The following is a 72,089-nucleotide window of genomic DNA, read 5'->3' as shown; positions in this document are numbered from 1 at the left end:
GAAGTACCTACCACACACTAATCGACCGGCCGGAGTCGGGCCGAGTCAGCAGGGCTACTACGAAACTCCAAACTCGAAGTTCGTGTCGTGCGGTCCCTCTCTATCTCGTACTAAATAGTATAAGTGTCAGAGGACCGCAACCCACGATCTTCGAGTTTCGTAGCAGCACTGCTGAGCGGATTTCACATTCGTACTACGACCGCAAGCTGGTTGGCGCGGGCCTCGGCTGCTCATGGAAGCGGACGGCTTCGTCCAGATTCTACCGCGACTGCCATACAAATTGTAGGCACGTTGTATAAACCTATACTACTCACGGCGAACATGCGGCGAACCTTGCGGCTACTATGAAACTCGAAACTCGAAGTTCGTATCGTACCATCCCTCTCGCTCTCGTATTAAATAGTATAAGTGTCAGAGGGACCGCAACCCACGATCTTCGAGTTTCGTAGCAGCCCTGCTGAGCGGATTTCACATTCGTACTACGACCGCAAGCTGGTTGGCGCGGGCCTCGGCTGCTCACGGACGCGGACGGCTTCGTCCAGATTCTACCGCGACTGCCATACAAATTGTAGGCACGTTGTATAACCTATACTACTCACGGCGAACATGCGGCGAACCTTGCGGCTACTACGAAACTCGAAACTCGAAGTTCGTATCGTACCGTCCCTCTCGCTCTCGTATTAAATAGTATAAGTGTCAGAGGGACCGCACGACACGAACTTCTAGTTTCGAGTTTCGTAGTAGCCCTGCTTGATCCCTTTGACAGTTTCACTGACATTTCTGATAGTAGATGCAACAGTTTCGATCTAAGTTTAGATTTTCTCACTTTTTTGCAGGCAAAGGTAATATCTTGCATTCAGCCAAGTTATTTAACATAAATTATTTTAATAAAATAAGATGGTTGCACTTGGTTGCACTAGTAAATTATTGACAAAAACATGTACTCCAACTGCAATCCGGCTGCAAAATGGGAGTTTGGATGCAGTTATTGCGCAGTTAGTACAACTGCACCAGCACTGGACCCGACTGTCAGAGGACTGCATTCCAACTGCCATTTTAGGCAGTCGGAGTGCAGTTCTTACGCAGTTCTGATGTAGTTCTGCCATTTTACAGCCGGATTGCAATTGGAATGCGGTCCGTGTGTACCAGACCGTACATTACGACGCCTACCGCCTACCTTATCAGCGACTTATTTATTATAGGGACTTCGATTTGTAATTTACCTTCACGTAAATCAAGATTGGTTTTTGGAATCTTTTTATATTTTTTATTTCCATTCCAATTTTTTTTCTCTTACGGTCATCCCGTAAAACCTAAATTAAAAATACAAACTGAAATATAGATGCACCGAAAAACCAGAAAAATAAGACCAGCACTGGGAATCGAACCCAGGTCCTCGGTATTCCGTACCGCGTGCTATACCGCTACACCACTGCCGGTCAACCACTGCCGGTCAACCACCACTGCTGGTCACTGCTGGTGGACCAGCAGTGGTGTAGCGGTATAGCACGCGGTACGGAATACCGAGGACCTGGGTTCGATTTCCAGTGCTGGTCTTATTTTTCTGGTTTTTCTGTGCATCTATATTTCAGTTTGTATTTTCAATTTTGAAATTAGTTTGTCTTTAATTTTTTCTCCCAAAATGTATCATCTTTAAGTAAAAGTGAAATAAAGTGCCCGGTTGAAGTGTAGCCTTTAGAAATGGACTTGAAAAATGTATCAAAGAAAACGAAATTCAGATGTAGAATTATGAAAAGGAAACTAAAACTACTGAAATTAACAAAAATAGTAACTGGTATGACCAGATCCAAGGTCTCCATGTCACGTGTCGAGCACAGTGTATATTTGCTGTGTGGAGTGGTGAAAATCATCACCTCAAAACAGTAACATACTTATAGATGATACATTTTGGGGAAAAAAATGAAAGACAAACTAATTTCATTTTATATGGACTGGTTACTACCCGAAATTGTTGATTCCCGTCGAGCTCGGGGAATGCCACTAAGGGAAAAAGAATCTTCATGAAAAATAACTGTAGAACCTCCTCTGACTGAAGAAAAAGAACTTTCTTCTACATATCTATACTTTTCAAGCGACGAAAATAGCGAAAACATCGCTTCATGCTCCAGACAATCAACTTTGGAATCTCCTCTGACTGAAGATAAATAACTTTCTCCTACATATCCATACTTCTCAAGTCATGAAAATAAGAAAAGCATCGCTTCATGCTCCAGACAATTTTGGAAGAGCTATAAATTTATTTAAAACTAATTGTTGCCGTCGACTGCGTCCGCGCGGAATCCGATTTAGAGCAATTTTTATTATATCCAAAAATATTTATTTTCCGTAACATAAAGTATCCTAAATGTTGACCAGACTAATAAGCTATCTAACTAACTAATTTGGCTCAGGGACCCAAAGAGGGTCTTGGCCTCCGAAACAAGAGCATGCCATCTGTCATATCTATCTATCGACCTATTCAGTCTAAATGTCTATCCATTACCTACGTTACAAATCAAACTGTGGGCATGAAGAGGCATAAATAATTTGTTTATTACCAAGACTATTCATATTAAACGAAGATTTTCTTTATTAAACCAAAAAAATGTGTAATTATAATTTTAACGAAAAATCCGGAATTCACATTAACCAGAATACGGTTACAAACAGAATAAGGCCGTCAACGGGCTGCGTGACAGACGCGCGAGTCGCCCCGCATTCGCCTCCACCGCGTCGTCTGCTTCACCCCCTCAAATACCGAAAATTCTTCTATAAGCGCGCCTTAAGTCTCCCCAGACCTATAGACGCGGAATCGGCTTTGGCTGATCAAAAACTCTATGTCCACGCAATAAGCGCGAAAAAGACGTCGATAGACCGGCCTACCCAAAACGACATATACTGACAGGAAAATTTATTTTTCGCTCTTATTGTGTCGATGGACATACATCATTGTTTCCGCATGAATTGGTGTGGGAAGACCCTTATAATATGTACAAATACGATTTTTTGAAAAGTGCACCCTTCTAGGAAACTTTAACATCGAAGATAGTGTAAGTAAGTATAGTCGACCAAGAAAGTGCTTTAACTATTTTAACGACAGTTCCTGCTTCAGAAATTAAACAATATAGCTGATTAAAAAAATTGAAGTGTGTCCTTGTGTGTGAATGAAAATATGCGTTGACGTTATAAACCAATTTCTAGGTCGATACTTTCCGAAAAAGTGGTACTTCTATCTAAAGACCTACATATTATACCTATAGGGACACACCTATAGCGTTTTACGAAGCCAGTAAGATCAATATTTCCACTGGCTCTGCTGGCTTCCACTACACCCCGCAAGCGACAATTGGACATTTCGAGAGGCTAGTCCTGGCTCGTCGATCTGGCTACCCCGAGCACGCGCGGCCATGGTCACACCGGGTCGTAAATCAGAGTAGATTCGCTGACTCAGGCGCATTGTATGCCACAATGGTCGGAATGCGCGGGAGCATACCAAAGAACTGGCTCAGGTGACGTCATGAAGCTAGAAGCAGATTGACTGATTGGCCAGGGCATTGTATAAGAACCATCGTTAAGGTTACGCCATTTTAATATTGTAATGTGAGTAAGTTTGTTTGTACGATTAGGTACACGTTTAAAATACGCAACTGATCTTGATGTGGTATGGGGATAGTTTCAGACCCTGAGAAGTACATAGAAGAAGTTTTATTTTATCCCGGAAAATTTGTGTTTACACTTAGGGGCTGTTTCACCATCCATTGATTAGTGTTAACTGGTGGTTAGGTGTGATGCCGTCTCTATTTGTTTTGTTCGAATAGACGGAGAAGGCATCACATTTAATTGTCGGTTAACGCTAATCAATGGATGGTGAAACAGCGCCTTAGAATAATTAACTATTTTAACTCAAGAGTTACGATAAAGATCAAGATTATCTTATAGACTGTATGAATGAATTGCCACTAGTGCCTCGGAGAACACTCGGTTAACTTCATTTGACATTAATAAAATTAATAAATAAATATCACGGGACAATTCACACCAATTGACCTAGTCCCAAAGTAAGCTTAGCAAAGCTTGTGTTATGGGTACTAAGCAACGGATAAATATAATTATATAGATATAGATACATACTTAAATACATATTAAACACCCAAGACCCGAGAACAAACATTCGTATTTTTCATACAAATATCTGCCCCGACACGGGAATCGAACCCGGGCCCTCAAGCTTCGTAGTCAGGTTCTCTAATCACTAGGCCATCTGGTCGTCAACAGAATTTTCCCTTAATATTAACGGAAAACAAAAATAACACGTTTAAATATGGAACAACTTGAACAAAATACCTACATATTATGGGATATACGGTATACAGTCGGTCGCCAGAAATACAGTTAAATTCTTTTTCTTTCACATGGTCACCCACGGGTGTTTCACTTTAAAAATGTCATTCGCAGATCAGGTTACAGAGAAAGAAATAAATAAAGTTATGAATGGGCACGGATTCAATCGACTATGTGTTATGGAAACAAATGTAAGAGTTGTATTGTGAGATGAAAATATTCTGCCCATATTTAATCTTCCGCAATGTTAACTCAAACATTGCCTTTTAATTATTGTCCAACCGATTTTATGGAACCTGGGGGGCTAGTACGAAATTCGAAAATCGAAGTTCGTATCGTACCATCCCTGTCACTCTCGTATTAAATAATATTAGCGTCAGCGGGACGGCAAGACACGAAGTTCGAATTTTGCATTACGTAGTATAGGGCCAGCAGGGCTACTACGAAACTCGAAACTCGAAGTTCGTGTCGTGCGGTCCCTCTCACACTTATACTGTTTAATACGAGAGCGAGAGGGACGGTACGACACGAACGTCGAGTTTCGAGTTCCGTAGTAGCCCTGCAGCTCCAATTTAAAATGACAAAAGGCACCAAAACCGCAGTCGACAAGCTGCGTCCGCGCATATTCCCTAGTCAGTTCGTTGACCTCTGAGTCACAGGGACCAGGTATAAAACTTGGTATTTGCAGGCATTTCTACGGACTATAATAAATATTATAATTAGCGAGCTGGTTGGTATTTAAAAATGGAAAGGCTTCGTTCACTGTAACGGAGCAACAATGTGGCGAAAGATCAGACGTGTATGATGTGATGACGTATTGTATCTACCTCTTTAAGGGGCGTTTGTCTATCCCAAAAAAAAAAAACATTTTCAAAATAATCCTACTAATATAAATGCGGATGTTTGTGAGTATATGTGTGTGTGTATGTTTTTACTCCTCGCTAAAACGGCTGGGCGGATTTGAATGAACATTTTAAACTTTCGTGATTCTTTCGTGACCACGGCAACTGTAACGTTGCCGAAACGTCGAGGTAAATATTACTTGTGTAATAATCCCGTTTGTGGTATTTTGACTATGGATTTGAATGAAATCTCATGTACAGCAGGGCTACTACGAAACTCGAAAATCGAAGTTCGTATCGTACCATCCCTGTCAATCTCGTATTAAATGATATAAGTCAGCGAGAAGGTACGATACGAATTTCGATTTTCGAGTTTCGTAGTAGCCCAGCAGATATAGACCAACAACTTCGTGCGCGACCGTTCCTTAGGAATGAGACGCACTGGCGGGGGCGAGGTAGCAGGTAGACTCTGGCCATCGAAAGCTGTCCACGAGAAACCGCGGCGAATTAAAAAAAAATGAGGCTGTCAACAGTTGCTGTACACTGATTAAGCGATGTTGATACTTAGATATTATTTAAATTTTCCTGATATTAAATTATACTCGGGACTCTTCAAGCTGCATCAAAATGCATGTAGTAATGTGTGAGTTGATGATGCACTTTAGGAGTTCCTAGGTAAATTTTATGAACTTGTCAGTGCCCATTTACGTACAGTCCAGACGTATCAATGTTTTGGACCATTTTGACCAGATTGGCATTGAATTTTGCATTTTGAGGATGGTAGGAGGTTGAATTAAACAAAAAAATATTTATTTATTTCTAGCAGAAGTATCAAAATTACTTAAGCCGCGCTAGAATGTCAATTTTGACAGTCTCAAAAATGATACCAGATAAATGTTTCGTAAAAAAGGCGTGATTACACACGTAGTAAAATTTGCCGAAGATATATCTAAAGATAAGTAGTAAATATTTATGAGACCTAGAAGTAAGAGCACAAAATAAGGTCTTAATTTAAAGCTTCTTTATGAAGAGAACTAAATAGAAAGACGGTTAAAACTGTTGTCACTTCATTACAGTGTATGTACTACGGGATCCCCTTCAATCGCATATTTTTTTACGACTATTATTGTTTCGCATAATTGATTTTGGCATAATAGTAGGTACTGTCGCATAGTAATACTTTGACCTACTACTTTTTCGGCATATTAATCTATTAGAATAATATCAGTTTCACTAATTTGTATTAGACTAATACACATTATGCATATTATTGTTTGGGCTATTGATTATTTGTTATAAATGAACAACAAAATAAAATAGTATAAGTTAAATCACGTTAGGTAGGTACATTAGGTTAGGTTAGGTTAGTATGATATCCAGGCGCGAAGCGCCCAAGCAACGCAGAAATAGGACCCTTAGTTCCTAAATATATATTAACTAAACACAAAACTAACCGAAAATACAAACTGAGACATGGATGCACAGAAAAACCAGAAAAAGAGACCAGCGCTGGGAATCGAACCCAGGTCCTCAGCAATCCGTGCTGCGTGCTATAACCCCTACACCACCGCTGGACAGGAATCTAGACAAGAATTTTTCCTATGCATACATATCTCAGGTTGCTTATTTCTACTACGCTACTTATGCAGCAGCACTAGCGACATCTATGTTCCGCTGTCATCGAGAGACGTCACACTCTTTCGGAACCAACCGCTCACCCAGACAAGAGATGTCGCTACTAAGCAATCAAATTATGATTGGTTTTTTGGAGTCTTTTTGTATTTTTTATTTCAACTCCAAATTTGTTACTTTTACGGGTATCCCGTGAAACCATATCGAAAATACAAACCGAGACATGGATGCACAGAAAAACCAGAAAAAGATAGATGTCGCTAGTGCTGCTGCATAAGTAGCGTAGTAGAAATAAGCAACCTGAAATATGTATGCATAGGAAAAATCCAATCCAGCGGTGGTGTAGGGGTTATAGCACGCAGCACGGATTGCTGAGGACCTGGGTTCGATTCCCAGCGCTGGTCTCTTGCAGGGGGCCGGGTGGGCCGTGCCCACCCCAGAATGGTCTAGTGCCCAGCAGCCCACCCCAGGATGTTGAGCTACTGATACAAAATTCTATAATACTGATTATCTTCAAACAAAAATCCAGGCCCCCTGAAAAATAACCCTAGATACGCCAATGAGCACGCAAGACACGGCGACTGCTTCAAGACGCGCACTAGAAATTAGCCCGCAACATGATAAACTAAACTCGATTTTAGACTTGACTTATCCGGATTTATTTCATTAAATATGAGCAAGTCTCACAGTAGTTTCTTGTCCAAGTTCATAAGAGTATGGGGGGAGGTCTGGGTAGTGAACCCTCCTTTCCCCCCCCTCAGACCAGACACTGGTAGCAGTATCCAAATGAAAAACTAGCGGCTAATTACAGTTGAAAATTTAAAACTGCAAGTTGCAGCAATGTCTAACCACATAATCACAGAATATATATAATAGAACTAACATATAGAATGGACGCGCTCCGCCCCGCACCGATTCAAGTTACCCCACCCCTCAAGCGCAGATTGCAGGAAAACCGCAGGAAAGCAGTCGGGTGCGCAACGTGATTTATATCAGCTGCACGGCACTAAGTTTGGGAGCAATATTTTACGAAATGGTAACGGTACCTACCTACCTCCTTTTATAAATAAATAATGATTTCTGAAATTATCACGATTAATACATGAAATAACTACCTAACAAATAATGTGTTTAAGTTTGTAGTTGTATATCTATTGTAATTGAAAATAATAATGCTTAAATACACAGACAGACACATTTTAAGTAGGTTTAAAATAAGTAATTTATTTGCACATGTATAATAACTAAGCCATACCTACATAAAAGTAATATAAATATATTATAGTCCTACGGTTTTGCGAAAGTCAACCCTGTGTATCTTACGCACACATTGACGCGTATACAGACGTCGTTGTGATTATGTAGATTCAAGAACGCGTATTTTGTGTTGTGGCCGCCGTGTGACATAATTAAACTTAATTATTTTGCTACCCGTTTCGGAGTTGTTTCATACAATAATTTATCTGATGTTACCTAAGGTACAAGCCAGCCACACAGAAGAGACGTGGGACGGGGGCGCGGCGCAGTAGCGGCGCCTATTGCTTCAGTTTTCGTACTAGATGTACAGAAACGTCACGATCCAAAGCAGACAGAAGAGACGAGGTGGAATGGAGACGCCCTCACCCCGTGTCTGCCCTGTTCGCTCCCTCATCCCATGTCTCTTCTGTGTGGCTTGCGCCTTAGGGTTAGTTCACAGAGAGATATGATGTAGGTAGCACAATGGTGCACATTCCACTCCACTGAGGGAACATGTCAATGGTCAAGTAATAAATTGCCTTTTGTGTTGTTACGCTTGCTTCTATTCTGTTTAGTGATCACAGTTATCTTTTGGCATGACTACCTATGCCAATATATATAACAAACAAACCAAGCATATTGTGTTTATCGCAAAAAAATATTTCCTTGCTGCTGCCTGACTGTTGGCATTTAGAAAAAAACAAACCATGTCATTTACTGACATAGTGCTTAGTCACATTTCCTTATTTAAGTTTATCTTATTTTCTGTTCCCATTAAATTTTTATAATCTACCCACATCAACTAATTCTTAAATTATTACAGAATTTTTTAGTGTATGGCATTATAATATTTCACATAGAAGTAGAAGGAAGTATCAATATCAAAAACATTGTGGCTGTATGTGCATGTTGCAAACCTCAAATCGTTTTTTTTATGTCAATAGTTCTGTCATCACTTTGAGCATGACATTTTAATGTTTTTGTATTATTATTGTTTGTGTATTTATTATACTAATTTTTGAATCGTTTTGAGTTTTAGCGGTCGTGAGAACTGCTTTGTATTAATTTCCTGTGTACCGTCGCATGTATTTTCATACAGTTCAATCGGAGGGTAATTTGCCCTAGTTGGGGTTAAGCTGGTATTTTAATAATCAAAATTAACGTATCAATTCATGAGATTTCCTGCCCTCCCCAGGTGAGCATCTATATTCCACAGTAATCGTATTACATATTAACGAACTGGATTTATTCTATTCTTACCTCTTTGATGACATTTCCGCCGTCATTTTCGTTGAAACACTGTATCAGTCACAATATTGTAATAAACGAACAAAAGTTCATTATTTAATAAATTAACTTTTAAATATAAAATTCCATATCAATATTTGATAGTAAATACTGTAATATATTGGGAAAATGAAAAAAAACGAAGACCTCTTTGCACTTGGTGCATCGCATGGAAACTGTCAAAATCGGCACTGATATGATTCGTTTCACGAATATGTTACACCAATAAAATAAAGAAAATGTCTATCAATGTGTTTAGGATTTTTGAAAAATATAATATAATTTCAGCAATTCTATAACACTTACTGCTTGTTCCTTTGAATAATTACTTTTATTTCTGCAGCATACACAAATAGACAACGTTTGACTGGCCTTTGGTTGTACCTCTTTTCGCAAGTTGCAGCGAAACGATAAATAAGTAAAATGGAACAGCGCTGTCTTTCGTTGCTATGGTAACCCTGTATTGATAACAACTCATGGCCAATGGCCGTGTTCAAAATTCCTGTGTTTACTGTCATTCTGTCAAGCTGTAATGCAACCGCGAAAGAATTATCTTTATCGATTAAACTTTTCTAGTTAATACGGCGCTAGATGTGAGGGTGCACCGTAGCAACAAGCGAAATCTGCCGAAATGTTTAAAAACACATTTCAGTCTGGTTTCTTGTCAATTCTTTACAGCATCGGCAGTAAGCCTCTGCAGATTTGGGACAAGAAGGTTCGAAATGGGCACATAAAGAGGATTACGGACAACGACATCCAAAGTCTTGTCCTGGAAATTGTAGGAACCAATGTTAGTACCACGTACATAACATGTCCCGCCGACCCAAAAAAGACCCTTGGCATCAAGCTGCCCTTCTTGGTTATGATTATAAAGAACCTTAAAAAGTACTTCACATTTGAAGTTCAGGTAAGTTGTCCTTGCTTTTCACGTTAGTAAAAAGAGCTGTTCTGCAGAAAGTCAAGATAATCTTAGTGGACTTTTAAAAAGCTAGGTTAGGTTGTTTTTTTTTAATAGCTTTTTCAAAAGACAAAGGTGCCAATTTTAAAATTTTAAACCATTTCTCTTTTGCAGGTATTGGACGACAAAAATGTAAGGAGAAGGTTCAGAGCCAGCAATTACCAATCAACAACCAGAGTGAAACCATTTATTTGCACCATGCCCATGCGTCTTGATGAAGGTTGGAACCAGATCCAATTCAACTTGGCTGATTTCACCAGGCGAGCCTATGGAACTAACTATGTTGAAACTTTGAGGGTACAAATACATGCAAACTGCAGGATAAGAAGAGTTTACTTCTCTGATAGATTGTATTCTGAAGATGAGCTACCTGCGGAGTTTAAGTTGTTCCTTCCAATACAAAATAAGGCGAAAACGGCTTTAGCCACATAGATAGTCAATCTGGTACAAAACTATAAAACCTGTATTGGCCATTTCATTATGATAGTAAAAATGTATGTTTAAGTTTATTTTGTTTTGTATGTAACACTTCATGTTTTGATACAAAAAGTTTTATCTTATTGTAACTGTGTGGAAATAATAAAACAGCACCTGGATTATGTGTTTTATTTTGCAAAAAGTAAATCTTTAAGATGTGTACAGTGCTATTGGGTGTGTTATCCATTTCTTAGTAACCCTTTATCTTATAAAGCTGAATATGCAAAGAGAATAAATGTTAACTATCCCATAAAAACGCAAAAATGACGTAAAAATGCCGCAAATCTTAATTAAGTCGTTTCAAGATACAGTTGGGGACAAAAACAATATGTAGGTACATATAATATATTTTCTCAACATGCTCTGAAATGTATGCGTTAATGTCACGAAATGGAGACATGAAGTTTCTCATTTATGGCTCCCTACACCTCCCTACATAACTTCTTGGCCTAGGCCATGAAGTATGTATGAAATCCATTATTGTCCGCTGCTCTAACTTTTTAATTTTGCTTATTAACATTAAACTGATAAAGGAAAAATTACGAACAGCCAACCACCACTACTCTGTAAGCATTTGCGATACTGCGATGCGATGCGATGCGATGCGATGCGATGTGATATATGGATGGATGGATGGATGGATGGATGGATGGATGGACGGATGGATGGATGGATGGATGGATGGATGGATGGACGGATGGATGGACGGACGGATGGACGGACGGATGGATGGACGGACGGATGGATGGACGGACGGACGGATGGATGGATGGATGGATGGACGGATGGATGGACGGACGGACGGACGGACGGATGGACGGACGGATGGATGGACGGACGGATGGATGGACGGACGGATGGATGGACGGACGGATGGATGGACGGACGGATGGATGGACGGACGGACGGATGGACGGATGGATGGACGGACGGACGGACGGATGGACGGACGGATGGATGGACGGACGGATGGATGGATGGACGGACGGATGGATGGACGGACGGATGGATGGACGGACGGATGGATGGACGGACGGACGGATGGATGGACGGACGGATGGATGGACGGACGGATGGATGGACGGATGGATGGACGGACGGACGGACGGACGGATGGACGGACGGATGGATGGACGGACGGACGGATGGATGGATGGATGGATGGACGGATGGACGGACGGACGGATGGACGGACGGATGGATGGACGGACGGACGGATGGATGGACGGGTGGATGGATGGACGGACGGACGGATGGATGGACGGACAGATGGACGGACGGACGGTTGGACGGACGGACGGATGGACGGACGGACGGATGGATGGACGGACGGATGGATGGACGGACGGACGGATGGATGGATGGACGGATGGATGGACGGGCGGATGGATGGACGGACGGACGGATGAATGGACGGATGGATGGGACGGACGGACGGACGGACGGACGGATGGATGAATGGATGACCTCACATTGTTTGAGAAAAGCACTATACAAGCCTCGGCCAGAACAGGGATTGCTGGACTCGTTTTATCCGGCCTCGTCTACGACTCGGCCGTCTACCCCGAACTCGTCCATCAATCCCTTACTTCATGGCCTCTGCAGTAATGTACTATTTTTTCAATATGACAGTGGATAATCTAAATTTACGACTGCAAAACTGTTTGTTTGAAGTTGAGAGCTACAGAAAACTTCATAATACATTGATTATAGTAAGTCTACTCGAACCATACACGAATCGAACCGGCACGTCGCATAAGGCCGCGGCCACATGAAATCGCTCGACGCTCGTTTTCAACGTCAAATCTGGTCACGTGACATTTAGCTGAAAATGTTGAGCTTTATCGCTGAAAAAAAACCTCTTCAAACAAACCGCTCCAATCCGCTCCGGTTTTCATTTACTCCAATTTGATTGAAAAATCAGCTTCTAAGGCCAAGATCAATCCTGCAAGTAACCATCTTGTCGCTGCTGCTCTACGCGGCGACTTGACGCTACTTTTTTGAGTCGCAGCAAATTATAAATCACATTCAAAATGGGGTCACGTGACTAGATTTATCGCTGCAAACGAGCAACGAGCTACTGCTTGTGGCCGCACCTTAGCATTTTTGAATAAATACCATGCTACCAACGTAGAAGAGATGAAGTCTGTTAAAGAAAAAAAGTTATTCTTCATGACGTGCGTGACTGACAGACTGACATGACATCTCCTCTTCCTCTTATCAGTTTACGTTTATCTGTTACAGTGTACGGCTAGAAAATGGGTATCTTAGGTTTAAGAATAATTTCTGTAATTTATGTAATATCCCTTGTATCAACGTCTTATGCTAATGATATATTAGGATGCGGTGGTTTTGTCAAAAGTCATGTGAGCTTGGACTTTTCTAAAATCGAGATCGGTTTGTAAGTTAACCTCTCTTGCTTAATTTTCTCATTTAATTATCTAATTAGACTAGTTATGAGTAATTAAACTAGTTCAGCAATGAACTATGACTTTCTTTCGCACAATTTTTGACTAAGTGATGTTTAATTCATTTATAAATCAATTAAAATATGACCGTAATTTTCCTTAGGTACACTAAGGAAGGTAGCTTAAAAGAGAAAACGGAATGCGCTCCAAACAACGGCTACTACTTCCTCCCACTCTACGAAAAGGGTGATTACGTGCTGAAGGTCCACCCGCCTCCAGGGTGGAGCTTTGAGCCTGCCAAAGTCAGCCTCCATGTTGACGGAGTGTCTGATCAGTGCTCCACAGGGCAAGACGTAAACTTCTCGTTCAACGGCTTTGGTATAACGGGGCGGGTGATCACTGCTGGTCAGGCGGAAGGCCCCGGAGGCATTGGAGTGCAGTTGGTCAATGATCAAGGAGATGTGCGAGACACAGTCACAACGGCCGGGGGGCACTTTCACTTCACCCCAGTTATTCCGGGGAAGTATACTGTGAAGGCTTCACACCCAAGGTAAATTGATGAATAAGGATAATAGTTGTAGCTTTCTAGTCTTACTAGCCTTGTCTCACGTCTCCACTTGTGTAAACCATTAAATTTGGCATTTGAATTGAAATTTGAAGATTACTTTTGATATGTGCCTATAATGAGCTAGTTACCTATAAGATCTAATTGATCTATCAGTCACATTATTAGGAAATATTTTAGATATATTTCTTCTTTTGTCAATTACTTCATTTGACAAACATGATCCATTGAGAAACCAAAGTAGGGATGCACAATCTTTCTTTGAATCAATCTTTTGAATCGTAATGGATCGTAAACCTCTGAAACTATCCACAGATTAAATCGCATGCAATTATTTTGGTAAATAAAACACATTTTAAACATTAAAACTGACCACATATTGGATATATATATAATCGTTGGAGCAATCAGTATAATCACAATAAACTATCTGCATCATGTTTCTGTTTTTCGTGTGTACAGTCAAGGACAATGATATCGACACGGCAAAAGTTGCAAAAATATGTATACATGGCCTTAATGTTAAGTGCATTAAGTCGTGTATACATATTTTTGTAACTTTGGCCGTGTTGATATCTTTGCCCTTGACTGTTCATCTATTTACTTCGCTTGGTAACATAAATAATGAACTAGTAATGTGAATTTGTTGCGATATCCACTTATAATCAATCTGTCTTCATTAAGAATTGGAGATAGGTAATAAATATTCAATACTTACAACAAATTAATACATTGTCTCTGATCTGAATACGATTTAAAGGATACAATTCACTCATGACTCGAATCGGTTGTAGATCATATTGAAATGGATCGATCAAAAAAATTGCTAGATCGTATCCAATTGAATCAATCTTCATAAAAATTTAATCATAACGTGTATCCCTAAACCAAAGTTGTCTATGTCAAATATAATTTATTGAATCAGGCGTTACTTTGCGGAGGTCCATATCAATGAACTAAAATAATTTCCTTGCTCACCCGCGACCTTAAGGTCGAGGGGGGAGGAGGTTAGTTCATTTATGTCAAATATGTTTTGTAAGTGCTAGTTTATTGCAAATTTTGTCTATGATTGCTTTTAGGTGGAAACTGGAGCCATCGTCAGCAGTAGTACAAGTGAAGGAGGGCAACACCGCCCTGCCTGTGGGTGCTCTGGCTGTCAAGGGCTACGATGTGAAGGGCTCGGTGTCTGCTAACGGCAATCCTATTTCTGGGTTGTATGTGCTGCTTTATTCAAAAGAGGTAAGATGTTTAACTTGTGACTATTCCAAGTGTGTAAACGTGAAACACTCGCTGCCCATCCCATCCTCGATAGTATATGTATCATTTATAGATTTTCCATGAAAAATTATGTAACTGGTGGTGAATAATGCATATAAATCCATCTCTTAGTGCATATAAATCTAATTCTGACATCCTATTTATGATAAAAAGCAATTCTATCGCAATTAAATTACTAAAATTATTATTATAAGACTGTAACTAACACAAAGTGTATGGGACTAAACTCCAATTCAATAGAATCTGACAATCCTGTAGACACTTCCAGCCTACTAATATAAACACCGGCTGCCTAAGGCTTTGTGATGTGACTATTATTCTTTTTTGATTCCTTTTAGATGATAATTGCAACAACAGGGACATATATAATCAAGTGTGCCCACGATACGGTGTCTTAAATATGTAGAAAATTGACAGATTCTATTGAATTGTACTTTAGAGCCTGAAATAAATATTAAATTATTATTATTATTAGTTTGAAAGGTCTAAGCGTAGAGATGACTGAGTGGCTGTTTATACCATGTAAAGATTTTTCTTAATTTGTAGGAGAGCCCCAAATTTCGTGTAGAAGGCTGCAAGACTGCTCTTCTCCAAGGGGTTCCGGACTCCCCAATCTGCTACTCAACAACTGATGCGGCCGGAGAGTTCAGCTTCGGGCTTGTGCCTGCAGGGGAGTACAGGCTCCTCGCTCTGTCCAAGACGCCAGGGCAGGCTACTCTCAGCTACAATGTGAAGCCAGAAACTGTGCCGTTTTCTGTTCTACATGATAGTTTGTACATCAAGAATGCGTTTGAGGTGCGTATTTATCTTTGAACTACATGTAAATGTACCTTCATAGTGTAAGAACATTTTTAAAATGGTTTATTTTGCATCTGATAAGTGATAACACAACTATTTAAAATCGTTTTGCAAAAAATAAATAAATAAAAATAAATGCAAAAAAAAGTGCAAAAAATAATCGATTCCAAATATCACACACAATTCAAAATCTTAGTGCTTATATCTATTAAAAAAATGACGACACCATAGTAATTGGTTATTTTAATAAATCATTAACAGCAAATGTTAATCTTTGTTCATTATGTTGAATTTAATCTAATTAAATAATCTAGGCAAATAAAAAATTTAAAAGTAAATACACATTCACAAATAATGTTTTTCTCAATTGGCAGTATGCCATAGATAGTCTATAAAAGAAATAAAACCCACTGAAACAAAAGACAATCTCTTTGCTGGCCATGGCCAGCAATGTTCTATGAAATTCCATTACTGTCCTCTGATTTGAAATTAGAACGAATCTTCAATAAGTGCTATACAAAGACGTACTTCGCGTTTTATCATCACGAAGATAAGGATGACATTTCCTTGGATGTTTGAGAAAAAAAAAATTCTCTCTAAAACGGGGGGCATGAACTGGGACGGTCCTGGACGCCCTGTAGATTCGTTGAATTTTTTTGGCAGGTGACAGGGTTCACGGTGACGTCCCGTGTGGTGTCCAGCACGGGCGCGGGGGTCGGCAACGCGCGCGTGTCGCTGGACGGGCGCGCCGCGGGCAGCACGGACGGGGCAGGCGCGTACACGCTGCCGGCGCTGCAGCCCGGCGCGTATACTATCAGCGTGCAGCACGGTGAGTGAACGATACAGTCAAAGGCATAAACATGTGTATTTTATGTTTGTTAACTTTGATACTAAATTAAAATTAAAAAGAAAAAAACCCGAGTAACAAAAGTTAAAAGAAGAAAACAAGTCTAGTGGGCTAGACTTTTGTTAAATTCAGTCGGGACCTATTTAAAATCGTAACCGGCAAATAATTTTTTATTTAGCATTTTCAAGTCAAGGGAAATGGAAAAAAATACAAAAATTCAGTCAATTCAGTCGTATCAGGAAGTCAAACAACTGACAGGAGACTAGTTCTTAATTTAAGAACGGAGATGTTATTTTTAATAATAATAATGTATTATTTGTACCCGGTAGTTTTTTAAAGACACAGCTTGAACCTTAAAGGATTTATATTTTTAGGGTTCCGAACCAAAATAGCAAAAACGCTCAGGGACTATCAATGCTAGAAAGCTGTAATTTTGCACGGATATATAGGTAAACTATGCCGACAAAATGGTACAATTAAAAATTAAATAAAAAATTTTTTAGGGTACCTCCATAGACGTAAAGTGAAGGTGATTTTTTTTTTCTCATCCAACCCTATAGTGTGGGGTATCGTTGGATAGGTCTCGTTAGATTTAAAACCATTAGGGGTTTGCCAAGACGATTTTTCGATTCAGTGATTTGTTTGCGAAATATTCAACTTTAAAGTGCAAATTTTCATTAAAATCGATCGTCCCCCCCTCTAAAATCTAAAGCGGTGTGAGGAAAAATTAGAAAAAATTCAGGATGGTAGTAAGTGTATCAAATTTTTAAGGAAAACTATAACGGCTAAGTTTGCTTGAGAATTATTAGTAGTTTATGAGTAAATAGCAGCCTAAGGTATAAATATACCTAAACTTGGAAGATTCCTTATGAAATACGAAATCCTTAGAAAAATATTACTTAATTTTTTCGTAATGGCTACGGAACCCTACTTTTGGGCGTGTCCGACACGCTCACGGCCGGTTTTTTTTAATGAGTTAATGTTAAAATTTTGTATTTTTGCCCCTAGAACAATCCCAATTCGACGACATCCAGCTCGTCATATCTCCGAACGGAGCCGTCCGCATCCCGGAAGCGCGGGTGGCGCGCTGGCGCGTGTGCGGCGCCGTCACGCCGCCCGTGGCGCGCGACGTGCTCGTCAGCGGGAGGGGGGCGGACGCGCGCGTGCCCCTCGACACGCAAGGTGAGTGCCCCCACCCTCGTCAGAACATTTCAGCAATTTCACCGCACTAGCTCGAATTCTTTGCCCTCAAAAATCTGCCTGGAGAAACGCTTTTTCCAATCTTGATCGGAAAAGGTTTTTGGAATTCGAACAAGGCGTTGAACTTGGTCTTGTACAGTCGAATCATTTGATTCTCGACCCACCAAAGAACGATCTCACAGTGTCATATAAATTCCCTTATCACTATGACTTTTTCTACGAAAAGGTTCACAGTGGGTCAGGATTCAGTTAGTTCGAGTGTACTATGAAGTGCAATATTCGATCTTCATATCGTGTCATCCCGCTCACACTAGTCGTATTTAATGGGAAAGTGAGAGGGACCGGTACGACACGAACTTGGTTCACCTAAGTCGGTCAACTAGATATATTTTAGTCTTACGATTTTAACATTGAATGGGAACATTAAAACTGATTTATTATAGTCTTCTATTATTCTTCCATCTACCATTTTTCTCGCTGCAATGAGGTGAACAATTGTGTTAAGCTCGGCTTTAAAGTTGCATCTTGTGCCTTGAACCCCTCAGTTTTGCTCACGATTCTTATTTCAACTTGTTCGGGTTTCAATGTACTCAGTCGCGCCAAACAGTAACTTCCATTTTTGCATAAAAAAATACATAACTATTGTTTGCAGGAAAATGGTGCACGTTCCTTCCCCCTGGCGTGTACACGGCCCGAGTCGACATCTCAGAGCAAGAACAGAGAGATGGACTGCAGTATGTATAAGAAACCTTTTTACGGTTCAATACCCGTTTTTTTTGAAAGCCGTGGTGGCCTAGTGGTTTGACCTATCGCCTCTCAAGCAGAGGGTCGTGGGTTCACCCCGGCTTGCACCTCCTGAGTTTTTCGAAATTCATGTGCGGAATTACATTTGAAATTTACCACGAGCTTTGCGGTGAAGGAAAACATCGTGAGGAAACCTGCACAAACCTGTGAAGCAATTCAATGGTGCGTGTGAAGTTCCCAATCCGCACTGGGCCCGCGTGGGAACTATCGCCCAAGCCCTCTTGTTCTGAGAGGAGGCCTGTGCCCAGCAGTGGGACGTATATAGGCTGGGATGATGACCCGTTTTGGGGTGCCAATCGGACCCTATTATCAAGGCCTACTACTCCGTTCTTTTCTTTTGATTCCGTACGATTCTTTTTTTTTTCGGCAGCTGGCATTCCAAAATTTAAAAAAAAAACATGAAAATAATTGTCTGCCAGTTTGAAGCCGGTGCATCAACACGAGTGATAGAAACCCAAAAGATAGTATCTACCTCGTGTGTTAATAAGTTTTGAGACGATTTTTGATTGGCCAACTTTCCAACTAGGCCAATAAAAAAAATTTGCATTGGCAGCGCAGCCTGATTAAAAACCTTTTTTAAATTTTAAGTTTAGAACGTTATCAATGAGAAAAAAAAATGTTTTTTTTTTACAGATACTACCCGCTTTCGCACAAGATCACGGTGGGCCATTCCGCCGTGTCGGGCATCGCTTTCTCTCAGCTGAAGGCCGTGGTGTCGGGGCGCGTGGTGTGCCGGCACGCCGCCGCCTGCGCCGCGCTGAGGGTCACGCTGAGGACCCTGGCTCCCGACGGCGCCGTGGTCGGGGACCCCGTCACTGCCGATGTTACAGGTAGGCCCAGAGCCCACCGTCGGGCACCTCTCTCAGCTGAAGGCCAGAGCTCGGTCGCTACGTATAAGGAGTCACTCTATATTGTCAATGGTGATCATAATCTCTGTTGGATATAGGCCTCCCCCATAGACCTCCAGTTGCTTCGGTTGTAAGCGGCCTGCATCCACCGTGAACCCGCGGCTTTAACCAGGTCATCCGTCCATCTCGTTGGTGGACGTCCTACGCTGCTTCTGCCGTTCCGCGGTCTTCTTTCGAGAACTTTTCGGCCCCAAACGCCATCTGTTCTCTGTGCCTGCCCATTGCCACTAGGCTAATGAGGGCTATCGCGTATGAATTCGCCATTAGAGGCGCTAGTGTAGCGTGAGGTCTCCGAAATGTTAAATCTTATAGTTTTTGCGTGGGCTACGCGGGTTTATTTATAATTGGAATAATTTTGTGAATATTTTGCAATACCTGAAATTAATTATGGCAATTATGCGATAAGGGTCTGTGTTTTGAGACAGTTTTGTCTTTCGATAACTTTTGTCGTCCCTTTTTTTCCGAACAAAACGGGACTACGCAAGACTGGAGTTGCTATGTTTTATGGTACGGTTTTAAGGTGTATTAAATATGATTTTAATCTAAACTTTGTTTTCACGCCCGTAATAACAGACTTTGAAAGCCACACTTAAAACCTCACGCAACAGTGGCGCCATCTAGTGAGACAAAAAACGATAGCCCTCATTCGCGGGGCTGTGTCGGTGACCCTCATTCTTCTACGTATCTCCTCATTTCTGATTCGATCCCGTTAAGAAATCCCAAGCATAGCCCCTCTCCATAGCTCGCTGAGCAACTCTGAGCCTATTTATAAGGCCTATATAGTGACTCGCAGACTCGCTACGACTTGGATCCACATGTCATCACATATCACTGACATTTTTTATTAACCCCTTTGAATAAAAAAAACTGACTGTCGTTAAAAGACTTTAAAATGGGAAATGAAATAGTGAAAAAAAAGTCTAGTAGTTTAGAACCGTTGAAATAAATTTAAATAGGGATTATTACTGAAATTTTCTCCCATCAGAGTGCAACACTAGCACAAAACCTTAAACAGTTTTTTGAGTATCTTAAATGCCATAATAGCGTATTATTTCAATTATTTTTTTGTAAATATATTTACAAATATAGCTCTATTGTTACTATCGATGTAAAATATCATGTTATTTTGTTGCTAATAAATATATCATGATTTCTATAGGTACTAATACTCTTTGGTCATGATCAGGGGTGGGACAAAAAGTGCAGATGACGTAAAAATGACGTAATCTTGCACACAAGATGATGTTTTTATTTAAACTTCCGTGTGACACGTAGTAACAAAGTAGCATTAATGAAGTAACAAAATATCGTAAATAAATCAATGGAATTCAGTGAATAAAATAATTTTCATATCGTTTAATAAAGAGGTAGGTAAATGAAAAGTGATAATTGTTTATGAAAATCAAAAATACTATTTGAAATCATCCTATAAGTGGTTTGTCGTCATCGGCACTTTTTGTCCTACCCCTGGTCATGATTTTTTTTTTTTTTTTTTTATTCTACTGGTTGTCAAACGAGCAAGTGGGTCTCCTGATGGTAAGAGATCACCACCGCCCATAAATATCTGCAACACTAGGGGTATTGCAGACGCGTTGCCAACCTAGAGGCCTAAGATGGGATACCTCACGTGCCAGTAGTTTCACCGGCTGTCTTACTCTCCACGCCGAAACACAACAGTGCAAGCACTGCTGCTTCACGGCAGGATTAGCGAGCGAGATGGTGGTAGCAATCCGGGCGGACCTTGCACAAAGTCCTACCACCTGCAAATCACCTGCCTGCACCTACAAACCTGATCTTTCATGGCGAAAAAATATAAAGAAAACTGTCGCTATCATGGGTTTGCGCTAGTGTCGCCCCCTGCTATTGCTATTTTTGAGTTTGTTTTAAAATTCCAGATGGCAAATACATGTTCAAGGATGTACTGCCCGGCAGCGTGGAGTTGTCGGTGCCCACTGATCGTCTGTGCTGGGCCGAGAGCGTGCACAATACAGCTGTCACGCAGGAGACGGCGACCGTGCCCGACTTTGTGCACACCGGACACGTGCTCAGAGCTACGAGCTCGCATCGCATGGAGGTAAAACGCTAGTGTCCTAAACAATTAGCAAGTCATTTAGAATATAAAAAAAAAATCATAAAAATTCACATAAGGAAGGAAGGTCATATAAACATGAAAAATCTTTGGTCTAGTAAGTAAATATTTCTAAAAATTCTAATAATTTTTGTTTTGTAAAAAAAAGATTTTCTGCCAAGTGACGGCGCATTCTTCCAGGCAGTGATATTTCTGAAAGCGCTGGTAGTATAAATAAGTGCTAACCTACTTATAGAATAAACGTTCTAATTTTGATTTTGAAGTTCCGTTAAAAAATTAAGCAACCCAAAGGATAACTGCACCACGCCACTTGCACTTACAATCAGGTGATCCTCTTGCTTCCGTATTACCTGCACGTATCTAAGCCTATATATGTCGGCGGCCGATCGTAAAATCCGCCAGATCACGAAATTCCTAGGCATATCGTGAAATGCCGCCATTTCATGAATTGGCTAAGGGACATCGCCATATCGTTCAAAACTCACCGTTTAACGATTTGCCTAGTGACGTTTAGGCAGATCATGAAAATCCTAGGCATATCATGAAGCGCCGCTATTTCATGATTTGGCCAGTTTAGGCAGATCATGAAATTCCTAGGCATATCATGAAACGCCGCCATATCGGTTCTGGCACTTCGCCGGCCGCTGCCGCGGCACGCTCGCTTCGCTCGCTCGGCTCGTGCGTCGTGATCACAATTAAAACTAACCACTCCTCGCTTCGCTCGTCGTACCTAAATTTTTCTATATAAATAAGAAACAACTAGTGAATACTTTATTTATCAACAAACTACTAACCTCTAAAATACGGGCAGACGTCCATGGTTTTTTCACTTTGTGCACATAATACGTTTGATTCACATAAAAAGAACGGAGCTGATGTTCAAAAGCTTCTTTTGCACTTCTATTTTGAATTTAATCACTAGTTTCGGTTTGAAGATCATATTGTTGCGACGCCGACATTTTTCACGCGCTAAACAAACACGACCGGTCAGCTGGTCACGGCCGCCATTGCATACGCAGCGCCACCAGTGGCCAAAAAAGAAACTATTTTAAGATGTGCCCGGTATAGAGCTAGGAATATCGACGAATGCGTTGCTCTAATCGATCTGCCGTATTATTTCTCAGGCACATCGTGATATGCCTGGCCAACGTTTAGGCATATCATGAAATGGCGGCGTTTCACGATATGCCTAGGAATTTCGTGATCTGGCGGATTTTACGATCAGCCGCCGACATATACATCCCAAAGCACAAAGTCCTTGTGGCGATTCACCGAATAGCATTTCACCTCGAACTAACAAAATTTCAATAGAATCTTGTACTTGAGGCAATTTTTCGCGTAGCTTTTTACATTAGTATAATTAATTTGTAGCATCAAATTTTTCGTGTAGTATTTTACCCTACACGCATTTCGCCTCGATCGATGTTTACTTGGGACGAATTAATTTGACGCGTTAATTGATGTTTGCATTAAAATACACTAATACACGATCGAGGTGAAATGCGATTCGGTGAATCGCTACAAGAAATTGATGCTTTTGAGGTAAAAAACTAACAAATGTGTGGGCACAGGCCTCCGCTCAGGATTTGAACCCACGCTCTGCCTGAGATGCCATATGTCAAACCTCTAGGCCACCACGGCTTGTGGGGTATAAAAAAAGTTATCTTTCTCCATAGGTGGACTACGTCAGTTCCGATGGATCTGAGAAGGGCACGTTGCGATTACCCGCCGGTGCGAGCAGTCACTGCGTGGGACAAGGAGAGCCGCGCAAATACACGCTCACTCCCCGCGGCTGTCACAAAGTCGCGCCCGCCACCGCTACCGCTGACACTGGCGCCAAACCTCAGGTATTTATAAAGAAGCGATCATTCTGCCAACCTTGCTATATGCCACAGAAACTTGGTGCCTTTATAAAAGTGACATAAAGCGTCTCGATGCCTTTCATATTTATTTATTTATTTATTTATTTATTTATTTTCGGAGAACCAACAGCTTTAATTTACAGAGTAAACTTATTTTATAGTATCAATAAAGCCAATTATAGGATCTCACAAGTAGACACAAATTTAAAACAAGTAAAACTTACCTACGCGCAAAATCGCAAACATGCACCACGCAAACATGGATAAAAACAGAATATCAAAAACTCATTCACCAAACAACAAATATTAAATGAATTAAGCAGTAGTAGCTACATATTACGGTACCTATGCTCCATCAAACCACCTCTCCGCCAATCGCCGCCTCACCGTATAGAGATTGCAATTGAATATATCAATATCTAGTTCCTCCGCCACATCGTTCAGACTACGACAAGCTCGCCTCAAAAAACTATTTTTCCTGTATTTGCTCGCACTAAACTTGAGTGAAATGGGTGGATGGTATCTTTTAGATCTATTAGGGGTGTTGAAGGATATACAAGACAACAAATCGGGGCAATCAACCTTACCACTAGTAATACTGAGGGCATAGACTATGTCCGCTATCTCACGTCGTTTGTGCAACGGAATAAGATGATGCTTCTTACACAAGGTATAGTAATCTGAAGATTTGTACGGCACCTTTAACTTAAAACAAAGAAACTTTATAAACTTTTTCTGCACTCGCTCGATCCTGTCAATATACGTTTGATAACAAGGATTCCAAATTTGTGATGCGTATTCAAGCTTGCTTCTGACATACGAACAGTATAAAATTTTGAGTGTTTTCACTTTAGTGAAGTTAAATGAGCTACGCATAATAAACCCAAGCATCTTTAGAGCACTACCAATAATACCATCAATATGGACATCAAATAATAGTTTGGAGTCATGCACAACACCTAGATCCCTCATGAAAGGCAATTTCAGTAATGTAATGCCTTTCAAAGTGTAAGTCGATGGAATTATTTTTCGCTGACGAGAATAGGTCACAGTAAAACACTTAGAAGGATTCAGATCTAACTTATTTATACGACAGTACTCATCAAGCTTAACAAGGTCTGACTGAACCAGCACAGCGTCTGCTTCCGATTTAATTTTGGCATATATTTTCATGTCATCAGCGAAACACAGTAGATTTGAAAATGTGCAACACTTACTGATGTCATCAACAAAAATATTAAAGAGTAAAGGGCCGAGTAGGGAGCCTTGGGGAACGCCACTCGGAATGGGTATCCACCCAGACATATAGTTTTTGATGACAACAGCTTGTGTCCTGTTATTAATATAAGACGAGAACCATCTCAACAAGTCCCCATGAACACCAATTCTACACAATTTTGAAATAAGTATACGATGATCAATCCTGTCAAACGCCTTACTGTAGTCTGTATAGATAACATCAACCTGGAAACCTTTATCCATACCCTCCGTAATGTAATCATTAAATAGTACTAGATTAGATACAGTAGACCGATGTTTTATAAAGCCATGTTGACTAGAACTAAAACTATTTTTTAAGGCACTGAAGACTTGGTTATATACTATTTTTTCCATAACTTTCGCTAATATACATAGCTTTGATATAGGTCTATAGGTATCTACATTAGTCCTAGGGCCTTTTTTGTGCACTGGCGTTATGAAGGCAGATTTCCAAATTGCAGGAACATAACATTCCGAGAATGACCGTTCAAAGAGCAACACTATGGGCCGAACTACACTCTTTGCACAATTAATAAGAAATTGGGGCGGTAAATCATCAGGGCCTGCAGACTTAGACGGATCAAGTCTAATCAAGATATTTATAAGTTCATCTGGGTCAACAACAGCCTTGCAAAGGCTAGCCACAGAGTCACCGAGAAAATTAGAAGACCTATCGACCGAACGGTTGTCCGGAGTAGAGAAAGTAGACGAGAAAAAGTCAGAAAATGCATTACAGATTGCATTTCCTGTGTTTACCAGTTTACCATTGTACACAAGACCGGAAGGAATCCCATGAGAACCGGAGCGCGACTTAATGAACGACCAAAACTGCTTGGGGCTCCTCTCAATATTATTTTCAACTTTATTTATATACGTATCATAACAGTCGCGCTCCAGCCGCTTAACTCTCTCCCTAAGTATCTCAAAGGCAACCTGGTCAGATTTGTTATGATATATTTTAAATTTTCTTAAATACTTGTATTTTTCTTTGATCGCTTTTTTTAGTGGTAACGAATACCACACGGGGAAAAAATCTGATTTAAGCTGTATAAAAGGTATATATTTGTGTCTGACTCTTTTAAAGGTGTCATAAAAGAAATCAACCGCCCCCTCAAGTGAACGTTGAGAAAACTCTCGTTCCCAATCAATAGTGGTCAACTCTTCATTAATAGATGTAAAATCTCCTCTGTTATAAAAATATTTAAAACGGGTAGCTGGTTTTAAATTGGTAGTATCGGAGAATTTAATGGAAATTTCCAGGGCCTTATGATAAGGATCGATAGGAACCAGGGCGTCCAAGCACTCACTCACGGCAACAATATCGTTACATAATACCAGATCCAACAACTTATTGTGATGATTTAAAATACCATTATATTGGCAAAGATTATGTATGTTAATGTCATCAATAAACAAACACTCATCATGACCCACATAACTAATCGGAGACAGTGAACAGCCCTCGCTCTTCCATACAATGTTACTCATATTAAAATCACCCACTATCAAGTACTTATCATTCGGATAATTTAACACTACATCGCCCAGACGGCTTAAGAAATTTGATAGCTGCTGAGAAAACGTATAGCCACCATTTTGTTTGCACAAATATAATACACATATATGAATACGGACCACACCACTTACACCATTTGAAATAGATAACGTTATCCAGAGATCTTCAGCTGAAGATTGGTAGGACGGTTGCGGGGTAACTGCTAGGTCGCGGCGAGTCGCAATGAGAACACCACCACCACGGCTCTGGCCCGTCAGCGCTAAGTCACGGTCTCGCCTCCAGACAACATACCGGTCATCGAATAACTCTGAGTCAAACACACCGTCCATCAACCATGTTTCCGTTAATATTACTATGTCATATGTAGCCAGTGCAAGGTTGCGGTAGAAAGTGAGCGTTTTAGAGCGAAGACCCCTTACGTTTTGATAATATATACTTGGGCAAGTAATGGCACAATCAATACTAGGCATTAAAATTTACACAAAACGTAAAACAGAAAAACCTTTGTCTAAGTCTTATACAAGAAGGGTAAGTGATTATTCCGGGCGAGCGGGCGAGTGAGCTAGAATTGCAATAAAAGTTATGATATTTATAAGTTAAACAGGCAAGCAATTATTAAGTGTAGCGGTAGGCGAATGAGGAGGAAAGAGATAAGCGTACATCAACCAGTAGTCAATAACACACGCAGCGACTGCATTCCAAAGGGTAATTAGCGAACAATAGCGGCCGGCCGGCAGAGCGGCGCGATCAGTGACACTCAAACTTTTAATAATACGAAGCAACAAATAAACTTTAAACTTAAGTGAATATAATTCTATGAAATTATTTGGTTGACAGCCTAAATTAATTTGTTTAAATCACGCTCATTGTTTATAATGTGGACCTTAGAGGTATCATCCTTACGTGCGTGAATTTTACAATATTTAACCCATATATATGTAAAGCCCTTAGCCTTAAGCATAGTTTTGGTTAAAGTAAGCAGCTTCTTGTTTTCTGGCGTCAAATGATCGTTGACAAACACGCTCTGCGGGGTACCCTGGAAGCCAATCTCGCCAACGGAAATCAATTTCTTGGCACGAGCCGACGCGACAAAATCCTCCTTGACGTATCGATTTGCAAAACCAACGATGATTGACTTTTATGAAGTGCTTAAGATCTATACTTCGCATTAAGTGGCAGGACCGAGTCCCAAACACTGAAATCCTCAGGCGAACCAATCTCAATGGCATTGAGTCTTTGTTGATTAAAGGACAGCTAAGGTGGTGCGGACACCTTGTGCGTATGAAAGATGACGGTAGACTCCCTAAGGCCGTCTTTTACTCTCAATTAAAAGAAGGGAAGCGGACTCCGGGAGGCCAGTTCTTTCGTTACAGGGACGTCCTAAAGCGCCACCTTACCGCATGTAACATCCCATGCGAGTGTTGGGAATATCTCGCGAAGCAGAGACTGGAGTGGCGCAGCTCTGTAAATGAGGCTGTTGCAAATTTTGAGACGCATCGCTTGGAACACCTGGATGCCAAACGTTTTATTATAAAGACCCGCCCGAGACCTTCCTACACTTACACGTATAATGATAGTGGTCAATTACATTGCGCGCCCTGTAATAGGACCTTTAAGACTAAGTTTGGCTTTTGCCAGCTATATTCGGGCACATAATAAACAAGCCTAAAGGTTCGCCTTTGTCGGACACGACATGGAGGACATCATCATCATTTATAAAGAAAGAAAAGAAAGATTTCTAGGTCAAACAGTTATAGGAGAGGTCCGAGTAAAGGCTACTGAGCTAGCAGTCATTTCGGAACAGAGGGAGGATCGGCTATATACGCCAATTCCCTGCGGCTGTCACAGAGTCGCGCACGCCACCGCTACCGCTGACACTGGCGCCAAACCTCAGGTAGTTATAGGAGAGGTCCGAGTAACGCTACTGAGCTAGTAGTTGGGTCATTATCAAATTTTGTGCAGGTAAATATGTCCCAACCTACGGAAACAAAGTATGAAACCAGCTTCCTGGGACCGCATTTCCAAAGTACAGTTTAGGGATTTTTAAAAACGAGCCTATCAATCTCTCAAAGGGCCGGCAACGCACCTGTGATAACCCTCGTGTTGCGGATGTTTATGGACGGCGGTGATTGCTTTACATCAGTAGTTCCCAAACTTATTTTTCTCGTGGACCACTTTCAAAATTTTACTGGTTTCGGTAGACCCCCTGCTGCTACATTTCTACCACATTCTTAAAGTCACCAAAAAATAAAAATTGTGTTGGTGTGTCTGAACAAGCATTAAGCATTGTCGGGCGGATAGCGCTTTGCAAGTCTGTACATGTACACGAAATTTTACGTAATATCGAATACGCAAGTTTGGACAAGTAACAGTCGCTTGCCTTATTAAAATATTATCTGCTTAGTTAGGTACTTAAAAACAATGCCCTTATAAAAACTATGCTTACATTTTTGCTCTTACTATCAAAAGCAGATAAATTTTCGTGGACCCCCATTAACATCTTATGGACCCCCATTTTTTTCACGCCTACGTAGACCCCCAGCAAGTCTCCCGTGGACCCCTGGGGGTCCACCTGGACCACTTTGGGAATCACTGCTTTACATTGTAGTGCTAGAACAGTCCCATAATATATATTTTTGAATTCCCAGACAGTGAACTTCGTGGCGACTGCTCATGCGGTGGTGATCCGCGTGACGTCCCCCTCGCCGGTGGACGACCTCCTGCTGCGGGTCAACATGGACGGGCACGGCACGGCGCCGGTCGGCCCGCTGCCCGCGCTCGCCCGCCCCGCCGGCGGGTTCGACTTTGAGCACACGCTCTACATGAAAGTGGTGAGTTTGGATACACGCCGTATATGAAAGTTGTGAGTTTGATACGCGATGTATATGAGTGGTGGGTTTGGTTACACGCTGTATAAAAGTGGTGTTTGGATACACGCTGTATATGAGTGGTGAGTTTGGTTACACGCTGTATAAAAGTGGTGTGTTTGGATACACGCTGTATATGAAAGTGGTGAGTTTGATACACGCTGTATATGAAAGTGGTGAGTTTGATACACGCTGTATATGAAAGTGGTGTGTTTGATACACGCTGTATATGAGTGGTGTTTGGATACACGTTGTATATGAGTGGTGAGTTTGGTTACACGCTGTTTAAAAGTGGTGTTTGGATACACGCTGTATATGAAAGTGGTGAGTTTGATACACGCTGTATATAAAAGTGGTGTGTTTGGATACACGCTGTATATGAAAGTGGTGAGTTTGGTTACACGCTGTATAAAAGTGGTGTTTGGATACACGCTGTATATGAGTGGTGAGTTTGGTTACACGCTGTATAAAAGTGGTGTTTGGATACACGCTGTATATGAGTGGTGAGTTTGGTTACACGCTGTATAAAAGTGGTGTTTGGATACACGCTGTATATGAGTGGTGAGTTTGGTTACACGCTGTATAAAAGTGGTATTTGGATACACGCTGTATACGAGTAGTGTGTTTGGATATATACTGTATATAAAAGTGTTGAGTTTGATACATGCTGTATATGAGTAATGAGTGTCACCAACCAATATCTAGGGCCGACGTGTCAGATATTTTTGCACGCTCCGCTGTGGCACATATTAATGCTGGGATCTGTACATGCTGTATATGAAAGTTGTGAGTTTGATACACGCTGTATATGAAAGTGGACTTTCATCAAGCTATCAGTCCAACTGGTGTGTAGCGTTCCACTTGTTTTTAACCGACGAAAAAAACGGAAGAGGTTCTCAAGTCGACGCGTATAATTTTTTTTTATGTATCACACATAACTTTTTACAGAGTCGTCCGATTTTAATAATTCTTTTTTTATTAGAAAGGGTATATCTCGAAGTTGGTCCCATATATATTTCGAAAAAAAAAATCCAACCCTAAGGGTAGGAAAAAGGGGATGATTGATTGTTCACTTACTGGTTGTAATTTATGACCACGCATAACTTTTTGCAGAGTAGTCCGATTTTGATAATTATTTTTTTGAATCCGATGTTGTGTCCAGGGCGAAGTAGCCGTGGTGTCAGCGGAGTCGGCGACGCTGCTGTTCAGCCCCTCGGAGCCGCAGCAGCTGGTGGGGGCCGCGGACTGCCAGCCGCACGCGCTGACCCTGCGCGCCGTGAGGGGGCTCGCGCTCGCCGGACGCGTCGCGCCGCCCGTCGCCGGCGTCGCCGTCACGCTCACGGCCGGTGAGTACACATAGTGCCCCTAGTGCCCCCAATACCGCTAGCGCCCTCACTGCCCCCAATACTCCCAGTCCTCCCAGTGCCCCAATACGGTATTTGACTAATTTGTATATGTTTTATACACAATGCCTGTTATCGAATAGAAAAACAATTTTTAAGCTACCTTTACAAATAACAAAGTTATAAAGGTTTGAAATTCAAGATTAGACAGAGAAAGACATACTGGCATGTGACGTCACACGCCAGTACCGCCATACTTGCTGCATAGAGAAAAGCGTTTGAGAAAGAGACATGTATATAGATTTTTCAAAAATCACTATAAATCCAATTTTCATTCGATTTAAATTTTGTCTTCGCTAAATACTATCTGTTTATCTATATTTTCATAATAATATTAAGATATGGCAAAATCAGGAGTTGTCAAATACCGTATGCCTTTAGTGCCTTCAGTCCCCCAGTGCCCCCAGTCCACCAGTGCTCCTAGAACCTCTAATGCCTCTAATGCTCTCGGTCCCCTTATGCTCCCAGTTCCTCCAATGCTCCCTTTGCCCCTAGTTCCCCCTGTGAACCAACGCCCCATTGTCCCCAACTCCCCCCGGTGCTGCCAGTGCCATCATTGTCGCGGTACCCCTAGTCCCCTCAGTGCCCCTAGTGTCCCCAATATCCCCAGTGCCCCTCAGTGCTTTTACTCCCCGTGCCTCTAGTGCCCTTAGTTCCCTATTGCCCCCCCCCCTCCCCTGAATGCCCTTGTGCCTTCACTTCAGTGCTCCTACTGCCCCCAGTGCTCCCAATCCCCCCAGTCTCCCTAGTCCCCCATGACCTCAATAGCTCCCATCCCCTCAGTATACCCAGTCCTCCATGCCCCCGATACCCCGTGCCCCAATCTATATTTTTTTATCTAAATCCTTACAGCCTTATTCATAAAAAGTTAGAGCCTCCTTGAAGGCTCCTTGAAGGCCCGATGCTAAAAAACGTGATTCATAAACGTCTGTTAGCGCTAATCAGTTGATCAAGGCTCTGCTAAAGTTAGAGGACCGTAGACCCTCCTTTATCTCCCTGCTAAGTCACAAAATGGCCGCCACAAATTTGAACAGCTGACTTTGACAAGAGCAAAAAACCACACCGAAGATATTTTTAGTGAAGGGTGAAGTTACGCAAAGATTAAAAAAAACAGGAAAATTTATTTTCAGGATTTTGTATTTATAAATCCTCTAAAATTACTGCTACTTTACTACTGTACTAACAATAAATATGAGAAAAATAAAATTAGGATGATTAACATAATTACGGCTTTTTGCACTTAAACATAAACATGCGGATCGGAAATGGCGGGAAAACAAACATCTCTTTTTTTTTAAGTATCGATGAGGCCATTTTTTTGTCTTTGATTTCTCAAGATTGCCAACATAACGCGTCTAATCCGTCTATCAGCAGCTCAACAACTAGCAGACTGCTAGCAAGCGTTTATGAATCATACTTCTTGACAACCGTGAAACAACCTTAATCAGTCTGCTAAGTAACAGACCGATCAAACCTCAATTAAGGATTTTTATGAATAAGGCTGTTAGTCGTTTTCGAGGTCCCTGAAATAAAATAAAAAAATTACTCATTAAAAAATAAAAACAATAATTATTCATATAACTGTTCTAGATGACCTGAAGCTAACTCAAACGACGACAGAAGACGGCACCTACAGCTTCGGCCCACTGGACGCTACCAAGCAGTACTCGATTACGTGCGAGAAGGAGTCCTATGTGTTCGCTGGGCCCGACGACCACGGGGTTATCGTGGCGCATAAACTGGCTGAGATCATTGTGGAGCTGGTCGATGATGCTGACGGGAAGCCGTTACAGGTTAGTAAAGTAATAAAATTAAAAAAAAACACGCTTTGAAAAATGGATTTACTTTTTGAGGGAACATGCAACAAGTCAAAAAAACAATAAATTAAAAAAATCAAAAACACGACCGCCTTTAAACTAAAAGGAAGAAAATAAGTCTAGTGGTCTAGAATTCTGTTAAGTAGCTAATTTAAAGTTCAACTATGTCACTCCGACAGTTATAACGAATCCAATGATGCCTCATATGATAAAATCCGTCTAGCCGTTTAGACTGCAGCGACATACATACCTATATACATACATACGCTCGAAAAACAACCCTCCTTTGGGCAGTCGGGTAATAAAAAAAAAGTATCATAGGACACTTTGACTACGCAACGGATAAACATACTTATATAGATAAATACATATTAAACATCCAAGACCCGAGAACAAACATTCGTATTATTCATACAAATATCTGCCCCGGCCGGGAATCGAACCCAGGACCTCAAGCTTCGTAGTCAGGTTCTCTAACCACTTGGCCATCCGGTTGTCAAATGAATGAAGTAAATTTCTTTGAGACACTAGTGTAGTGACCTTACTCTTTAACCTCATGCGGGCCAAATGTGCGACAGAATGTACATAATAAGTTTAAGGCCATCACGGACGTATGATATGTAATCTAAAGCATGATTTCCACCAAACAACTCGCATCGGATCGGAAAGAATGCGAACGGACTCGGCTACAGCTGAACGTCATCCAACGAACGGTTTTCATCGCATGATTTCCATGCTTAATAAAGTAAAATTTCCTTTTTTCTTCTGCCATCCTGTTGTCCGCGACTCCGTCTGCATAGAATGTAATTACGCTTATAGGCAGTTGTCTCACCGCCGGCGAGGAAACGATTGGCTATCGACTATTTTCTCGCTCAAGAAACGAACAAAAGATATAAGATCCTGTGTGAGTAAAAGAGATATATATTAATAGTTGATCGCTGGCGGTTCACACTGCCGGCGAGAACTCGCTCTTACATCTTTTGTCGCAGCGACAAGGGCTATAAAACTCGCTGAGCTATAAAACTAGCTCAGCGATACTCGCTTAGCGCTGTTAGCTTGGCGGCCGCCCGGCTCGAGCGAGTGGAGCGAGTAATCGCCCGTCGTGCTCGAACACTCGCTTTTCACTGCTCGCCCACTCGTTTCTAGTTACTCGCTCTGCTCGCTTCTCGCTCATCGTCGGCGGTGCGACAAGTGCCTTATGCTGGTAAACTTTTCCACTTCGTACTTTTTTTAATAGCGGCGAGCATGGTCCCACTTGCCCGGTTTGTTGATCCTCCTCATTGGTGTCTTGAGTACGAGTATTTCTCAAAAAGTTGTCCCGTCATGAAATTGACGAGAAATCGGTTTGTCAATAAATTATTAACACTAAGGATGAGATCATGAACATAAACTGCCGACATCCAAAATTTCTCGACGTCAGCAAAACGTCACGAAATCGTAAAGTGAGGAAAAAATCGTAATTTCGTAACTACATCGAAAATTTCTATTGGATCCAACAACAAAGATTATCTGATTTTTTTATCACCTTTACCACAAGTTTTTGTATATATTAAAACATAAAAATACTTATATTTGTAATGGAATAGCGCCAGGAAATATATTTTTTATTAGTTGACATCTGAAAATTGACAACTTTTTGAGAAATAATCTTATTTCTTCGACAATGTTTGCAATGAAAATACAAACTGAAATATAGATGCACAGAAAAACCAGAAAAATAAGACCATCACTGGGAATGGAACCCAGGTCCTCGGTATTCCGTACCGCGTGCTATACCGCTACACCACTGATGGTCAACGGTACAGACACGAATTTCCCCTATGCACCTCATATCTCAGCTTGTTTGTTTCTTATGTTAGCCACTTAAGCAGTGACGCTAGCGACATCTATACCGTAGCCCTCATCGAGAAACTTTTTTCGGCACTCCATTGGAACTAACCGCTCACCCGGACAAGAGATGTCGTTACTAAGCAATCAAATTAAGATTGGTTTTTTGGAATCTTTTTGTATTTTTTATTTCAATTCCAAATTTTTACTTTTACGGTCATCCCGTAAAACCTAAAACCCCCTTTCAATTTAGCCTTTTTCAATTTAGGTTTTACGGGATGACCGTAAAAGTAAAAATTTGGAATTGAAATAAAAAATACAAAAAGATTCCAAAAAACCAATCTTAATGTTTGCTCAGTTTGAGACTAGGTTCGTTGTCAATTGTCCCATGAATCCCATAATTATTCCAGGGCGCGCTAGTGTCAGTGAGCGGCGGCTCGTACCGTCGCAACCTGGTGTCGGGCGCGTCCGGGGTGCTCCGGTTCGGGTCCCTTGCCCCGGCGCAGTACTACGCCAAGCCGCTCATGAAGGAGTATAAGTTCGCGCCGCCGCACGACATACTCACTGTGCAGGAGGGCCGGGAACATAAGCTGACGCTCAGGTAACATGCTGACGCTCAGGTAACATATTAAATAGCGCATATAAGTTTTTGATTAAATACCACAAACGGACTCAACATGCTAGATCTATGGATTTCGCGTGCGAAGCCGGAGGTAAACACCCATATAGTAAAATCCTCAATTATGCGTTCAAAAACCATTGGTAATGACCACCATTACGACATTGGATTCTATTATGAACACGGCTGTATCGTAATGAGATTTCATACATCATTACAGCACGGGGGGGGGGGCGCGACCACGTGCAGCAGCAGGTCGTCGCGCGCGCAGCTCGTGGGGCAGACATACCTACCTAGTTAGAGTTAATGCAGGTCAGGTAGGCAGGTTCCTGAACACATGATAGAGGATTTAATAAATGGATAAAGATAAAATATTGTATACAACTGTACACTCATGTCACCCACACTCGTGTTTTAAGGACCCCTATTACGATACAGTTGCATAAAATACTATTATAATATCAGTGTATTGTTGCAGAGGCGTCCGCGTGGCGTGGTCGTGCGTGGGCAGAGTGGTGTCCCTGGGGGGGCAGGGCGTCGCGCCCGCCACGCTCCGAGCCACGCCACGCTCCAGCGGGAACTGCGCCAGCGAAGAGGCTACCACTGAGGCCAACGGCGCTTTCAGGTAAACACCGAACACTGACCGACTGTATCATCAGATCGCCCCCATCTTTGACACCCATGTCATCATCTCAGCCTACTGGTTTAGTATCATTTGATCTTTTTTTTAGCCTGTTAAAGTATTGGGAGGGTGCGAAGTACTAGGTGGGGGTAATGAAATCTATCGCAGCACTCATAGTGGCCAAAAGATGAAATAATCTAGGCTCTGTCATCTGTCATACTCATATGAATCTGTCATTAACAAAGCAATTTGTATAGACTTTAACTACCTAATTTTAGTAATAGATGTTTGTGTTATGATGCGAGCTTGAATTATTGAACACTGTCCCTGTTTTGTTCTTAATTCCTCAACATCTCGGACATGTTCAGCAACAATTCTCCTTATGAAACGGTTTGTGGTTGAAATTTTATATTACGTGATCGTGATACTCACAAAACCGGTCTTCAAAATGATACTCATTCATCTGATCACTACTCATTTTGATCTGAAATAGTAGATTGTACAAAAAGAGCATAAAACGAGCCGGTACGACGAGGGTGGATAGACACGTCGAGGGGAAAATGGGTTTAATGCTCGAGTTTTACTCTGCTTTTCACTTCGACGGCGAGGAAATGAAATAGCAACAGTGGAAACAATGATTCACTTTCTATGTACCTTTTATTTTTTATGCATTATTATAATAATTCCATTATTTTAATTTTACTGATTTATTATGGTTGATTTGATTGATTTTTAGTTTTATATAAATTAAAAAATATTTAAAAAATATATAGAAACTTTTTTGTTTGTGGCTTTTGACACCTGATTACCTTGATTTTGAAAAAGTAATTTTATGTCACCTAGATACAGCATAAACACGACCTTTACGAGCGTGAGAAGTGAAAAATATTTTTTTAACAATTTATTCCAGGATCCGCGGTCTTCTGCCAGGCTGTGTGTACACCTTACAACTCAAGGAGTCGTCAACGTCTGAACTGGCAGGACTGAAGCTAGCCAAAGCCCCGCCCACTATTGAAGTGAGTCAAATGTTATTAAATCCTGATCAAATGCTGTTCTGCGTCGTTAGACTTCGCGCCTTGATGCAAATCTTAACTTAACCTGTCAAAATAGGATTCTAACGTACGTAACGGATTATTAATGTATGGGCCAAAAACTTTTCCCAAAGTATCACATCCCAAAATATTTTAGTCAAATTATCATTTGGCAAAAAATCATTTGATAAAACAACTTATCGCAATTTTACAGTTAGTATTTTTTTTGGCAAATTATTGTTTCAAAAATAATTACTTAGTCATATTTCATATTATTACCAAGTATTATTTAATTTTAGTCAAATGTATCGTTTGGCATAAAGCACTCTTCCCAAAATATTGCATGGCATAATAACTTACTTTACTGGTAGTTCGTTTCTGTGAGGGACGCAGTTCTAACTAACCTCATCATCATCATCCCAGCCAATATATGTACGTCCCACTACTGGGCACAGGCCTCCTCTCAGAATGAGAGGGCTTGGGCCGTAGTTCCCACGCGGGCCCAGTGCGGATTGGGAACTTCACACACACCATTGAATTGCTTCGCAGGTTTGTGCAGGTTTCCTCACGATGTTTTCCTTCACCGTAAAGCTCGTGGTAAATTTCAAATGTTCCGCACATGAATTTCGAAAAAATCAGAGGTGCGAGCCGGGGTTTGAACCCACGATCTTCTGCTTCAGAGGCGATAGGCCAAACCACTAGGCCACCACGGCTTACCTAACCTACTTTTCTGGTAGCAGTTGGTTTCTGTGGTGTGCAGTGTCATTTTGAACCAACATTTTTTTTGGAATATAATATTAGCCAAAAGGAAACGTTTGCTTAATAAACGTTTGTCGTAATAAAACTTGACAAAGTAAAATTATGCCAAATGATAATTTGACCAAATGAATAAAATGCGAAATGTTAATATGCTAAAGATTCGTTTGGGAAATGAAACTACTGCGATAAGTTTTTTGGGAAGTGAAATTAGGCGAAAAATATTTTGCCGAAACGGCAGTACACCCAAAAACACATGTACAGTAGTTTCAACTAATCCTACAAAGCGGAAGAGCAGCGACTTTTCAATAAATTCGGTACACTTCATCCTCCCAGCCTATATACGTCCCACTGCTGGGCACAGGCCTCCTCTCAGAACAAGAGGGCTTGGGCCATAGTTCCCACGCGGGCCCAGTGCGGATTGGGAAATTCGCACGCACCATTGAATCGCTTCGCAGGTTTGTGCAGGTTTCCTAACGATGTTTTCCTTCACCGTAAAGCTCGTGGTAAATTTCAAATGTAACTCCGCACATGAATTTCGAAAAACTCAGAGGTGCGAGCCGGGGTTTGAACCCACTACCCTCTGCTTGAGAGGCGATAGGTCGAACCACTAGGCCACCACGGCTTATTAAAGGCTGCCATTAAAGCCTACTGTTCCCTTAAGTATCTAACTCCAAATCTCTTAACTACAGGTAAAGAACAACAAGGACATAACAAACGTCCAGCTAATAGCGATCCAGCCGCACCAGATCACCGACGCGAATGTGTTAGTCCACACTCCAAACATCGACCATTACAAGACTCTACGTCTCACTCTAGCGCTAGAAACATCCCCTGACACGCCTATATTCGCCACCAAGCTGGACAGCGCCGGGTACAGTCAGACGCTGAACCCTGGACTCATGTACGTGCTGCCAAGATTACCAGCGGATAATAAGACTTATGTGGTACAGTTGGAATCGACCCTGTCTAAGGCTACGCATAGCTACGGCGAGATCGCGGTGTATTTCAATTCGGATGGGCGTTTCAAAGCTTTCAACTTGGAGTTTTTGCCTAAGGTGAGTTGAATAGACTAGGATCGTCCACCAGACTATTTCCAAAAAAAGTTGTCCACTTATAAAAAAATATATTTTCTTCCAACTATGCTTTAATTTCATCATAACGGCACTAAATACCCAGCACAAAGCTGGACTTTTCTGCTCTAGAGCAGGGTTTCTCAAACATATGGCTCCACGTACCCCTGTTAAAGTTTCTAGACGACAGCGAAACCCCCCCGCCCCCCCAAAGAAAGTAATAAAATTGACTGTAGGAGAAACTAAAAATAACAAATACTAAAAGACTCCAAAAACTAATCTTAATCATCTTGCTAGTCTTGCAGCCTGGTGGTTTTTGGAGTCACGTAAACCTTGTCGCGAACCTCCTACCGTCGAATAGCGAACCCCTAGGGGTTCCCGTACCCCACTTTGAGTAACCCTGCTCTAGAGCAGGAAAAGTGTATGAAAATTCTTTATTGCATTGTTTTAGATTTTTTTTTAATTGGACCACCAAAGAGGTAACACAAGTATTTTTGCAATGAAAATAGTCTGCATAGTGTAAAAAAATCTAGGTTGCTCAACCTGACGGTCTTATGAAATTTGACAGATTGCGTACAAAAAATTGTTGCTACTAATCCTACCAAAAAAAGTAAGTAGCCGTTTATTTAAAAAAAACTTTGTGTGTTTGAAAAACTCCTTCAATTTCAAAAGATTCTCTACTTGAGAAACCATAGGTCGAAGCGCTAGGGCACCACAACTTTAAAATAGTTATTTGTGTCACAAGGGAGCAAAATGGTGTATTTACGGCGAGGGCGTACATTGAATCCAGAATGTAGCGAAGGATTCTACAATAGAATCCTGAGCATAGCGAGGGATTCTAAAGTAGAATCCTGAGCGTAATGAGGGATTCAAGTATTAACGCCCAAGATGAAAATAATTTTGCTCCCGAGTGGCTCATACAACTTTTCACACCGAGCATTAAGAAACTTGAAAAAAAAAAAAAAATATTAAAGAACAACCAGCATAGAAAATGGTGTGGCTATACTATACAATTATCAAGTTCAAAAAATGGCATTTGCAATAAAACACTTAGAAAAGCCTTAAACAGAAAAGTTGCACTTTGCTCCCTCTCGTCAGGGAGGAAAAGTTACTTTTCTGAAGGAGAGGTGTGAAAAAAAAATGTATTGCCCCCAGGTAAAGTCATCAGAGCAAGAACTCCGGCAAACATCCCTGTTAGTGGTCCCCCTCTTCCTGGCGCTGGTGGTGGTGTACTGGCGCCGCGACGCGATAGTGTCGCGCCTCGCCCCCCCCCGCGCCGCGCCGCGCCCCGCCAGGCCCGGCGCCCGCGCGCGCCCCGACGTGCCCGACCTGGCTAACATCGACCAGCTGGTTAGCAGCGTCAACGCTGTCGGGAAGAAGAAGAAGCAGTGATCGCTGACGAGTGAGCACTGATGAGTGGTCACTGACGAGTCGTCACTAGTGAGCGTCGACCAAGTAATCGATAGAGTGGCTAATACACAGGCCAACAATATAATAGAAGAGGTAAAAAACTAAATTGCAGTCTCTAGCCTCATGTAACGTTGAAGACAGTGGGAACCGTATGCTTTTCACAACGAGAGCAAATAGGACACAAATGTGTATGTGTGTGTTCTGCTGCCGCGTTCTGGGTATGTTTTTCAGTTGTTTTCAGATGATAATTATTACGTATTTTTTACTTATAACATTATTAGTGCCTGAGTTGCCTAACTCTTGTGTCATTACTTGAACTCGGGTCGGCTAATCAATGCAATGAATACCGCAGTGGCTTGACGGAATTTAAAAGCAATTTTTCTACTCTATTGGCTATGTGCTCGATGCTGTCGAGTGACTGATGGATGAGTGATCACCAACGAGTGATGACTGACGAGTCTAGTGTGAAACGACGTGGTCGACTCGTGTCGTTTTTGTCTCACTTCGGAATAGCTCTTGCTAGCTTATAGCAGACCTAAATCAGTTTTAAACTTTAATTTTAAAATTTACTGTTCTTATGAATTTATTGAATGCATAAAACCGAATTTTTATACCAAACAATTAGGCATTGATATTTACAATTTAAACAAAATTTTAAGGGTTTATTTTAATTGATACTTATTTATTTATGAAATGCGTCGAAAAACTTTGTAACACTCGCTTTGCTCGTGTATTGAATTATACTCGGGCACGTTTCCACACTTGCATCATAAGTAAGACTTTATTTCAAGGAGCAAGAAATATAATGCTAAGTTTACTACAATGCCGTCGTTGATTGATCGGTTATAAATATGTTGATGCGCGAACCATCAGTGTAACAAAACTCGCGTATTTCTTGCATCGTGTAAATAAAGGTTTGTAATGTGTCAGTGAAACTTTGGCATCCTTTCATTTTGCCTTTTTTTTTTACAAATTATTCGTTTCACAAATGTCTCATTTGGCCAAATGCATTTTATTCTGAAATTGGGAACAATTTAGGATTTAATTTAAAACCATTGTGTAGAACCCTTGTAGGTTAGGTTATAAAAGTCCTGAAACATTTCCAGTTCGGCATTTAAAGTGTGTTTGACCAAATTAAACATTTGTGAAATTAATCATTAAAAAACATGTTTTGGTTAGGTATTAACGAACTTGAAACTTTGCATGGGAAAGACCTAAAAGTTATGAGATTGATTTCATTGTATCTTATTTATATCCGAATTTTACCAGATCTATTATTCTTTCATAGTGGAATTAAAAACCGGAATGCATTGGTTTGCATGTTTTTGTTTACCTCTTCATTTAGAATAAATTATAATGGTTTTAGCCACAAGTGAAAGTAAATTTATAAATCGTGTTTCAGTTCTAATTTTAAGTTTTTTTATATTTTTATTAAGTGAATGTAATAAATTAAACATTACGGTCGCACTGAGGGACGTGAATTAATTGTAATTTAATTAAAAATTGGTACATGTTTAGGGTGCATTAATTAGTTGATTGGTTAATTGGCGATTCTGAATGCGACGGTTACCGGTTTCAGTTTTAAGTATTGTTTTAAATTATGAAGATGCATTTATGTTATGGTGGTATGTTATTTAATTTAGATGTGAAATAAATTGGACAGTTGTGAAAATAGATTTTTTAATACTCACTAATTAATAAATACCTACAATCTATTCATATTATAAGCGACTATTTTATTAAGTAGCACGACGCGATATCGCATTATGTGCGTATAGCTCAAGCGCTAGGTTGTTTTATGCGACAAACGCTGCGTTATTTTTGTAAAAAAAAATCGCTTTTTTTAGTCATGGTTCATGGTCATATTTAACCTTTTCGCCGCCACGTCAAATACAAAAGACGTCACCCATACGCCAGGCTTCTACATCGCAATGTCTGAAATTGAACCCTAACACAATTCAACGAAGGTTGCTTTTGCATTGAAGTAATGGACGTATATATGAGTCGTTGGCGTCGAAAAGGTTAAGTACTAACGGCCACGTTGTATCATGTCGTATCAAGTAGATTTTCAGAGTGCAGCTGGCTTAGTAGTTGTAGTCATCATAATCGTTTCTGAAGGTTTTTTTCTTGGGCGTTGGCTCGGCGCCGCCGTAGCAGCCGGCGAAGCGGCGCTCACAGTCCGCGTGGGAATGGTGGTCCCAGAGCTTTGCGTTCTCCTTACTGGAAACAAATATATGGGTCAATCAACTTTTTACCGACACTAATCTGTCCGCGACATTTATCAAAAAATTGCAGATTTTTGTAAGTAAACATATTTTTCTGTAATTTAATATATAGTGTACATGAATACATGCCATCCTACGTAAGTTCAACCTATTAAACCGTGTAATATCTTGTTGGAAGTACGACTTTTTGGTAACGCCAGAGACAATTTTGGTAACGCAGGAGACGCCCAAAGTGTCGGTAAAATAGTTGATTGGCCCACATACATCATGGTTATTATATCAGACGTAGGCTGTCCACTGTGGAGCTACGTATGCACTAAACGGCTAACCACGCGGTTTGAGCGCGCCGATTTGTTCCTGATTCGTCATATTCCTAATTCGACACTTTCCTAACTGGTCATATTCCTGATTCTTCATACCATGTACATTTGCGGTTTGCCCGCGCAAAATTAATTATGATATTTAAATCCTCTGTGGTAAATGATAAGAACCATATTACAGTGCCAGAAACAGATCAAAGTTTTTATTCGACAAAATCTTAGTCGGTTAGGTTAAGGTTTTTTTTTATGACCACCCAGAACCAGAACCGATTCGGAGCACTTATTACATCGGTTCTGGGTGGTCATAAAAAATGATCTTAACCTAACCGACTGTAAGCACGTGTTCGTAATTTCATTTGACTGTACAATGCCAAGTTAAGAATATGACGAATCAGGAATATGACCAGTTAGGAAAGTGTCGAATTAGGAATATGACGAATCAGGAATGAATCAGCGCGCCGTCTATTGCACTGGCAATGCATTTGTACAAATTTAATATGGAAATTGTATCAGTGTCCGAAGGGTCAGAGTTGAATTCACGCACACAAGAACATGTTCTATAATGACAACAGGATTTTGACATTTACCCATTCATTTAATTCATTGTAGCTGTGTGTATAATCATTCACTTAAATCGGTTCCGCGGTTTGAGAGTGAGGAGTTAACAGACAAAGATGTCGCATGTATATAATTAGTAAGGATGTTTTTCAAGAGCTTTCAAACAACTCACTTGACAAAGTATAGTTCGTAGGCGGCCAGGAAGTTGCCTGAAGACGACCGGGCGTGCAACTTGCACAGCTGTAGTTTTTCGCACTCATCACCTGCCCTGAAATGAAATTAGATTAGCTACGGTCAGCCAAATTAATGGTTTAAGAAACGAGTATGCTACTCCCGTCTTTTTAGGGTTCCGGAGCCAAAATGGCAAAAACGGAACCCTTATAGTTTATGTTACAATAAAAAATTCAAAAAAAATATTCTTAGGTTCCTCCCATAGACGTAAAGTGGGGGTGATTTTTTTTTCTCATCCAACCCTATAGTGTGGGGTATCGTTGGATAGGTCTTTTAAAACCATTAGGGGTTTGCTAAGACGATTTTTCGATTCATTGATTTTTTTGCGAAATATTCAACTTTAAAGTGCAAATTTTCATTAAAATCGAGCGTCCCCCCCTCTAAAATCTAAACCGGTGGGTAAAAAAAAATTATGAAAAAATTCAAGATAGTAGTAAGTACTTATCAAACTTTCAAGGAAAACTATAACGGCTAAGTTTGCTTGAGAATTATTAGTAGTTTTACTCTTAAATAGCAGACTAAGGTATAAAATATACCTAAACTTGGAAGATTCCGTATAAAATACGAAATCCTTAGAAAAATATTACTTAATTTTTTCGTAATGGCTACGGAACCCTATTTCAGGCGTGTCCGACACGCTCTTGGCCGGTTTTTTTAGGTTGAAATGTAATACCGGTACAGTTTGTACATCACTTTCGCCGCAGAATGTTCGTGCACAAGTTTTAATTACAATCATCATCCCAGCCTATATACGTCCCACTGCTGGGCACAGGCCTCCTCTCAGAACAAGAGGGCTTGGGCCATAGTTCCCACGCGGGCTCAATGCGGATTGGGAACTTCACACACACCATTGAATTGCTTCGCAGGTTTGTTCAGGTTTCCTCACGATGTTTTCCTTTACCGCAAAGCTCGTGGTAAATTTCAAATGTAATTACAATAAACCAGATAAAACATTATTAAAATGATAACTAGACCGTTCACAAATTTGATTCAATCGCCACCATACTCACTCTCTCTTCGTTCTGAGTTTTGATAAACCACTCTCATAGAACTGGCCTGATGCCAGAGCAGTGTTAATAAACCTCTTCCACAGGTGATGGACCCTTTCATCTGCAACAATAATAAGTAATTTAATTAATTATTATTATATATACAAGGTGTTCGTTGATTGGCGATTGAGTATGTGTGTGTATGTTTGTTAGTGCTTCACGCTAAAATGGCTGGATTGATTTGGATGAAATTTAGTGGGTATATAGGACATAGTTATGCAAAAAGGAACCAACCCACACCTCCCCCTAAAATTGAGATAAGTGTGCAACAAATTACTAAAACGCACTCTATCAAGTTGGTAGAAGGAGCATTATATGTAATAGCAGACGGTACACCTGATGTTAAGTGATTACCGTCGCCCATAGACATCCGCAGCACCATTAGGACTGCAGGTGCGTTGCCGGCCTTGCAAGAATTGGTAGGGTTAGGTTAGTTAAAGTTAAAGTAATTAAAACTGTTGTCTATATTCGTGCATTTACAATACGTCTTAAAATTATGAAACAGATTATATTAGTTTTCACGTTTCATTGTTAAAATGTAATGTTTCATTCTGTACACCACTATGGACATAGTGAAACATTTCCCATTTTTTATTTTTTATTTTTTGATGACTTACTACACATTCCTAAAGAATACTGTATATGTCACCAGAAACCCAATAAAATTACCTAAGTACTGTAAAAAATTCAGACTTCTATCTGCCAAAACAAAAGATTTATGAGATTTTGAATTTTATGTGTTTCACTGTTGGACACTTGACCACACTTACCCGTAGCTTTTGTATCATCCAGAGGTTTGCACACAACTAAACTTAACAAAGCCACAGCTACCACGAAAGCCAAATTCCGCGTCATTTTTATTATTTCTTCCTCGAAGCTGAACTAACCAAGTTCAAACCAACTTACAATGACGGACAAAGAAGTTGTTCCCTTATTTTATACCAGTTATGACGCGGTTAACACTCGCTACTGCAAAGTGTTAGGTTAAATATTATATTGTTATTATGGTTAGTTAACGGTAACTGAATTATTAGATTAAACAGTTCTATTTGTAGATTATGAGTGGTTTCAGGGTCCGTTTTGGCGGAAAAGTTTCATCTTGAAATTTACACTAAAAATAAGTTTCACGGAAACATGTTTTCGCGGAAGAATACCGGGATAAACACTGACGCATTTTACGCAGTTTCTGGTGTATTTCAGCATGTTATTTTTTTAAAATAAAGTGAGGACAAGGCGCTATGATTTAGCGCTCATGGGATAGATAGATAGAATGAACTAAAATAATTTCCTTGCTCACCCGCGAACTTACGATTGCTAAGCTTATGCAAAATATGCGTGTTCATGCAGTTCCTCCACCTCCACACTGTAAGAACACACACAAATCACACAAACCCATCTATCACCACCACCACACCACACTAACACGTTACACGACCCTTTACGCAGTGATCACTTTAAGCTCTAGGCAAAAATCAAATGTAGTCAAATTGTGTTCTAGACAGTCCCAGACCAACCAAAGTGAATGCGACAAAGGTAGTAAACTGTAAAGATATCGCCCTCGACTGTACAGTAATGTAAAACTTGCTGGAATTAATAAGCGTATAGACATCCATCAGGACATGGCCCAAATCGCCTGAAAATCGGGACGTCCCGCGCAAATCAGGACGCCTGGCAACACTCGGTCTACTCATGACACCGTATCCTACCATGACCGTAACAGCAACGTGTAAGGCACAAACATATTCTTTGTATTGAAAAGAATGAGACTATGCGCACCAGCACGTCTCCTAACCAACCGTCGCCGTCGCTTGTCATATGCGCTTGACATTCCGTTCCTGACACGATCCTATTACCGGTCTAGTGGCGCTCCTTCAAAAATTGCCATCAGAAATTGTCATTTTATTAGGGTTCCGGAGCCAAAATGGCAAAAACGGAACCCTTATAGTTTCGCCATGTCTGTCTGTCTGTCCGTCCGCGGCTTTGTTTAGAGACTATCAATGCTAGAAAGCTGTATTTTTGTACGGATATATAAGTAAACTATGCCGACAAAATGGTACAATAAAAAATTCAAAAATAATTTTTTTTAGGGTACCTCCCATGGACGTAAAGTGGGGGTGATTTTTTTTCTCATCCAACCCTATAGTGTGGGGTATCGTTGGATAGGTCTTTTAAACCATTAGGGGTTGCTTGCTAAGACGATTTTTCGATTCAGTGATTTGTTTGCGAAATATTCAACTTTAAAGTGCAAATTTTCATAAAAATCGAGCGTCCCCCCCCTCTTAAATCTAAACCGGTGAGTAGAAAAATTTGAAAAAATCAGGATGGTAGTAAGTTTATCAAACTTTCAAGGAAAACTATGACGGCTAAGTTTGCTTTAAAATTATTAGTAGTTTATGAGTAAATAGCAGCCTAAGGTATAAAATATACCTAAACTTGGAAGATTCCGTATAAAATACGAAATCCTTAGAAAAATATTACTTATTTTTTTCGTAATGGCTACGGAACCCTATTTTGGGCGTGTCCGACACGCTCTTGGCCGGTTTAAACTTGTACGGGTCTCTTCTCGTGTACGCTCGCTCGCCCTTCGCGGCATGACAGCGGGCAAACAAACGGGCTCGGCGTCAGCAATATATCGATGGACGTCAATGGTATGATTATCGATCGTATTTATAGATCAGGTAAGTGGCAGATAAAAGTAAAAAAAAGTAGAAAGTTCATCAGTTCATCCTGACTTTAATACTCTACAAAAGTTCTCAATTTACCGACTGTATCTCTGCCACGCGAACTAGTCTGTCTGTCTGTAACCTCTTTGCGCTTAAACCCTGAACTGATTCCTGCAATGAACTAATTTTTAGCAGACGCAGTCGCGGGCAGAAGTTAGTCTTTCATAAAAGTAAGCGTGCGCGACCGAGCTTCGTCTACACTGGAAAAAAAAAAGATTTGCTAACAGTAACAAAAAAGTTTGCTGCTTGTAACATAACTTGAGTGACTACAAAACTATATAAGGCCTACTAGTAGACAAAAGTTAGGTGATGTCTTAAATAGTTCATTGAGTACATAAAAAGCCCCTAACACCCTGCACTATAGGTAAAGACGCCTCTGCTGGGAGGGCTTGAGAAGGATGTGGCTTACACCTTCTAATAAACATTTGAGAACATTCATTTCCTTTGTTTTATATTCGCATGTATAATATATAAGTAGGTATTATGGTTAGTTAGTAGTTTATTGATTTATTTATATTGTAGTTTATGTATTATATTATTTAAAAGACTGTATAGTAGCTTCAACTATTTTTGACTCTTAAACTCACTCTTTGTCGGACCCTAACTGGTTACTCCTCTCATCTACTCAATGGTTGACTGGTATATGGTAGAGATCCCTTAAAGGGATAATACCGCCTTGGTACAAGTATCTCAAAGTTTGTCAATTGTTTTGTTTCTTTTCTTTTGTACACAATAAAGAATTTACATACATACATACATAAATAAACTTGTAGACCTATACCACACCTATACTATTAATGGTATTGTACTTATCCACAAGTCACCATCTTAAACAATTACAAAAGTACCTAATGAGAATCATTTACTGACGTGCCAAAGAAAACTTCCCACAATTTTGAACGGGGATTGAAACTTTCCGTTTTCTTAAATTGAAATTTCCTATATTTCTTGTGAAAATTTCCAGAAATTTCCGAGAACTTATAACTTTTTGAGATTTATTAGCAAGAATTTACGTTTATGATCTTATGTGTCTTTATATTTAGGTTTTGATTATTATTACGTTCCAACTTTCCGCGATATGTTCTACTCTTGTATCTCCTGACCTGTCGTTTAACTGCAAGAGATCCCTTTATGGGATGAGTTCGCCTTTATGCATCAGTTTCTTAATGTAATTTGTTAATAAAGAGTTATAACAATATATTGCAATGATTTTAAAAACGTGAGCCATGTTTCATTATTCTCTAAGAATCAACAAAGATTGCATCAGACTGTTTGTACTATTTCATAATGCACACTACGTATTACAAATATATTTATCTTAAACATACAATGCCTATTTTAAATGTAATTTCAAGATATATGTATAGATTTATTATCTATGAATTTCAAGGGTTGGTGTCAGTGAACTTTTATATCCATGTTTCTAGAGCCGTCTAGAAACTTATAGACAGCTACTCTGCAATAGATGGCGCTGATATCAGTTGTCACGTCATGGTATAAAGTTCTTGCTTTCAACAATAGATGTCACTCCTGAGTCATGGTTCAATTTAACTGCCTAAGTACTATTTTTATGCCATTATTAGTTCACATTAGGTGAATAGAAATCAAAATATTGATGAATGGGTTCGTTTTTGAATTTTTGATCATAACTAGTAAAAATAATGGTATGTAGCTTTTTACTAGACGCAGTTGGCACGTAGTACAACTACTCACCAAAAGATGGCACTATAATCAATCTCCTGTATAGGTCAACAGAATTCGCTGGAATGTTCGTGAAACGTCTCCATGCTTCTCGCCAAAAGATAGCGCTACTCCGGCTCCTATATAAAGACGCGGTGCGCGCGGAATTTAACAGTTGAAAATCAGAAGTCAAGCGAGTAACCAAGCGACGAAAAATAAAAACATTGTCAAAAATGTCTCTTATGCCGTATTGGGCGCGTCATCTGAGGAATTTAACCTATCGGGATCCTGTGGCGAGGGTGCTTGAAGAACCTTTCGCGCTTTTAGCCAGAGATCCATTCTTCCGCGACCCGTTAAAGTTCATCAGGGAAGTGACAGCGCCTTTGGAGGAGCATGGCATCCAAGGAATCTACTCCGACGCCGAAGTCAAAGACGACGGGAAAAAAGTGGAAGTGCATTTGGATGTCCAGAACTTTTCTCCGGAGCAGATCCAAGTGAAAACAGTTGGGAATGAAATCATGGTGGAAGGGAAGAAGGAGATCAAGCGGGAAGACGGCTGGACCAGGAGCCACTTTGAGAGGCGGTTCCTCCTCCCAGATGGATTCCCCCCTGAGAGGGTCGAGTGCCACTTCGACAAGGGCAAGTTACTCTTGGTTGCCTTCAGATCTGAACCCTTGAAGGAACGAACCATAGAGATTAAGAAGAAGGAAGAGTTGAAAGGAGACGCCAAAAAGGACTGATTAGATTTTTAGTTTAGTTTTAATTTAGGTTTCCAAATTATTGTGATATGTAATAAACTGGTTTTAGTTAGATTTTGATTTTATTTCTTTAAAATTAAGAGACCTGACCGCTTTTGCTTCTGATTTCTTTGTGATAAATTATGACTTGTCTATTCATTGAAAACATTTTGAAAAATAAATCAGTAAAATAGTAAATATGTAACAATTATGTTTATTTTATGATTTCTTTGAATAGGTACCTACTCAAGATTGTTTACCTTTTTTTAACCCCCGACGAAAAAAGAGCGGTGTTATAAGTTTGACCACTATGCGTGTCTGTGTGTGTCTGTCTGTGGCACCGTAGCTCCTAAACGAGTGAACCGATTTGAATGCAGTTTTTTTATTTGAAAGTATAGGTTTTCTAGAAATAGTTCTTAGACATGTTTTATCAAAATCGGTTCAGCCGTTTTTGAGATATTGAACTAAGTTGAAGTGACAACAACAACTTTGTTGCTTAGGATATCTTATGCCAAAATAAACAAGTTATAGGTCAAAAATCGAATGCTCCCTTCGATTTTTATTGCCAATATATTTATTTTAACGTGAATATGTCTCTATGTCATTAACCATCTATAAAAACACCAAATTCGTATGGAATCCTCGGCGCGCTAGTCCGATGCGCGCTTAGCCGGTTTTTATAATTAGTTTCAAACGCCTTGGCATTTCTTAAGAGCAAATAAAGCTAAATTATAGTTAGCTAGTAGCTATACCACGGGGTCAATTTCTTAACCCTTAATAAGGTAGAGGCTCTGTGGTAGAGGCGATTTAGCGACCACTGTCATTGAGTTGGAAATTGAACCTTGTGAACATTTTTTTTTTATTTGACTGGATGGAAAACGAGCAAGTGGGTCTCCTGATGGTAAGAGATCACCACCGCCCATAGACACCTGCAATACCAGGGGGATTGCACCAGGGGAGATGCGTTGCCAACCTAGAGGCCTAAGATGGGATACCTCAAGTGCCAGTAATTTCACTGGCTGTCTTACTCTCCACGCCGAAACACAACAGTACAAGCACTGCTGCTTCACGGCAGGATTAGCGAGCAAGATGGTGGTAGCAATCCGGGCGACCTTGCACAAGGTCCTACCACCTGCATTAGAACATTTTGTAGCAGTAAGACCTTTTGTATTGACTATGTTCTGGCACTAAACATATTAAATTTGAATTTACGTCACAATTTCCATTGTATAACGTTTTAAACTTTCGTGATTCTCACTCATAGTCATAATACCATAAACAGGACTTATGACGCTATTTTTACACGAGTAATATTTACCTCGACGTTTCGGCAACGTTACAGTTGCCGTGGTCACGAGTAGACACCACGTACGACGTACGACGACGACGAGACGTGGTCAGTGAGTAGTCTACTCGTGGCCACGGCAACTGTAACGATGCCGAAACGTCGAGGTAAATATTACTCGTGTAAAAATAGCGTGATAAGTCCCGTATATGGTAATTTCCATTGTACTCGTAATTATTGAAAATACGACTTGCATTGAAAATACAAACTGAAATATAGATGCACAGAAAAACCAGAGAAATAAGACCATCACTGGGAATCGAACCCAGGTCCTCGGTATTCCGTACCGCGTGCTATACCGCTACACCACTGATGGTCAACGGTACCGACACGAATTTCCCCTATGCACCTCATATCTCAGCTTGTTTGTTTCTTATTTAGCCACTTAAGCAGTGACGCTCGCGACATCTATGCCGTAGTCGAGAAACTTTTTCGGCACTCCATTGGAACTAACCGCTCACCCGGACAAGAGATATCGTTACTAAGCAAAAAAAAAACAATCTTAATACGACTTGCTTTACAAATATTCTTTGTCAGGTATGCATTCGATAGCTGCTTCTGATTCTGTGGTAGTATGCTCCAATATATGGGGCCTTATTAAGGGTCTAATCACAACACTTGAAAATTCCACTAGGAAGATTTTTTTATTCTATTAAGTTTTCCAAAAGACTGGAGCTTTTCAGTCCTCTTTCATAAGAACCGTCTCGATTCAGACCCTACTACGAAGTGCAAAATTCGAACTTCATGCCGTCCCGCTGACGTTAATCCATACTGATATTTGTATTTTAGAAAGTGTGTTTTTGCGTTTGTGTGTTTGTGTGTGTCCGTCTTTCACGTCGAAACGGAGTTGTTCGAGCCTTGGCAGGTGGGGGTGGAGGGAAGCTTGCTGGCTTGTTGGATTTATTAGCTCAAAAATGAAGCGAGAAATAAGGGCTGAGCTGCGCTGTGCATGCGCTTATATAAAGTCAAGCAGCGCCCTCTGCAATATTTAGAACTAGATTTATTTACAATCACGCCCTTTTTGGGTTGTGTCTTGAAGCTTATTGCTTTCTAGCTAACAACATCGACTTATGAGTTAGGCAAAAGGATCTAGCAAGCTAGTTCAAAGAGCGTCACATAGATGGCGCTTTGTACAGGAGTGACGGATTGACGTGATTTTTGGCATAGAGATAGTTTAAAAGCCAGAGAGTGACATAGGCTACTTTTTATCCCGGAAAAATGCACAATTCCCGTGGAAACAACAATAACCATCCCATATTTTGTGTCTCTCGGTAGGTAGGTACAGTCACCAACAATATCTGACACAACAAGCGTGCGTAAATATCAGATACGACTCTATTTCTAGGGTCGGAAGGACGTGTCAGACATTTTTGCACGCTCCGCTGTGGCAGATATTAATGCTGGTGACTGTACTTATTTCCAACCAACAACCTAAACACGTCCAACGAAATATATACGGGTATATATGATATAAGTAGACACGTGTTTTATTTTTAGCCCAGATTCGTTATAAATAATGCATGACCTGTTTCGGTCTCTACGACGCAATATTTTGTCCAAATTAGGTCCCATGCTCTGTGCAATTGAATTGACAAGAACATCGACCTCCACGTGTTCCCTACAGGAATATAGATTAAGTATACCTATCCATACTTTCTTACATACATAGTATAAAACAATTTCGCTTCCCACCGTTTGTCCCTTAAGCGTGTCACACACTACGCAGATACGATAATATACGAGACGATACATTCAGTCTAAATCCTTCAAACTGAGTAGACTTGTTTTTTGGTGCGGATTGTTTATACAGGATGTTTTCGTGTTTATTTCTTCTAGATTTACACGCGTGCAGCAGTGCTCTCACATCAACCTGTATCTATCTGCAGATAAAATACTATACCATATTTATATCGGCGGATATTATACACAGATAAATTTATATACGCAGATAATATCTTTGCCATCTTTCGATATATGTCGGTGCCCACAGATACTTCACGATAAAATATAAGTTATCTGCGCTGTGTGTGTTAGCTCATTGAATTGTATAGGGAGCGATATTGACAGATATGCGTTCAGATACAGATATCTTATCGTATCTGCTTAGTTTGTGACACGCTTTAAGTAAGATCTTTTAAAACGGTGCAACGGATGTTACCGCGGATTTCATCAATAAATGGAGTGATTCAAGAGCAAGCACGTACGTAAAAGGTCCTTTATTGCAGCGTTTTAACCACCTTATATTTCGCGGTCACATATTTATATGAATGGGCTCTAGAATTTTATGACATTTTTGATTATTTTTAGACATCCTATACTTCGACTTGTGAGGACTCGGTTACCTTTACTTGCCCGAATTTCACTTGCTATACCAACGTTTGCCATAAAATATATAGAACCGTGCTGTTTTCAGGTTTTTTTATATGTCGTCACATAGAATGCAGTAGGTTAGGTTAGTTTAGTTTAATATCAACTCTGAAGAAATTACTTTTTCAGAAATTAATTACTTCATGGCAAATGAAAATTCTAGAAAACGATACATTCGGGCATATGAAATGCGGGCAAACGATAGAGAACCGTGAGGACTAGATAATCTGGAAACTGTAACAGAATCTTCTGCCGTGTCAACAAAAATGTGCTCACGCGAATCAAATAAAATAAACACTAGAATAATGCCTTGAATGGGGCAGCATTTCGTCGGAATCTTGTCAATCTCCTTTCGTCTGTGGTTCAGCACAATCTGCAAATATATTTATTGGTAGAAGTTCCAGACCAAACTGTTAAAAACAAATGGTTGACTGATTGAACTTGAACCGTCGCTTTCCGATTTGTTCAATGAATGATGAAAGCCAGACGTTAAAATTAGACCGGTAACTATGAGACGTTTGTAATGAGCTCGATGCACACCAATCGTATAGAATAGAAACATTATTCGCATGGCTACGAGATTTGAAGTAAATGACTACACACACAGCTACATAAAGAACGGATTGCATAAAATGAGAATGAATAAAATGAATGAGTAAATATCAAAATCCTGCTGTCATTTTTTTGTGTGCGTGACCTCACTCTGGTGGCACTACCTATATTATGAATGCGTTGTGACAGGTGGGATACGCCGATGCTCAGGAGGCGGATAGGTGGCCCTTTATTTAAAATATAAATTAGATTTTGTACTTTATTTTTAGGGTTCCGCATCCAAAGGGTGCCAACGGAACTCTATTACTGAGACTCCGCTGTCTGTCTGTCTGTCACAGGGCTTTATCTCTTGAGTCGTAATAGTAAGGCACTTGAAGTTTTCACAGATTATGTGTTACTGTGGCCGCTATAACAACAAATACTAAAAACAGAATAAAATAAATATTTAAGGAGGGCTTCCATAGAACAAACTTTTTTTTGATAATGTCTAATGTTATACAGATAATGGTACGGAACCCTTCGTGCGCGAGTACGACTCGCACTTGGCTGCTTTTTTATTGACTTTATATGTACCTATCTTACTGGACGTTCAATTTGAATTTTAATCTATAACTGTATAACAACGGACAGAAAGCCACGAATCTTTACCGATTTGGATCCGAAGGATGGCCATAGGAGGCAGACCCAAGAGGAGATGGTGGGACGCCCAGCGCTTTTCAGCTCGATTGGCAGGTGCATGCCCAGGATAGGAAAGAGTGGCGGAGGAAAGGGGAGCAATAAGACAGGCTACATATAAAAATAATTGTATAACATCTTAAATTGTATATCTAAGAAAATGGATCAATAGTCCGAATAAATAAGCTAATATTGCAATTCGCAATAAAATTACAACACGTAAATACTACACATAGGTAATTTAAAAAAAGCAAGTTTTTATCGAAATCTAAGCATTCCCAGCTCAGTATAGTGCTGGCCGTGCAGCACAACTCTGGTCTAATGTATAATTTACTAGGTACGAGATTTAATGAAGGAAAATATCGCAACGAACAAATCTATGCATGTACAAGGCATGTACGAAGCAATGAGGGCTATCGTTTTTTGTCTCACTAGATGGCGCACTGTAGCGTGAGGTTTTTAAGTGTGGCTTTCAAAGTATGTTATTACGGACGTGAAAACAAAGTTTAGATTGAAATCATATTTAATACACCTTAAAACCGTACCATAAATATATCGAGCATGCCACAGTGCTGCATAGTCCCCGTTTTGTTCGAAAAAAAGGGAGGACAAAGGTTTCCGAAAGACAAAACTGTCTCAAAACACGGACATTCATTGTCCCGGAACGCATATTTGCCATAATTAATTTCAGATATTGCAAAATATTCACAAAATTATTCTAATTGTAAATAAACCCGCGTAGCTCACCCAAAAACTATGCTATTTGACATTTCGGAGACCTCATGCTACACTAGCGCCTCTAGTGGCGACTTCATACGCGATAGCCCTCATTCTATGTTGCCTTTGTTACATTGTATGTGATTGTATGATAGGTTGGCTTAGCAACCACGCACGCCGTAGCCGCGTCCGTTTGTTGTCTATTCCTTGTTTCGTTTTTTTTCTGGTTATAGACAAAAAGGTAAAGGAGTATAGCCTATGCCTGCATGGTAATTTCATTTGTTAAGTATAAATGTTTAGTGTTTTCTTCTTTCTTTAAACGGAATACTGTGTCGGTCTTTACTTTAGTGAAATTGGTTTCTTATTTTAATGTATGATAAACAGATGGTCCCAAAGGAAGAACAGTGCCGTTCACAAGACCGGCAGTGCTGATTTGGGACCATTTCGTGACATACAACTTTCTTAATTTTTAATACCTTTTTGTTATGCTACGTTACTTTGTCACGAATAAATGATTTCTATTTCTATTTCTATTTTATTTCTTTGAAATTTCTAATCCGCACGGGACGTCACTGTGAGAAACCCATGCTGCCCGCGGTGGGACGTATACCACATAATATAATAATAATAATTATAATAACTTTAAAACTGATTAAAGTATATTATACTTCTCTTCTTCAATACTTATTATTATTGCCTCAATTTTTTTTAAAGTTGTTAAAGATGCCCCACACTTCGTACATTTTGCTATACGATCGGTAAAAGCAAATATGACATAATTAAAATTTGTAGAAAACCCTCAGTGTTTTTCAGGTCAAGTTTAAAAACGAAAATCATTAACGCACTTTTCGTATTTTAATTTTTGAAAATTGCATTTACAACTACTCAGCTGATGACTCTAAGAGTGGCAGGCAGAGTGCAAGGGAGAGGTAGAGTGTGTTGGCAGTGAATTAAACCCGACAAGTCTACGGTGATCAATGTATGTTAATATTTACTGTCATTCGGTGCAAATGGAAAATTGACCACTTGAATAAAATTGATCATTTTGAATTTGGACCAAAATGTATGTCAACGAGATTGAATATTGTCATAATGTAAATATGCTGAAAAATTATTACAACCAAATTTATTTTTGTTGTAAGTAAATTAAACTCAAATGGAATACTGTCCATGAACAATTCGTCATATTTCTGAGTGTACGTAAATACAAGTGATCGTTTTTTTTTTCTGCATACATCAAATTAGTCAGTTTTAACATTGGACGATATTCCATTTTCGACTATATTCAGGATGGACACTTTTTGCTGATGTACTATTTCAAATTGTAATTTTTCTGCTTTGACGTATAATTTCGAGTTGTTCATTATCCGTTTGCACCAAATGACAGTAAATCGTATTGTTCGATGGAGCGCCGCTAACAGACAGACAGGCGGTCTAAATATACGGCGATATTGGAATGTTTATTATCAAGTACTATTTAGCCGGCGGCAAGGTCGGCCGTGGGCGGTATTGTTTTGGGGATCCATGGCGTATGAACCGTGATTGCCAATGCTTTCGGCTTTATACGGGTCAATCACTGAAAAAAAAAATTTGAATTGTTATTGAATACTTACGTTACTTTGCGGAGGTTCATATAAATGAACTATAGTTATTTGTGTCACAGGGGAGCAAAATGGTGTATTTACGGCGAGGGCGTACTTTGAATCCAGAATGTAGCGAAGGATTTTACAATAGAATCCTGAGCGTAGCGAGTGATTCTAAAGTAGAATCCTGAGCGTAATGAAGGATTCAAGTGTTAACGCCCAAGATGAAAATAATTTTGCTCCCGAGTGGCTCATACAACTTTTCACACCGAGCATTAAGAAACTTAAAAAAAAAACTACATATTATTAAAGAACAACCAGCATAGAAAATGGCGTGGCTTTACAACTATCAACTTCAAAAAATGGCATTTGCAATAAAACACTTAGAAAAGTCTTGAACAGAAAAGTTGCACTTTGCTCCCTCTCGTCAGGGAGGAAAAGTTACTTTTCTGAAGGAGAGGTGTGAAAAAACAATTACTCACTCGCGACCTTATGCTAGTTATGTTTATGCGAACTCCACATTGTATGAACATTCATCTACGCTAAGCAAAGCCGCGGACTTAAGCTATTGTGTATTCTAAGTCGCTATACTCTTGATAGAGTGATCGTGGGGTTGATGAACGAATGGGGTTAGTGACATCCTGGTAGTCCGGCCAGGATCGTCTCCACAGGACGGAACTCTTCAACATTACATTACAAGTACACTCAACAAAAAGTACAGTAAGCAAAAAAAGCTTGTATTAAAAATGTTTTTTTTTACCAAAAACTTATTTTTGCTGAGCGTCCTAAGTTTCTTGTTCCAATTTGACTTGATTTATCTATGGAAATTCGATTGATGTTTTTTATCAATGTCCAAAGACTTGGTTCGATTGTTTTCCGTTCACGCTTAGCCAATATCGGGAGCAATCAGACAGTCTTATATTTTTCCTACATTAAGACCACCTAGACAGCTAGGTACATAAACAATGGTGGAGCTCTCTAGCCAGAGTGGTTTGTTCAGCTCAACTACAACATCTTGTATCACGGTACAGTGCGCTGTACGTTTTTTACTCGTTTATTGTTACCGATTTGTAATACCTTTGTTCGATTTGTACCGAATTTTTAAAACATAAAGTAGGTTTAATTGTCTCAAAGGATTGAAAGAAAGAAAGAAAAAGAAAGAAAGAAAAGTTTATTTTGGCTTCAAAATGTACCACCTAAAACTAAGACTAGAACTAGCACTAAAACTATGTTACTAGGTGACACGGCAGGATACCAAAAAGGGTCTCCACTCAGCATGTGTTGCCGCACATTACGTGCAGTAACGCTGGTTTTCTGTGGAGCCCAAACGTTAAATAAACATGTATGCATGAGCCAGTTCCTTTGCCCCAGTCAGACGGAGAAAAAAAAATAAAAAAAAAGAAATTATGAAATATTGCTAATAGATAATAAACGCAACAGAATAACAATATACCTAAACTCCATTTCAATAGAATCTAGCAATCATGTAAACACTTCCAGCTAAGTAATATGAACACCGGGTTACCTAGGTGATGGTGGATGGTGATGTGACTACTTTTACAAGCTTTTATTTAGTTTCACCTAAATCAATCAGTCTATGGCAAAATTTTAATAGATTTGACCTTAATAAACAAATAAATATTTCTAAAAATGTCCGTGAACGTCTACTTATTCCTTACATATCAGAAGGCTAATATATTTTTCACTTCTCATGCTCTAAAAGTAGGTCAATATAGCCTTACGAGGCGGGAGTAAAGTGAGTAGTTTTTGGCATAAAATAAGATTGTGTGTGGACCATTTTCATGACGAAATTGTTACGTTCTTAGTCTACGTGGTCCCTTATTAGTTCTATGCTTTTTCCGCATAGAAGGTGGTGCCATTCTATTCATTCCAGTTTGTGTATGGACTGGAGGAATAAGAAACGCATTAATTATTTCACAGAAAAGACTAGTTTTTCTCGCAATCGAAGTGAAAAATAGAGTTTTCACCTCGAGACTAAAAGTCAATATAAACCCTCGGATAAATAGACACCCTCGCTAAAGCTCGGGTGGCTAACCACCTCGTCTTTATATTGGCTTATTTTAGTCCCTCGATAAGAAATATACTATTATGGTCAGCGAGAAATTAAAAAGTTAAAAAGATTGCAGGCGCGCTAGCGCGACAATAATTTATTATTGTCGAGTCTCAAACTTAAAAAATAAATAAAAACGGCCATGGAAATGTTGGCACAAGTCGTATACAGCCAACTCAAATGGCTGCTATCAGTTATTTTGTTGGAACTCCTGGAATTTATTGGATCTGAAACAGCTTGTGGTGTTTTCGGTGGAAAAATACACCTGCTGTTTTTTTTTAATGAATAAAAGGCGGGAACGGGAAAGCATGACCAAATTTATTGGAATAAAATTAAATGTCATAATATATTATGTTGACAAAAGGTTTATTTCCTTCACTATTTTTTAAAAAGCTTTTATATTAGTCTCGGCTGGAATAGCAATTACTGGCTTCGTATTAGTTAAACGGACTCGCAAGCTCGTCCGTTTAGTTCTCATACTCAGCCAGCAATTGCCTACTTCTAGCCTAGGCCACGACAATAATCTACTATTATAAGTTAACAAGCTAGCAAAAAGCAGATAAAGTATCTAATACAAAAAGAGTCACCAAGGCAAAGTTCGGATGCTTATTCATCAAATTACCATTCAAAATTTTCTTAAGTAAATGAGAGAGTTCTGGAGAGTATATAAGAGAGGTAAATAATGTCGTGTGGCCTTGAGAAGTAGCCTTGAATCGAGCCAAAGTCTGTAATGGCGTCGTTCGGAGTTATTTAATTCGGAAATCATGATGAAAGTCACCCGCAGTGATATATTGCCAAGAAAATACAGTTATATTATTATTTTTTATCGTATTGAGCAACAAGCGATCCGCCCCGGCTTTGCACGAGTAGAAATATAAAGGAAGTCTATTTAATAAGCCTAGTGGTTTGCCCTATGGGCTCTCAAGCAGAGGGCCGTGGGTTCAAACCCTGGCTAGCACCTCTGAGTTTTTCGAAATTCATGTGCTAAATTAAATTTGAAATTTACCACGAGCTTAACGATGAAGGAAAACATCGTGAGGAAACCTGCACAACCCTGGGCTAAAACTCGATAACAAGCGTTTTCCCCGAGATATTACCAAGCCAAATTGTTTTTTCATCACCGAAAACCCAAAAGCCAATAAATGTAGCCAAATTTCATCGAAATCGTTGGAGCCGCTTCCGAGATCCCCGATTAATAAAAGAATTGCTTGTTTAAAGGTATTATAGATAGATTAGATAGAAACAATACAGCCAGGCTTTTTGTAAGGAAGGTTAAGGTAGGTACTTATTTCTGTAACTTAGGTAGGTAACCATGAGATTAATTTAATTAATAAACTAAAATTCAGACCATGTTGACTTTCTAGCAAAATTACAATTGCCAACTATTTACAGCAAAGTAATTACTTAGTACTTTGATTATTATTCGTCAGTTTGCTTTGCCGTAAATTGCTGGTAATTACAGTGCCGGTTTTAATATTTCCACGGCGCCCCCAACTTTTGGGAATTCTCTAGACGGTATAGGCTTCTGGCGCCCCTTTAAGTCCGGCGCCCTGGGCGGTCGCCCCACCGTGCCCTACCCTAACGCCGCTACTGGGTAGGTAATTATAATTTTGTTAGAAAGTTAACAAAGTCTGGATTTTAGTTTACTACTTAAATAAATATCATGGTTAAGTTATGGAAATACGTTACTTTTAACCTCCCATAAAAAACGCCTGGCTGACGTTAACACACTACATACTAAATACTTATACTTTCGTCTTGAATAACGCTATCTATTTATGAATACATAAGTACCGTATTAAAATTCGTTGCATTGTTTTGTACTATGTAAAGAATGGATTCTACTAATATTATAAACTAGCTTTTGCCCGCGGCTTCGCTCGCGTGGAGTTCGGTTGTCGCGCGCTGTTTCCTCGGAAACTGCATTTCTCCGGGATAAAAAGTAGCCTATGTCACTCTCTGGCTCATAAACTAAATCCGTCGCTCCATTTCCACGTGGAAGACGGATAAACACACACACTTTTGCATTTATTATAGTAGTATCCATGGATGGGATAGTTTGCGCGTGCTATAATATAGTAACAGCAAAACGGTTGGATGGATTAAGATTATATATATATATATATATATATATCATGGGACACTTGACACCAATTGACCTAGTCCCAAACTAAGCAAAGCTTGTACTATGGATACTAGGCAACGGATAAATATACTTATATAGATAAATACATACTTAAATACATATTAAACATCCAAGACCCGAGAACAAACATTCGTGTTATTCACAAAAATATCTGCTCCGGCCGGGATTCGAACCCAGGACCTCAAGCTTCGTAGTCAGGTGCTCTAACCACTTAGCCATCCGGTCGTCGAGATTATATTTGGTATGTAGATAGCTGTGTGGACGTTCATCATAATAGCCCGACGCACCAAGATCATCAGGGTTACTACGAAAATCGGAACTCGAAGTTCGTATCCTACCATCCCTCTCACTGTCGTACAAAATCAGTAAGTGCCAGAGGGACCGCATGACACGAACTTCGAGTTTCGAGTTTCGTAGTAGCCCTGCAGAGTGTTTAACTCCAACTTCAAAATAGTCCTACTGCACGGATGCGAGACATGGTTCTTGAGGTAGGACACCACCAATCGTTTGCAGGTGTTTGTTAACAAATGCCTGAGGCGGAGGCGTATCCTTAACTGAACTATCTCAAACGCAAGACTGTGGCAAATGACTGACCAGAAGCCGGTAAGCCGAGAAGTTCTGACAAGGAAATGGCGATGGATTGGACACACGCTTCGAGGTTCGAATAATAAGCTGCCCAAGCAGGGTCTCCGTTGGAAATCTACTGGCAGAAGACGGCCAGGACGTCTTCGGACCACGTGGAGGCGATCGGTTGAGAAGGAGGCTGGCTCAATTGGTCTCGGCTGGGAAGAGCTGGAAAAAGCCGCGCAAGATCGAGCCAAATGGAAAACTCTTCATCATCATCATCATGTAGACATCTAGATTTGAAGTCGTGACTGACATGTAGAATACATGTTGATTATGACTATAATAATTCCTATATTCCACGGGTTTCTTTCTAAAGTGCTGGCAACTATAAAGTAAAGTGCACGTCAAGTGACTTAATTTACTCTAGTTAATTTATTTTTTATTTTTGTGTACCTACATTATTGTTCCTGAGTATATGATTACTGAAGGTGGTCATATTCGCATTCATGCTATAAGTACCAATCGTGATAAAAATCATCATCATCATTCCAGCCTATATACGTCCCACTGCTGGGCACAGGCCTCCTCTCAGAACAAGAAGGCTTGGGCCATAGTTCCCACGCGGGCCCAGTGCGGATTGGGAACTTCACACACACCATTGAAATGATAAAAATGTGGTACAAAAATAATTTAGACCTTGAGAATATAGGATATTAGATTTTATCCCGAAAATCGAGACTGCAAGTAACTAATTCATCGTAGAGTAAGTCGTGTGTAACAGCTAGTTTATAATATTAGTAGGATTAAGGATAACTCAGCAAATAATTGACAGAACTGTTTGACCGTTAATGCGCCTTTACCAGCCTCGCCTAATATTAATTGCAGTAAATGAACTGAATTAATGGTTATGTGCCATGACGCCATACCAAACGCTCGGGGCCAGTTAAAACTGGACTATGTCTACAAACTATAAAGTCTACAAGATTTAACGATATGTCTATATTTTGCAAAGAATATTAGTTCGTGTCTGACGTCCTTACTTTTTAGGGTTCCGTAGTCAACTAAAAATTAAAAACCCTTATAGTTTTCCCATGTCTGTTCGTCTGTCTGTCCGCGGCTAACTACTAGAAACCTGTAATTTGGCATGAATATACATTATCAGTCACGCCGACAAATAGTCTGTTTGTTTTTAAGACGGACTCATGTCTTTCCGTGAGTATCGTAAAAGGTGACTAAAGGTAAACGTCCACTTGTCGGTATCGTACGCATCGGACGCATCGCACGCAACGGATCGTAGTATTCTTTGTATAGAAACTCATATAAGTGCGTCCACCTGTCCGCATCGTAAGCATCGCACATTTCTATACAAAGCATCAAATCCCTACCTTAAAGGAACTGTTGTGAGGGTGGGCAGCAGCTCTCTTTCGACTCTACGAACTCCAGACTTAAGCTCCTTGTACCTAAAGTTGTAAGTATTACAATTCTATGTAATGGTCATTTTTTCATAGCGAAAAGGGACAATTATCTGGATTTATAGCACTCTCTCTCACTCTTTGCGGTATGGAAGGGGTCTAGGGAGTCTAGTATAAATGGGTTATACAGATATCAATATCAATATCTTTATTTTGCTTAAAATGTGGTACAATACTACAGGTCACAATGTAAATGAGTTTTTGGTGAAAATTTCATTTTTAATACAAGCTTTTTCTGCCGACTGTACTTTTTGTTGACTGTACTTGCATTGCCACCTAAACTACATTTGCAAACCAAATTTAAAGTTGATACCATTAACCGTTGATGAGTTTCGTCCTGCGGAGACGATCCTGACCAGACTACCAGGATGTCACTACCAGATTATTGTATTGTCACGCAATTTACATAAGTATACCATATCGAAAATACAAACCGAGACATGGATGCACAGAAAAACCAGAAAAAGAGGCCAGCACTGGCAATCGAACCCAGGTCCTCAGCAATCCGTGCTGCGTGCTATAACCCCTACACCACTGCTGGACAGGAATCTAGACACGAATTTTTCCTATGCGTACATATCTCAGGTTGCTTATTTCTACTATGATACTTAAGCAGCAGCACTAAAAGTAAAAGTAACAAATTTGGAGTTGAAATAAAAAATACAAAAAGACTCCAAAAAAAAAAAATCATAATAAGTATACCAAATTTCAAGTTAATCCAACTGCTTTAAGTTGGTCGAATTTAACTTGCAAGATTTGAATACACACAGACAGACAGACATCGGGACAGGTGAAACTAAATAAAAGCTTGTTAAAAATAATGTTTCACACGCTCCACCCATACCAGGCATGCAAAAAATATAAATGTACATGAATAGAAATAAAAAGAGAACACTCCTCATTTTCCTTTGTCGAAGTCTGTTAAAAACTAACCACATTCTTTTTCACATCGTAAAAATCTAGTTTAAAAAACGGTTTGGATTTTCAAATACACAAAGCCGCCCGTAACTCAGTCTATGTTATTATAAAAAGTATTAATGACCGGAGTAGGTCACACTTATCTTTCTGCTGATGTGTGATGATTTTTGTTGAAATCATCTCGAGAAAAGCAATCGATTGGTGTTATCTTGTGTATTTTTTCCGATCCACACGGGGTCCGCGTGGAAATGTATTTCAAGCTCTATAAATTTAAGAGGCGCCATGTACCCAGCAGTGGGCGTAGATGTAGGTACAGGCCGGAGATGAAAGTACATGACTATATGGTTCCCACAGTAAAACAGCGTTACGGCTTGCCGCAACATTATGCTGGGGCCTAATTCATACTATTCGATGTATTTTACCCACGCACGACGGAACGGAGAAGGTATCTCTCGTAAGCTAAGGTAAGCTATCTCCCCCCCCCCTCTCTAAAAAATATCATTATGCATTTTATGTGACAGTTTTGTATGTTTGTACGAACTTTATAAAGTATAAAAAAGCCATGGGGCTAGTGTAAAAATAAAATCAACTCCTGTCGTCTTTTGTGTAAGATTTCTTAGTATTCACCTGAATAATTAAACATAGAGAATGAAACTGCGTCTGAAATCGAACGGCACGTTATTTCGAGTGGGCGTTTCCGCTTAATTTGTTTTCTTAGTTTAAAAGGTTTCTTATCAGAAAAACCGGCCAAATGCGAGTCAAACTCGCTGACCAAGGGTTCCGTACATTTGTAAGTATATCTATGAATATCCACTGTTAGCCCAGCGCCTAAGCAAAATACATATGAGTATACGCAGTGTAATGAAATGTCATTTTTGATTGGTAACTGCCAGAGACGGTAGACGGGACACCACATACCTTATATCGAGATAGATGAAAAGAGGTACGAGTCGAGCTGTCGGTAGGCCTCCAACAAGATGGAGCGACGACTTGGTTAAGATCGCGGGATCGCGGTGGATGCGGAAAGCACAAGACCGGTCTGAGTGGAGAGCCTTGGGGGAGGCCTATGCCCAGCAGTGGACGTCTTTCGGCTGACATGATGATGGTGATGTATGTCGAATAGATGCAGCAGTTATGTAGGCGAAATCACAGAATAGCCAAGTATTTCAATGCTTTTCATTATCGGAAACACATTAAAAGTTCGTGACCTTTTATGTTTGTTACAAATACAGACATTAGGCCATTAATTGCATCCATAAAAAGTCTAGACTCTTTGTATTAGACTATTTGCAGGGACGCTCTGAATACCACCTGCGGCGTGCAGTGATAGTGGAAGCGGAAGTTGTCAGTAAAGGCGCGCATTTAGTCGTATAATTTTTGAAAATCATAATTTTAATTTGTCAAAGTTTTTGTTTTTCATAATATGTTACCCACCGAAACCGTGATTTTTTCTGAAAATTATAACAGTCATTCTGTAGAACTCTATAGGCTAGATAGATTTGTTTTATGACAAACAGTACCTACCTAACAAACAATAATGGATTCAGAAAAAAAAAGAGTTATGACGAACTATACATTATGACTTTCACAATTATGCGATCCGAAATGGAGCCGGTCGGCAAGGGGGCCAATTCTGGAACTTACGTGTTAATATCAATTGTACGGAGCCCTCACCACTTAAGTCCGACTCACACTTCGCCAGTTTTTGTAATTATTTTTGACTAGCTGTTGTCCGCGACTGCGCCTTCAAATAATTCGTTTAGGTATCACTACCCCGCGGGAACAATGCAATTTTTTATTATTATTATTTATTTATTTATTTATATTCAGGATAACAACAGCCATAAATGTAATACAAGGAACATACAACATGGTTACATCACAAAAGGCCAATAACAGTTATCCATTAAGTTTTAAAATCTATGTCATCATAGTGGAAATGTTCACACCAGACACGCCAGCTCATGATCAATCTCTAAAGTATTATAAGAAATTGTGTATTATAATTATAACTATCTGTTTCCTGCAAGAGTACCTAATGTCAAAAAGACTAAAAAAGAAAGATAACACGAGTTTAACAAGCGTACATGAGTGGGGTGGTTATTTAGAAGATTTCCATCCATAATGTATAATGCTTATAATCTTATTTATTCTACTTATTTTCCGAGAGGTATAAAACTACCTCAATTCCAAATTTTGAAGTCGGCTCCGCGGTTTAAGCGTAAAGAGTTAACAGACAGACAGACACTTAATTTCGCATTTATGATATTAGTGAGATTTTGTTTTAATTGTTGTAAATTTTTTATAACAATTGTATTCTTGATATCGCGATAACCTTTATAATTTAAGCATACATAATAACATGACTGTGTATTTAACCTTGAGACATATCTCGTATGTTTAGAATTGTAATCGCGCTTAGTTGTTTGAAATACCGATGAAGCGCTATGAAAAGAGACGGATCTAAATAGTTCAAAATAAAATATAATTTTGCTCCATTTCTCAAAAACTACACCCGCGCAAAGCCAGGACGCATGGTTTAGTATAATGTATCATATAAATAAACCTTAAGTACATGAAAAAATATCTAACTGACTGTGAAAACCGCATTTAAATCCGTCGCTTAGTTTAAAAGATCTCAGCGTACAGACGGCTGGAAGTGACCACTACCACAGATTACCCCCTAATCTGAGGTGTTATACCTGGGTATCTCTGTCTACCACCCGAAAGTTAATAATCGTTTGCATGTCATAAAACAATATTGCCAATAGACGTGTCTGTCAACTTGAAAGTTCAACTTTAGCGACATATTCATTTGATAGGAACTTGTTAGAAAACTGATAGACCACTTATTTGGCTGATGGTACAGTCAAGGGGAAAGATATCGACATGGCCAAAGTTGAAAAAATATGTATACCTACACGGCTTTAATGTTAAGTGCACAAAGTCGTGTATTACATATTTTTGTAACTTTGGCCGTGTCGATATCTTTGCCCTTGACTGATATCGCGTTATAGAATTAAAATCAACGCCTGGTTACTTTTTGTGTTCTTTTAAAAAATTAACGCTGTATACAAGGTGTTTTCAAATTCATCCAGAATAAGTAGTTCAGTAGGTGGTTGGGTTCGTTTGATTCCCCGCGTACATATTTTTAGGTACTTTCATTTTAATGTTTTCATACCTGTTTGACTACATTTTAAGTCCAAAAATCAGGTGAAAAACTTATAATTTTACAAGGCTTTTTTTGTGAAATGAACCCAATAACCCACGCCTTTCCTGATTTGAGACCATTTCGAGTTATGCGCATTTTTAGGGTACCGTATCCAAAGGGTGACAACGGAACCCTATTACTCATACTCCGCTTTCTGTCCGTTTGTCACACACAGGGCTATATCTTTTGAGCCGTAATAGTTAGACACTTGAAATTTTCACAGATTATCTATTACTGTGGCCGCTATAACAACAAATAGTAGGAACAGAATAAAATAAATATTGAATTTAATACAACAAACGTGTTTTTTTTTTTGCCGTTTTTTACTTGTTATTCATTGCATAATCAACTTAAAAAATAATAATTATATTAAAATAAACTAAATATTTTACGGGGGCTCCAATTATTCTCATAAAACAAACGTGTTTTTTTTGCTAATGTCTAATGTTGTATAATGTTGGAGTTTTGAGTTACAGACAAACATCAGACCATTATGCATATGTGGCATTTCCATCTCACATCGAAGTATCTTGTCCATAAGGTTTCAATGGCAAGTAATGGTTAGTATCGCTGAACTCGCCGACCGCGCGCGTCGTGTTTACGGACATATTTCATTAGTATTATGTATTAATCGATCTAAAATATTCTAAATAAACAGTTAAATATATTATAACTTAGTTATTCATGTGATTGCACTAAGTGAAGGTTGTGTCTGGCGGTTTTTATGTGATTAAAGATTAGTAGTTGTATGTGTAAATATTGTTTTGTATTTTTTGTTAGTTTTGTTTTGTATGTTGATGATATCATGTTATATGAGCGGATAGTATTTGTTTTCAATAGTATAAATTATCTATAAGTACAATCGGTCAAGTAAGTCTTTTGATATTTTTATGCCAGTTCTTTCGTTAAAAAGCTAGTAAAATGGCTGGACGGATTTGGATAGCTTTCTTTACTTAGATAGCTGAATTTCTGAAATAAAACAGTGCTACTTCTTTCCGATATTCCCGCGGGATCCGGGAGTACGCATGTAAAATCCGTGCACTAAAGTAGTCTTTGTGGATTCCCTTGGGGAACATGGCAATTTCAATTTAACTGTCATACCTGAATAAGCCGCGTATCCATTAGAGCAGCCTAAGGCCGAGCACCGCGAGCCGAGCCATATTTTGTCGGTTTTTTGGCCGTGCTCAAAGGCGACTCAGTCTGAGCCGTGCCTTTGGCAGCGTCTCCACTTGCGCGGCCTCGGAGCGAGGCAGCCGCTCGGCCCGAGGCTGCCTCTAGTGGATACGCGGCTATATAATAATGAGTAAAACCTAGTATAAAAATTACTGAAAGGTAGTTAATTTGGAAGTTTAATAGTTTAATTAATGATTCAGAATGGGTACCTCACAGGCTATAATATAAAAAAAGTTCCTTCCAAAAAAAAAATAGACAACTTCCTTGTTTTTTTGAAGTCGTACATTGATAAATTATATTCGGCTGAGTGATGATGAAAAACTAGTTTTGTTATTAATTTTACATTGTTTCCTCTTACTTTTAATTGTCCCAAATGAAGCGGCCTTGACTATTATGCTTTATCCGCGTCGCGAACTGTTAGGTACTAGTGATTTTAAGGACGTCTTGTAGGCTTTTTTTTAATCTCGATTTAAGGCTTAAACTGACAGTTCTTGTATGGATCTGACAGGACTTAAGACCACTTAAACCTGCAAGTGGACGTAAGCATATTTAATTATTGACAGTAGCGCTTTGTCTTTGCGAAAGAAACTTAAAATACCTTCGTGGTATATTTTATAGAAACGTTCTTACATACAGCCATATTTGTTTGGCGTAAGGCACTCGGAACAATAAAAAAAAACTTTACACTCCCATGGGATTAAACAATGCGTTTTACGCCCGCTACATGCGGCTATATTGGCGTAATTTTAGAGCGTAAGAAGTGAATTAAGTTTTCTATTCCTTTCACTATTTCGCGGGAACTATGCAATTTTCGGACGCAAACTATCTGTATACCGAATTTCATATCGGTTCAGCGGTTTAGACATGGTGAAGTACCTAACAAACAAACAGACTTACAAACTTTCGCATTTATAATAGGTAGGTACCTATTAGTGGGAAATGGCATAATTTTTTTTGCCACGAGACGGAAGTGTTTTTTTTTTGTTTCAACTGTCCCGTTGTCTGTCTATCTGCCGGCCTACACTCAAATTTGCAAGTTAAATTCGACCAACTTCCAGTAGTTGGATTGACTTGAAATTTGGTATACTTATGTGAATTGCGAATACAATAATCTAATAGTGACTTGCCACACATGAAAATATTTTTTTATCGAGGTTTGAACTTCAATTTTGTCCTTACTCACCCCATTTTACATTACGTTTAAGCGAGCGCTGTTGCGGGTAAAATCTAGTTTCTAAATAAAGTTCAACCTACTCTACTAGAAAGTTATGGAATTTTCTATTTTTAGTGGCTACTGCACGCAATATTAAGTCATACCCATAATTTATTATCGGTCATTTCAAACGACTGACGTAAAGTGAGCATTAATGTTTATAATACGAGTCATTAGAAATAGCACACCTCGAAGAGTGGGGTCGATTCATACAGTCGGTTATACCTATATGTGTTTGTCGACAGGAAAAATGTCGCTAGATGGCGTTAGTGTCGTGAGATCCGTTTGACGCCTTGCTTGCGATTGGCTCATTTATATTTATTATGATCACGATACAGCGCGGAAATGCAGCCAGCCTTATGGGCACTCTTCCGCAGGGAAGTAATTTTTGGGACAGTTTAGTATAAGTACTTCAATTGTACCTTTACAATAATGCATTTGTTTAAATAAATGATAAACAATTAACAAAATAAAAGCTTTTAACAGTTGTAACAATCACAAACATGGCACGAATATCGCAGTTATAAAATGGATAACACGATAAGCGCCAACTGGACTGACACAAAAACTATAAGAGAACTATCTCATCTCATCTCTTAATATATTTAGAGTGAGGTTTAAACCACTTAAGTACCTACTTAACTTAGGGCCCACTCATCGCTGTTAAATCTAGACATTTACCCACGTATTTTTATCTTTTATTCCTTCTATCGGAAATGAGTTATGTTATAGGTACTTAGATATATTTGAGTATTTGAAACAATTGTAGAATGTCGAAATAAAAGTTTACAGGAGTTTTAGCTCACTATCGCTTATTCCGAAACGAGCGAGATCGGTAACCGGTAACTCTTTATATTACTTATGCAACCTTATTAAGACTTATTTACTAAAAGCAAATGAAATAAAATGATCAAGATAAAATTATTATTTAATTTCACGACACAGACACAACTCAATCAAATATAATCAATACGACAACTAAAACAAACAGCAATGACATAATTATAAAAAAATAACTTTATATAAACAGTAAAAGAGTACAAAATGCAAGAAGTTTGCAACAATAGGCTTTTAGTAGATAACAATACTCACCAGAGAAATGTCCTCACAATCCATACTAATATTTTTGTATGTTTGTCCGTCTTTCACGTCGAAACGGAGCGGCGGATCGACGTGATTTTTGGCATAGAGATAGTTCATGGGCCAGAAAGTGGCATAGGATTCTTTTTATCCCGAAAAAATGCAGTTCCCGAGGGAGCAGCGCGCGATGACTGAATTCCACGCGAGCCAAGCCGCGGGCAAAAGTTAGTATGTATAATGTAATCGTGCTGTGAGTGGTCGGATTGATTTTAAATTTGGTATACCTACTCGTACGCACGAGTATATAAGTCTCGATGGCAATGTCTAGCCAACAAAAAATCTTGTAGGTATTAAATAAATAAATAAATATTATGGGACACTTGACACCAATTGACCTAGTCCCATACTAAGCAAAGCTTGTACTATGGATACTAGGCAACGGATAAACATACTTATATCGATAAATACACACTTAAATACATATTAAACATCCAAGACCCGAGAACAAACATTCGTGTTATTCACACAAATATCTGCCCCGGCCGGGATTCGAACCCAGGACCTCAAGCTTCGTAGTCAGGTGCTCTAACCACTTAGCCATCCGGTCGTCAAAATTAAAACTTATTTGGTCGTGTGAAAATATAGCAAGGGATATACGATATATGAACTGAAACTATGAAGTGTACAGTGAAGTGACGAGATAATGTGAATGAATTTATCAACTTGTCAAATAGTGTTGCTGTAGAAGTGAAGAGTTGGACTAAATTGTGCGAGATTTAAGTAAAGAATGGCGACCGCGGTACAGACAGGTAAGTTGTTATCCTACTTTCCTACTTTTATATTATAAATGCGATTTTTTTTGTGAGTGAGCATGTTTGTTACCTTGTTCCTGGCTGGACGTAGATAGCTGGACGTCTCGATTAACACATAGGCTACTTTTTATCCCGATATTCCCACGGGATATGGATAAAATCTCGAATTAAAAACCGCTGGGCTTAGTCATGAAATTTAGTATGTTGGTAGCTGCACGTCTGGAATAACACATGGGCTACTTTTTATCCCGATATTCGCACGTAGGGATAAAATCTTGAAATTTCAACCGCTGGGTTTACAGTCTTGAAATTTTGCACATTTGTTCTTAACACAACCTCAATGAAGACCACGATATAAATTTTGGGAATTCCTAGGGGAATTTTTAAAAATCCCGGAATTTCAATTGTACCAGATCGAACAGTTTACGCGTGTGAAGCCGCGGGTGAAGTCTAGTTACTTAAAATATTTAGACGACCAGATGGCCTAGTGGTTAGAGAACCTGACTACGAAGCTTGAGGTCCCGGGTTCGATTCCCGTGTCGGGGCAGATATTTGTATGAAAAATACGAATGTTTGTTCTCGGGTCTTGGGTGTTTATATATGTATTTAAGTATGTATCTATCTATGTATTTACATTTATCCGTTGCTTAGTACCCATAACACAAGCTTTGCTAAGCTTACTTTGGGACTAGGTCAATTGGTGTGAATTGTCCCGTGATATTTATTTGATACTTAATATTAATATATTCTAGTGAGCGATTGTTAGGAGTAATTAGAGACAAGGAACCTGAATCACGTGCTAGTGTGGAACCTCTGTGCTACTTATATCATGTTGACATTGCCATATATTTGCCGAAGAAATCATAGCGAAATTGATTATGAAAAGGCTCCACCCTGGTGCGTGATTCAGTTTCCACGACTGTACTTTTCT

The 72,089-nt window shown here is 39.7% G+C and overlaps 6 protein-coding genes across 9 annotated transcripts in view; 4 read left to right on the top strand and 2 right to left on the bottom strand.

Moving 5' to 3' along the window:
* Positions 1 to 9,527, bottom strand: part of hpo (serine/threonine-protein kinase hippo) — a 126,823-nt gene extending 117,296 nt beyond the window's left edge. Inside the window, exon 1 of the mRNA XM_074101999.1 lies at positions 9,312 to 9,527. Coding sequence (XP_073958100.1) covers positions 9,312 to 9,337 — 26 coding nt within the window. The 5' untranslated portion in view covers positions 9,338 to 9,527. The remainder of the gene's footprint in view (positions 1 to 9,311) is intronic.
* Positions 9,528 to 9,871: 344 nt separating this feature from the next.
* On the top strand, positions 9,872 to 10,892 carry Bug22 (cilia- and flagella-associated protein 20). The gene is made up of 2 exons (XM_074101303.1): positions 9,872 to 10,245; positions 10,411 to 10,892. Exons 1-2 carry the CDS (start codon positions 9,970 to 9,972, stop codon positions 10,726 to 10,728), a joined length of 594 nt encoding a protein of 197 aa, XP_073957404.1. The 5' UTR covers positions 9,872 to 9,969; the 3' UTR covers positions 10,729 to 10,892.
* Positions 10,893 to 12,976: 2,084 nt separating this feature from the next.
* LOC141438404 (BOS complex subunit NOMO2) lies at positions 12,977 to 41,405 on the top strand. The gene is made up of 18 exons (XM_074102268.1): positions 12,977 to 13,174; positions 13,345 to 13,731; positions 14,826 to 14,985; positions 15,571 to 15,819; positions 16,486 to 16,651; positions 17,678 to 17,851; positions 18,522 to 18,603; positions 19,307 to 19,503; positions 21,477 to 21,655; positions 23,347 to 23,517; positions 28,957 to 29,139; positions 30,338 to 30,521; positions 32,169 to 32,371; positions 34,633 to 34,823; positions 35,320 to 35,466; positions 36,374 to 36,479; positions 37,943 to 38,308; positions 39,479 to 41,405. The coding sequence occupies exons 1-18, from the start codon at positions 13,032 to 13,034 to the stop codon at positions 39,713 to 39,715; spliced, it is 3,525 nt and encodes a 1,174-aa protein (XP_073958369.1). The 5' UTR covers positions 12,977 to 13,031; the 3' UTR covers positions 39,716 to 41,405.
* LOC141438405 (uncharacterized) lies at positions 40,705 to 45,037 on the bottom strand. Its single transcript, XM_074102269.1, has 4 exons — positions 44,887 to 45,037; positions 44,078 to 44,177; positions 43,009 to 43,104; positions 40,705 to 41,953 (listed from the first exon to the last, which is right to left on the bottom strand). Exons 1-4 carry the CDS (start codon positions 44,969 to 44,971, stop codon positions 41,818 to 41,820), a joined length of 417 nt encoding a protein of 138 aa, XP_073958370.1. The 5' UTR covers positions 44,972 to 45,037; the 3' UTR covers positions 40,705 to 41,817.
* Positions 45,038 to 48,695: 3,658 nt separating this feature from the next.
* LOC141437958 (heat shock protein Hsp-16.1/Hsp-16.11-like) lies at positions 48,696 to 49,329 on the top strand. The gene has a single exon (XM_074101564.1). It carries the CDS (start codon positions 48,753 to 48,755, stop codon positions 49,257 to 49,259), a length of 507 nt encoding a protein of 168 aa, XP_073957665.1. The 5' UTR covers positions 48,696 to 48,752; the 3' UTR covers positions 49,260 to 49,329.
* Positions 49,330 to 67,428: 18,099 nt separating this feature from the next.
* LOC141438230 (phospholipid scramblase family member 5-like) overlaps positions 67,429 to 72,089 on the top strand; it is an 11,618-nt gene continuing 6,957 nt past the window's right edge. Inside the window, exons 1-2 of one of the 4 annotated variants that reach the window (XM_074102022.1) lie at positions 67,429 to 67,504; positions 70,992 to 71,155. In XM_074102022.1, coding sequence (XP_073958123.1) covers positions 71,134 to 71,155 — 22 coding nt within the window. In that variant the 5' untranslated portion in view covers positions 67,429 to 67,504; positions 70,992 to 71,133. Of the gene's footprint in view, positions 67,633 to 70,991; positions 71,156 to 72,089 lie in introns of all 4 variants that reach the window. The other 3 variants (XM_074102021.1, XM_074102019.1, XM_074102020.1) reach the window with 3 other exon arrangements.

The sequence above is a fragment of the Choristoneura fumiferana genome, chromosome 18 (assembly GCF_025370935.1).
Source record: "Choristoneura fumiferana chromosome 18, NRCan_CFum_1, whole genome shotgun sequence".
Lineage (NCBI taxonomy): Eukaryota > Metazoa > Arthropoda > Insecta > Lepidoptera > Tortricidae > Choristoneura > Choristoneura fumiferana.
Note: the sequence above shows the minus strand (reverse complement) of the source record. Positions and strands in the feature narration are given on the sequence as shown.

Bases quoted from the DNA above. Each gene is read 5' to 3' on its own strand.
- Bug22 (XM_074101303.1), top strand. From the start codon at position 9,970: ATGTTTAAAAACACATTTCAGTCTGGTTTCTTGTCAATTCTTTACAGC. The intron at 10,246-10,410 runs GTAAGTTGTCCT...TCTCTTTTGCAG, and splicing joins ACTTCACATTTGAAGTTCAG to GTATTGGACGACAAAAATGT.
- LOC141438404 (XM_074102268.1), top strand. From the start codon at position 13,032: ATGGGTATCTTAGGTTTAAGAATAATTTCTGTAATTTATGTAATATCC. The intron at 15,820-16,485 runs GTGCGTATTTAT...TTTTTTTGGCAG, and splicing joins ACATCAAGAATGCGTTTGAG to GTGACAGGGTTCACGGTGAC. The intron at 32,372-34,632 runs GTTAGTAAAGTA...TAATTATTCCAG, and splicing joins CTGACGGGAAGCCGTTACAG to GGCGCGCTAGTGTCAGTGAG.
- LOC141438405 (XM_074102269.1), bottom strand. From the start codon at position 44,971: ATGACGCGGAATTTGGCTTTCGTGGTAGCTGTGGCTTTGTTAAGTTTA. The intron at 44,178-44,886 runs GTAAGTGTGGTC...TTATTGTTGCAG, and splicing joins GGATGATACAAAAGCTACGG to ATGAAAGGGTCCATCACCTG. The intron at 43,105-44,077 runs GTGAGTATGGTG...ATTTCATTTCAG, and splicing joins AAACTCAGAACGAAGAGAGA to GGCAGGTGATGAGTGCGAAA.
- LOC141437958 (XM_074101564.1), top strand. From the start codon at position 48,753: ATGTCTCTTATGCCGTATTGGGCGCGTCATCTGAGGAATTTAACCTAT.